This window comes from Ursus arctos, unplaced genomic scaffold, assembly GCF_023065955.2.
Source record: "Ursus arctos isolate Adak ecotype North America unplaced genomic scaffold, UrsArc2.0 scaffold_32, whole genome shotgun sequence".
Taxonomy (NCBI): Eukaryota; Metazoa; Chordata; class Mammalia; order Carnivora; family Ursidae; genus Ursus; species Ursus arctos.
Genome location: NW_026623008.1, coordinates 30,934,566 through 31,006,654, shown reverse-complemented (window position 1 = coordinate 31,006,654; position 72,089 = coordinate 30,934,566). Strand labels below are relative to the sequence as shown.

General features: G+C 41.0%; 1 long non-coding RNA gene across 1 annotated transcript; it reads left to right on the top strand.

The window, feature by feature from the left end:
* Nucleotides 1-35,436: 35,436 nt before the first annotated feature.
* Nucleotides 35,437-40,962, top strand: LOC130542307 (uncharacterized). Its single transcript, XR_008956775.1, has 2 exons — nt 35,437-35,530; nt 37,680-40,962. It is a non-coding gene; the product is annotated as an uncharacterized LOC130542307 (long non-coding RNA).
* Nucleotides 40,963-72,089: the final 31,127 nt, after the last annotated feature.

Here is a 72,089-nt window from a genome sequence, read left to right as displayed (position 1 = left end):
ACCCTGAACCCACGGAACCAGCCAGGCACCTTGCTCCTTTTGTCTACTGTGGGCCCTCCTGTCCCACCTCTTTGCCTACATCACCGAGAGCCTGGGGGTTTGCTCTGGGCTCCAACCCCCAACCCTCCCGGTGACCGCAGTGAAGACCGCATGTCTCCCCTGTCCCACCTCAGGCTAGAAAGGCCTCAACTGTGAAGAGCAATGGGACCTGCGTGGTGCGGCCCCAACGGGCAGAGCTGCTGAAGAAGCGAGTAGAACACCTGCTGCCCGCCTTCCTAGACAGAGACCTCAGCTACGTCTCCATGTTCCTGGCCACATACAGAGCTTATGCTACCACCCAGGAGGTGCTGGACCAGCTGTTGACAAGGTGAGCACTGTGCCCCTCCACAGCCCAGTGGGATTTGCCCACCTCCTGCCTGGGAGTCTGGGGAACGCCACCCAACTTCCCGGAGCCTCAGTGGGCTCCTCGGACTGAGGCAGAGTTATTACAGAGACATTTAAGTTATTTCCAAATAAATCTTGCACAGACGTCATTTAGATAGCATGTATGTCACTGGATAAATTCCTAGAAGGTGAATTATTAAGCAAAATGAATTATACATTTCAATTTTGAGAAATATTGCCAAACTGCCTGTTGTATTGTATTAATCTATATTTCCACCAGCAACGCATGAAAATGCATGCTTTCCTGACACCCCATTGATACATTGTGTCAGTAATTTTTTTTTAACTATAGGAATAGGATAGGTATGTTACATAGCTGAATTTCAATTTGCATAAGTGAGGATGAGATTTTTCCCCACATGCATGTCATCTTCCCAGTCCTTCATTGGACATTGGTCTTTTCCCAACTGATTCACATGGATGCTGGACATGTTAAGAATATGAATTCCTTAACTGTTAAAGGAATTATAATTTTTTCCAGTTTTATCTTTTGTTTGTAGAATTTTATATGCAGTTTTACTTTAATGTAATTAAACACAGCTATTTATATATTTTTGAGCTTTTTGTCATTTTAAAAAAGCTTTCTCCAATCCAACACCATAGCATTTGAGTTGAGCTTTGCCTTGATAAGTTAACTAGTGGTATGTTTTATATAAAATGTATCATGCAGATGAATGAATTATCCTATTGGAAAAAAAATCTCCTATTTAAATTTTGGAGTTTGAGATAGTCAACATTTTGCTTTTTGCATGGTTAATATTCAAATGCACAGGCATTGGAAAACAGGCCTAATTGTTTCTAAAGCTATTTCTGGTTCTAAATGATAAAACCACATCTTTGACACAAACAAGGATACTTTGTTCTCATTTTCAGTAGAAACTGACAGCCTCCAAGTCATCTAGTAGTTACCCTAAAGGATCCAACTGTAATTAAGATGTAGGAGATGTAGTTTACATCCCTTTGACCAGAATTAGAATTGTATTTGTCAAAATATTTTTCCTATGTTTATTCTAGCTGAAACTAGAAGCTACTTCTCATGAAGTAAAAGCATTTGTGGTTTTGTATCTTTACTGAGATTTTACAGTTTTCTGGTGATATTTCTATCTGTGGACTCAAAGCCTCGTAATTAATCATGTATGTTGAAAACGCCTTACATATGTTCTTCATGACATGAAACTGTATTTTTTTGAGTGACTTAAATGGGGAGTATCTATACATAAACCTATATGCTCTTTTTATATGGATATATACATTTAGTCCAAAAAGTATACAAGAAATATCCAACAGTAATATTTTGAAGGGATATTCTATAGATTCATGGCTTTGCTCTTTTGTGAGAAAAGATTTTCCCTTTTTAAAAAAGAAAACTATACTCATATTTCTCGGTAAGGCAACTCTGTGTAGTTAAATCAGAGAAAGAACATTTTGTAAGGTTTAGAGAACTCTTTCAGGAGAGACTACAACGTAGTCTTGCAGTTAGTATACGTGAGTTAGTGTAAGTAAAGTAATTATCTCAAGTCCAAGGACTTCATGTGAATCTCCAGAGCAAGTCAAAGCATACCAAGAATTCTCAACATAAAAGAGAGGAGTTGGGTTTGTACATGAATAAGATAATCAGATTTTAAAATTCCAATATAGGGGCACCTGGGTGGCACAGTGGTTAAGCGTCTGCCTTTGGCTCAGGGCGTGATCCCGGAGTTCTGGGATCGAGCCCCACGTCAGGCTCTTCCTCTATGAGCCTGCTTCTTCCTCTCCCACTCCCCCTGCTTGTGTTCCCTCTCTCCCTGGCTGTCTCTCTCTCTCTGTCAAATAAATAAATAAAATCTTTAAAAAATAAAAAATAAAAAAAAATAAAAAAATCCAATATAGTTATCTAAACAGTCTGCCCGTACCAATTGTAAATTGTATTCACTTACTTAAAATGTGTAATTCTACCCAAAAGTTCATTTGTCCCTATAATTTACTTAAATGATGTACTTTTAACCAAGATTTCAATTTCATTGATGTCCCTATAATAATGTTGAAAGTAAAATGGAAAATTCGAACATTTATCCCACATGGAGCAATATGGAAGACCCTAAATAAGAGACTTCAAATAAATACCTTTTTATATAATGAATTGCTTTGAATGAAACAAATTTCCAGTGTTAGTGACATATAAATGAAGATGCAGGAAAATCTTGTCTTTTACTTCTATTTTTATTATTACATACAGAGATAAGATTTTAAACAACAGAAGGAATAAAATCAAATATTTCCGAAAAATAGGAAGTTTTGAGGAGTAATTGTATATGGCATTGTTTATCCATGAGTATGATCTGGTAGGTCTTTCAACCCAGGTGGGAAAAGCAGGAGAGCAGCCCTGTGGCTGGGAGTGTGGGGTAGACTGGGTGGGTGATTGGCACCTACCACTCCCAGACATATCCTGTGCAGGATTTTATACTGTAAGTGTGATGGAACTTCACTTTAACATTCCATAGCAGAGTGTAGCTTTGACATAAAGGGACTCTACTTTCGATCCACAGCAAGATGGTTAATTGCAAGTACAGAAGAACCCTATTAGGCAGTACTTCCTTAGACGATGACTACGGAGTAGTTTACCTGCCTCTTGGCCTAACTCCCTGAAGTTGGCTAGTATCCACTGCTTGCTTCTAAGCCAGTGCATTTCTTCTGCTCAATTTCCCAATTAAATCTGATCTTTCTTTGGGATCAAGTAAGTGAGCTGTAAGTAATAAATAAAAATACTAGCTAGAAAACAGGTGGATAGGTAGTGAAGGTAAGAGTTTGCCTAGAAGGAATAGAAAGAAAATACAAACATATTAAGAGTCTCTCAAAAGTTAATACACATTGAATGTGAATGTAACTACTCATTTTTTTTTAAACTGTGACTCTGTCTAAAATAAAAGAGATGCTTTTCTGTGTAACTTTGGGATAATTATCTTTTATTTAAAAAAAAATCAAAATCTGTCCTTGCGTTCCCAAGAACATGTACTTTGGCAATTAAATGCAGCAGTAGGGCTATCAGAATGGGAAGTATTTTGGCAATTATTAGTTCATAAAATAACCTTGATTTCTTTTTGAGTCAAGTTCATATGTTTTCTTTAAGTGGGATATGCATGGAGCACTTTACTGTGGTTTACAAAAAAACTATTTCATATGGGAATCTGATCGCCATCAAAGCATTAAATCCTAGTCAATCACTAAAACCACTAGATCTCAATCACAACATCACCTTTTAGGTTTACAGTTCTTCCTCCTATGTTGGAGGTTCTCAGAATAACAAAGGTTTTCAACTAGATCCAGGAGAACTATGGAGGTCCTCATGTCAGACAGGTAGGTAGCAGAATTTCAAAAATCACATTTGGACAGTCAGGTGCTTTTCTCAGTTTGCTACATAAATTTGCCACAGCCTAACAAGTCTACCATTTTATGTTGCAACCATGTAAGTTATATACTATTTTCCAAACTGAACTTTTAAGAGTAAAAGGGACACCGATAATAAGGATACCGGGAAAACAAACATAATCTGGGCCTATTTCAGGCTAACTGGAACTTAATGGCCACCTTACCAGGGAAGTGTTAGGGTCCTTTGTCTGCTTCTATTTCAAGAATGCAAATATTGACTTTGGTATTTATATTGATTAAAGCAGGAAAAACATTACATCTCAATTTCTTTTGATGAAATGTAGATACACCATTTAGAATGATGGCTCACCCTTTCACACCCTATGATCTACCAATCTTGTTACCACTTTTTAAAGCTGGTTCGTACAGAGAAAACCCAAAACACCGCTTGTTTTAATATTGTAAATAAAAGACCTGAAACAGGGTAACAGGATCTCTGAAAAGCCAGGCCTTAAAAGGCATAAAATTGCAAGTCATTGTAATGTTGATCTTTATCCCCAAGATGATTTTGATGATGATAAGGTTTGTTATCATTCCTTGGATGAGTGCTGTATGCCAGGTGTTTTGCTAGGTGCTTTTCATATATTAACTTTCCTCGCCTATCCAACATCACTCTCAATCTGTCCAGATTTGCTTTATTCTAAGAACAAGAAAAATCAGTCATAGATAAGTTTGACTGATTTGTTTAAAGAAGCCCAGCTAGTCACCCAATGGAAGCTTCTGTGTTCAAACTGGGATACAATTCCAATCCCCACGCTCTTCTTGAATAAGCTACAATACCTTTATGTCATCTTTCTTAGGAATTTTAGGATTCCTCCTGACATAGTAGTGTGGTCAGCCTTGTTCCCACTGCTGACTTTTACATTAAGGAATTAGTGGAGACATTTGAGGCCATCAGGAAACAGAACATGATGTACATTTGCCAATGTGTAAAGCAGGAAAATGTCCACATTACTAGCAAAACAATAAAAGCCACGTGTACCTAATCCACAGCAAATAATATTGACCAGAGACAATAAACCGTGGGAACTGACATGGGATTGGAAGATAAGAAATTCTTAGTAACTGCTTTGTCAATGCCAAATTCCCCATGAACTCCTCTTTGCAGCCCAGTCATAAGGGGCTCCTCTACCCTGCCACCTACCAGGCAGTCACATGAGGAGAGATGGGAGGTCTACGCAGTACACGTTCCATAGCAGGCACCAGAACACCTATGTGCTGGTAAATATTTGTTAATTGCAAGAAGGACCTAGAATTAACTAAATCAGGGCATCAGTCAAATGGATAGGAGTATTTCCCATCTGCAAAGCCTCTTTTTCCATTGTTAGTATTAACATATGACTATTATCATTTCCATCTCTCAAATCAGAAAACCAGGCACAGCAACGTTACTAATTAGATCACACCCTTTCTAAGTGATATTATCAATTAAAAGATCCGGGTATTTTAATTTGAATAAGACTGTAGGCTTAAGTACTATGCCCCACTCTGCTTTTACTAAATTCTACAAATAAAAATTTAATTTGCAATACTGAAGAAAAATCATTAAAGTACAGATATGTTCAATTTTTAAAATGAAGTGCTTCTATTATTTCAATCCACATTATTATAAAGCTATATTTTAAAAAAATTATCTTCAAAATGTTAACAAGGTTGCCCAAGGTCTACTCCTTAAATGATCTGAGCTAATCATCCTGCTTGGCCACTCTCTGACATCTCGATTTCAAGAAATAAAAGTTCTAGATGAAAACACATATTGAAAACATGCGCTGAAGTGGTGATTTGAAATCAGGCATATTTCACTTCATCAGCTACACGAAGTATCAGGGATTATGTGATGTTTCTACATACACCTTGTACTGATAGAAATAAAGTTGTATTTTTACCTATATTGTGATTTTACGAAAGGATCACTATCTTCCTCTCTACTCTCAGCTTCATTCTAGCAAATAATACTAATTACAGGAAGGTTGAATCGCCATCACGTGTTATTAACTTCAATGGCATCCCTTTCTCCTCCACTTCAGACATCCTCTCCTTTCATGGAGTTCTTCTCAAGACCACTTAGGCCATCGGTGACACCTACAGAGAATACTAAAACCCAACTCATTATGAAAAGTAGTAGGGAGAGCCACTGTAGACAGGAGGCGGCATCTGGGGAAACCCAACAGTAACAACAAAGGTAGAGCTGGAGCAAGTGAAGATTGCAGCTGTGTCCCTACATCCCTTAGTGCTATGGGAAAGATGAAGTAGGAAATGCTTTAAAAAAAATTATACCGAATTTAAAAAAATTGTTTAACACTGTTTAATCCTGTTTAAAGCATACAAGAGAGTATCATTAAAAACTTCTCCAGAAACAGCTGTGTTTTGATGCTTTGCTACTTAGAAACGTAACAATGGAAGATGTAGGGTTCGAAGGGTTTAGATTTCATGTGAGCATTCAGGGTAAAGAGAGCGGAGCACTGGGATAAGGCACAAAGAGAAGCTGGAGAGAGAGACAGCAAGAAGATGGCGGACTTGGTGTGACATGCCGACCTTAGTGGGCTCAGCTACCACCCTGAAGGGCAGCTTCTGAGTCAGATGACAGGAGAAGAATGAGACACAGCTCAGTCCCTACAGATTCAGTGAGGACTTGGTCTCAGTTCTGAGATTCAGAGGTAAAACCGGTACTGCTGTGCTCTCCATGGGTGGGTTCTGGCACTTGGCTAACAGCAGAAGAACTATTGCATAGGGGAGAGAGACAAGACTTGCCCCAGGGCTGTATATAGCCAAGGTGTACTTGAAAGTAAATCTGTCTTCATAAACCAGTAAGAAAAAAACTTCACTCATAGTGGGCAAGTTAAAACTAGACTTATATCTTTTTATTTTCACATCTTGCTTTCTTTTATTTTTTAAAAGACTATTTGAGAGACAGAGAGAGAGTGAGCAGGAGGGGCAACAGGAGAGGGGGAGAAGCAGACTCCCCACCGAGCATGCAGCCTGATGTGGGGGCTCGATCCCAGGACTCAGAGAATGTGCCCGGAGCCAGTCAGATGCTTAACCAACTGCGGGGTGAGGTGCCCCTCACATCTTGCTTTAACATCATTTTGTCTTGTAATGGAAATGTATATACGTTTTATCCATATCTGCCTTTATATTTAATAAACAGCTATTTTTATATAGGTAAAACACTTTGAATTTTAGTAAACTATGACCATATAAAGGACGCTTTCTCAGAGCACTGCTTTTGTCTGTCAAGCAGCTACATCATTTAGTGGAAACTAAGCCAAACTGTAGCCATAAGCACAAGCATGGTCCTCCAATATATATGCTCTTTGAATGCATATTAATCACATATTACACTCTCAAATGGCTACTTGGACCAAGCAGGTAATACATGAATGAAACGAGCCAAGATAAGAAAAATCATGATTGTTGAAATCTATGGTAAACTGATGTGTACTTGCCATGGCTAAAAGGACTCGACTCCAGAAGATTTCTTCCCTGTAGAAAGTGAACCCCATGTTGGCAAATCCCACAATTTTCAAAAGCCAGGTTACATGAAATTTCCCGATTTTTAAAAGTTATTCAATTAAAAAATACTACAGAGGTTAAAAACAAAACAATACAACTCACAACAGTCATTGCAATAGAAACAAATCTGCTGAATGAATTTGGCTTACAGGCTGCCAGTTTATGACTTCTGATCAAATTTTTGAAATTATCTTTGGGAGGCTGGGGAGGGGAAGACTCAATTTGAAAGGAGCCACATGTAGTTTTGCAAGAGAATTTGTAGACGTCAAAGTATGCACTCAGAACATTGCCCAAGGGAAAACGAAAACTAAAATAAGACACATTAAGGTTAATACTCAAAGGAAGGAAAAGTCACTCCTTTGCTATCATGCAGACGTACACTCACACATGATTGCTGGCTGTAAGACCAAATCAGTCTGTGAGACTAAACCAGAAAAAGTAAAAAGAATATAAACAAGCAAAAATAAAAGAAATATAAAAATCTTTCAATTTCTTATAGACAAGGACTAAAAATCCAATGTCAATAAAAACAAACAAACAACCCCACCAAACAACTTCCCTAGGTATTACCCGGCAAACGTGGGCATTAATCACAGTTTCACACTAAACTGCAGATTTTATAGCAGTATTTGCTGCAATAAAATTTGCTTAGTCTTAGCGCTAGTTGTAATTTATGTTTTGTTTAGATGAATTCATGAGTTCTCTGTACCTAAATGTAATTAATGAATGAAAATAAATAGTTTAGCTTATGTGCTTGCTTTGAAAAATAGATATAAATAAAAGGTAATAGTACATGGGTGATGGACACTGGGGAGAGTATGTGTTGTAATGAGCACTGGGTATTATATAAGACTGATGAATCACAGACTGTATCCCTGAAACAAATAATACATTACATGTTAATTAATTGAATTTAAATTAAAAATGTTTTAATAAAAAAATAAAATATAATAGTACATTTAAAACCACATTATGCATGGTAAGTATGTCCTATCTACTGGTGAGTTGATTACCAGAGAACATAGCAGGTGCCAATGGGGAATGTAAATATAGTTATTGACCTACTGTGTCAGTGACAAGAGATTAGTCTTTTTTTCCAGGAGGTTGTAATTAGCCTTGCAGAAAATATTCATTCCATACCAAATTAGACTACACATTGTATTTCTGTCACTGAATGTTTTCCTTGATGGTTGTCTGAGTAAAACAAATTGGACGTAGGTTCAAGGTATATCATTCCGGCACCTTCTTTCAAAAGTAATTAGGGTCTTACTCACCTGAAACCAGATAATTACATTTAATGTAATCTTAAAAGGGCCCCCAAGGATTGTTTTCCATTGGTAAATGAATGAGAAGTGGAACAAATTGACTTTCATGATCACTAAAGTTTAGAAGAACTAGGAAAAGAAAATAATGCTGAATCTAAAATTTAGTCTCATAAGACTAATAAAGGTAAAATACTTTTTCCATTTATTCTCATGTAACCCCCAGGGGATTTTTGTCCAGTGAAAGTGGCACATGGAAGGATGTTCCACAAAGACTCATTCAGTGATCAGCTCAGCATGGTTCCACACTAGACCTCCAACCAAATGAGAGCTAGACACTCATCCCCTTGGCTTCAATTCATTTAGGAAAAAAAGCGTATCTTTGGATAGCTCACTGGACTCCATGCTAGCACACCAGGATGATAAGACTTCATTCCTGACTCAACATACAGGTGGAGACCCATCACTGTCTGACCTAAACCAGGCCACCTGTAATTAGAAAATAAATTCACTACCAGCCCAAGAACTAGGTTAGTAGATACACAAAGATTTTAGGAGTAACATCATAAAATTAGAACAGAGGAGGTCTTGAAGGGAGAAAAAAGGGTTTGGTAATTATTAATGGGCAGAAATGCTAATAATGATTTAAAAAATTCAGCAATTTTCAGAAGAAATCTTTCCCCTATTTCAAGTATTTCTAGAAAATGAATCTAGATGCAGTTTTGAATAGGTTTGTATACCAGAAAAATTATATTTGATTTCTCTTATTTTTCTATGTCCAGTGTAAGAAAAAAATTGTACTAAATCACTGCAGGTACTGTCTAATTAAGTCATATTCAATAATATATTTTAGTCTTCGAATGTACCCTACTAAAAGAAATACAATTTTTGAATCAAATAAAAGCTATTTTAAATTTCACTCTGCCAATTTCTAAAATGTATTCAGAAATTTATATGAAAATTATTTCAATGGCCACCGTGCTTAAATCTCTTTTATTTTAAAATATACATTTTCTTATTAAATCTATTTATTTGAATTTTAATTAACACTCGAATATGTTAATTTGTAAAGATACTTAAATATGCCAATGGTCCTATTTCCTTCCTGTGGGTGGGTATTTGAAACACATTTCTGTAAATTTAAAGGACCCTTTAAACTTTGAAAACATAGCTATTATTTTGTACTTTCAAAACTTGGTGTTGCCTATGACCCTTTTTAACTGAATGTCTTCTAAGCAGTAAGCCTGCCACAGTTCACCCATGTAATGGACACCCTGTGGATAAAATCATGATGCTTCATCTTCCTGACAGCATTCTCTTCTCTCCTGAGGGAACTTCTAATGGGATGACTCTGGTGTCTTGAATGTTTTTTTCAATTTCCTTCATATGATACACAGCCTATTCTTATTATGCTGTTTTCTTTTTCTTTTGTAAAAATTCAGATCTAGAATTTGGCCTACTGTAGTGTATTGCTTATAGGACTCTCTTTTCAGCAACTCTGAACAGATTATTGAGGTTTAATTGACATACAATTAACCACACCTGTTGAAGAATACAATTTGATAAGTTCTGAGTATGTAAATAAACATATATTGGTCAAATTCTAAAAAGATACGTTGAAATATTTGTTTCTTCAGGATGTGACCTTATTTGGAAATAGGGTAACTGCAGATGTAATTAGTTAATATGAGGTCGTATTGGAATTCCAATATGACTAGTGTTTTTTTTTTTTTTTATGTTAGTCACCATACAGTACACCATTAGTTATTGATGTACTGTTCCATGATTCATTGTGTATCACGCCTGGTGCTCCATGCAATACCTGCCCTCCTTAATACCCATCACCGGGCTAACCCATCCCCCCACCCCCCTCCCCTCTGAAACCCTCACATTGTTTCCCAGAATTCATAGTCTCTCATGGTTCGTCTCCCCTCTGATGACCCCCCCCCTTCATTTTTCCCTTCCTTTAAGAAGTGGGAACTTCGGAAAAAGACACAGATGCAGGGAAGATGGCCATATGAAGATGGAGGCAGAGACTGCAGGGATGTTGCCCCAAAGCCAGAAACACCCAGGACTATTACAGACTGGAAGAAGCAAGGAAGGATCCTCCCGTAGACACCTCAGAGGAAGCATGACCCTGGAACACATTGAGTTTGGACTCCTAGTCTCCAGAACTGACGTCATAAAATTCTGTTACTTTAAGCCAACCAGTTTGTGGTAATTTATTATAGTAGCCCTAGGAAACTAATAAAATCTGCAGTCAGGAAACTGACAACAAAAATAGCAAACAAATGCATCACCTCAAAAAGTTACATGATCCCCTTGCCATTGACATCTCCCTAATACTCACCCCATCCCCGTGAAACCACTGAACATTTTTCTGTCATCCTAGATTGCATTTTCTACAATTTTACATATATTTTACATAAATTTATAAGAATTCTAGAATGATATGAAATATATTATAGACATATGGCATGCACTGGATTCTTTCAGTGTAATTATTCTGAGACTCATTCATGGTGTTGTTCATTCACGTGCACATTCACTTGTTGCTCCTTTGTGTTAACAAACAGTATTCCATTACATGACTTTACCACCATCAGTTCATTCACTCACCTGCTGACATACATTTAGATGGTTTACAAAATCCTGGCTATCCGAAATACACCAGCTATATACCTCATACGAGTGTACAAATATCTGTATGGAGTTACACTTTCACTTCCCTTGGGTAGAGAGACCCCTAACTGTGGAATCACCGGGTCACAAAGCAGGTAAATGTTTACATTGTAAAGGAACTACCAAACTGTTTTCCCAAGTGTATGAGAATTCCAGTTCCTCCACACCCTTGTCAACACTCAGTATGTGTATTAATTTTGCTTGGTTATTTTCTGTATATTATGACGTTCTGACCTCTCTTGGGAGCCTTCAGACCCAGGAAGAAACTGCCCTTCCCGGAGCTAGAGGATTCCTGAAGATAACGACAACCTTCCCACAAGCACGTTTTCACGTACACACCAAGCAGCGCACTGTCCGTGCCCCAACTACGTCTTACCCAGCTCTCCCTCCCACGCCCGTAGGGTCGTGTCCCCTTGCTGGGGAGCACACGTGCCAGGACCGCAGCGGTGCCGGAAACCGTGGAGAGTACCGAACCCCGCGGACACGACGCCCTTTCCTATACCTAAGCCCCTCTGACAAAGCTTAATGCCTACAGGAGGCACCGGAAGAGACACAGCAGTACCCAGTAATAAAATAGCGTCATTATAGCAATATACGTTCACAAAAGCTCACGAACGTGGTCCCCCTCTCCCCAAATCCCTTATTACACTGCACTCACCCTTGTCTCTGTGATGTGCTATGAAACATCCACAGCAGGACAGGAAGTGGGACGAACGAGGCGGGCGCGCCATGTGATGCAGCGTGGGCAACCGACTATTCACGCTCCGACCGGAAGGAGGCGGAGCCACAACTGCTCCCTGATGCAGGTGCGAGTGCGGAGCTGAAGATGCAGAGCCTGGTGCTTTCTCTGCCCTGAATGGGTTTCAGGCAACTAGAGACCACCTCTGTGGCCCCAGACGCACCAGAGTAATTCGAACCGGCTGAGCCTAAAGTGTTGACTCCTTCTTGCCTTGTCTTTCCTGGGGGAATTCCAAGGCGGCTCTGGCACAATTGCCTTCCTGGTTGGATTTACACTCTATTATTAAAGAAAGTCTTTCGTATTGATTTGTTTTTTCAAAAGACTTCCCTACTTCATTCATCTGTTCTGCCTCATCATTCCTTTTTGATAGGCATCGAGCATTCTCGCATCTGCAAGGATGAAAATACGGTAGCTATTTATGAGACGGCCATGAAACTGGAAAGGTTGAAAATCAGTTTTTGATACAGATTTCCATAAATAGTTTTATTATTATATTCCTAATCTCTAACTGCAGAATGCTAGATGAATCTCTTACTTTGTTTTCTTGAAACAGAACATAATTTAAACTATTTTCGGTTTTTTTGGTTTTTGGGGTTTTTTTGTTTTTGTTTTTTGTGTTTTTTTTGTAGCTGGTCTGTGATGTCTTTTAGCTTGAACGAAGTTTTGTTTAGAGAAAACATTTCTTCCTTTATATAGTCACACAGATTATAGTTTTAAGGGTGGGGGAGGGGCATAGGAAGAGGGAGACAGAGAATCTCAAGCGGACTCCACGCTGAGCACAGACCTGTCACGGAGCTTGATCTCACAAGCTTCAAGTCATGACCTGAGCCCAGATTAAGAGTAGGACGCTTAACTGACCGAGCCACACAGATGCCCCTCTTAGTAGATCTTATTAGGAGTGTATCAAATCTATTAGTCTATAATTTATAGAGAAATCAACTTTTGGCTGTTTAATACTTTTATTGACTAAGATTTTTAAATTTTTATTTCTGCTCTTTATGTTTTTCTTCCATTTTCTTAGAATTAATTTGATATTATCTAACTCCTTTAGAATAATCATTTTTAGCCTTTCTTTTTTTGTATATATACATTTAATGTAATACCTTCTGTCTAAACAATTTTGCCTGCCTCTGCAGGCAATACTAGATTTTTAAAAAATTGTAATTCAGTTCAAAATATTGTCTGTGGATTATTTAGTAATATATAACTTTACTGTATAATGCTTGATCTGTGGATTATTTAGTAATATATAGCTTTATTTTCAAATATAAGGACATATTCTAGTCATCTTTTATGACTGAATTCCAGTTTCACTACATTGGGGTCAAAGGACTTTCTGAATTATCTAGTACTTTAACATTTGTTGAGATTTTCTTTTTACTCCAGCCTATATAAAATTTTTTACAATACACTTTGATAAATGTTCATGTGAATGTCAAGAGAATCTGTGCATTCATCTATTTTGTTCTGCAGCACTTCATATATATCAATTAGGTAAATATCTTAATAACTTCTACAGATCTTCTATGTGCTTATTGAATTTTTTTCCTGCTTGGACTTAGTTATGAGAAATGTGTGTTAAAATCTTCTTCATTGTGGATTTTTGCACTCCACCTTTTACTTTTGCCACTTTGTTCTGTATATATTTGGAACTTATATTGTTGGATGCACACAATTTTAGAATTATTAAATCTTCTTGGTAGATTGACCTTTTTCATTATGAAATGTTTTTCTTCTATTTATTTATTTTTTTGCTCTCTCTTTATTTCTAGTGATACTTCTTGCCTTAAAATATTCCCTATTTGACATTGGCATAACTACATAAGACTTCTTTTGGATACTGCTGAAATAACATGTTTTTCCATTCTTTAGTTTTTTTAGCACTTTTACTCTTTTCTGTATTTATTTCTAGGAGTATTTTCCTTCTTCTTGAAGACTTCCTTTTAGTATCTACTACTAGTGAATTCTCTTCACTATAATTTTGTGGACATGTCTTTATTTCACCTTTACTTTGAAGGATATTTTTAGTAGGCATAGAATTATATATTTTAAATTATTTTGTTTAAAATGATAATTGCCATTTTTTAAAAAACATTCTATTAAGAATTCCACTATCAGTCTTATTTTTAGTCTTTTGGGTTGCAGTTAAGAAATACACCCTTCCTATAACACTAACTTGACTACTAAGATAAGGAAAAACTGAAAAGCGGGAAAAGTTCATAGTGGGGGAAAAAAAAAACAACTATGAGGGGAAGAAACACCACAGAAAATAATTTATTAGAAAATTAAGTGACACTTACTTTTGACCAAAGTTTGCAGACTGGCTGGAATTTGATTATTAGCGGTCAGATGAAAAGAAGTAATGCTCCACTCTTTGTCAGAATACCTTCCAGAATGTCCTTTAGTAGAAACTGGATGTTACATGAAACTAATTGCCACAAATGAGGTTATAGTTTTAGTAAAATCCAGAATGGATGTAAATTTTGACTTGTACTCCAAACCTAAAATGAAAGCAGAACTATGTTAATAACAGTCATATTTGATGAAAATAATTAATTCACTTATTCATTGATCAATATCATATACCAATGAGGTGACAAAAGTTAATTTTCTTTCATTATAATTCACTTGATATATTTTGTTAAAGATATTTATAATATCAGTCAATAAAAATAAATACCGACTTTCAGGGAAGATGCGATGCAGACGTGGGTATTACATGGGAACATAAACCCTATGAGAGTGTGAACTTTGTGTATCTTGTTCTCTGTGGTATCTTTTGCACTGAGATTAAGGTTTATTTCATAGTGCTCAAAAATATGTGTTGAGGGTGCAGGAATGGGTTACCCAGGTGATGGGGATTAAGACATGCACTGGGGATAAGCACCAGGTGTTGTATATAAGTGTTGTCTCACTAAATTGTACACCTGAAACTAATATTACACCGTATGTTAACTGGAATTTCAATAAAAATTTAAAAAATATATATGTGTTGAACAAATGGATCAGTTTTTCTCTAAAAGTTGACTTAAAAACATCTTAAGGGTGATGATAATAAGCAGTATAATCTAGTTGGAGAGGCATCTAACAGAAGTCTGTAAATATCAATCTCTTATTCACTCTACACACATAGTCCAGATAGTATTTACAAATGAGCCAAATCTTGAATGTCCACTGAGATTGGCTCTGTCACTATTTTTAGGGGATACTGAAGTTACCACGTAGTGTGATCTGAGATGTCTTCAGGCCTAGTTTGCTCTAAAAAATATTAACACCTTTCAATGGTATAAACCACCTCTTGAAACTTTGACCTCTTCATCGTTTGCAGCACTTCTGGCGAGGCTATCAAGCTCTGTATATATTCAGTATGTTTTGATGGTAACAACAGTTTGAAAAGAAAAATATGGAAAATAACTACATATATTTGGGTGAGAAAGATAACTCCAAGTTTAGACATATGAGACAGGCCTACGTTTCTCACCAATAGCATTTCATGATTGTCTACAGTTCCTGCCTGGCTTGAAGTTCCTTAATGTAAAATACTTACTTGGTTAGACAGTAGTGAGGCTCTTGCCTCCAGACTTATTTAGCAACTACCATAACTTTTACTCTCTTAGCATCATATTAGATTCTATGAGTGGTATAAAAAGTGCATAATGCAGTCTGTTTTTATGACGATCACAATTTTGTTTTCTGCAAGGAAAAAATAGAGATATCTGCATTTGCTTGAACATGTATTAGAAATTCTGAAACCTCATATTAGAAGTCTGAAACTTCATAGTGGGATTATATATTTGAGGTCTAAATATTGACTTAACTTTCCTAAAGATATCCATGGTTGGCAAAGCTGGGAAGTTGTGTTATGTAAAACCTTCCTGGTCTACTACTTTTGGGTTAAATTGAGAGTGTTATCACCCATCCTTGGAAAGAGAAAAGTTTCCTCCCCCCCCCCCGAAAAACCAGATTACTTTAACCTTTACAAATGTAAAATAATGCCACCTAAAGGAGCTTCACTGATACAAAACAGAGTTTAGCATGCAGAATCTACTTTCATGTGAAAAACAGAGCAAAGAAACTATAGTCTGTGTCCTTCACCACTACTTCCGTGGAATAATGGAAAGATCACAGGCTTTTGAATGAGATAAATCTGGATTTGAGTCATGTTTGTGAATTAGCACAGATTTCTTAGTTTCTCACCTACAAAATGGCCTTAATAATGTCGCCACAGAGCATTCTTGTGAAGATTAAATAAGAGAATGCATGTGAAAGCTCTCAGCAATTAGATTTTCAGTAAAAATGAAGTCTAGTCTTCTGTTGTTCTTATAGTTGTTTCCACAGAGTTTAACAGAAATTGTCTTTCATTTCATACATTAGCTTTTGGGTTAACATATAATTGAGGAAATGGCCAAGAGTTACGTGGGAAAAAATCACTAACCATCAGGGAAATGCAAATCAAAACCACAATGAGATATTACTTCACATCTGTTAGAATGGCTGTCATCAAAAAGAAAAGAGGTAACAAGTGTTGGTGAGGATGTGGAGGAAAGGGAAGCCCCCCATACACTGTTGGCAGGAATGTAAATCGGTTCAAACACTATGGGAAACAGTTTAGAGTTTCCTCAAAAAACTAGAAATAGAACTACCATATGATCCAGCAATTCCACTTCTGGCATGCAGCCAAAGGAAATGAAATCTCTATCTTAAAGAGATATTTGCCCTCCTGTGTTCATAGCATCCTTATTTACAATAACCAAGATATAGAAACAGCCTAAAGCAATGAGAGATGAATGGATAGAAAAATAGCAAATATACATATATATATATATATATATATATATACATATATATATATTTATATATTCCATATATATATATTCCATATAAATAGATGAATGGATAGAAAAATAGCAAATATTCCATATATATGGAATATATATACATATATATGGAATATATATATATTCCATATAAATTGATCAATGTGGAATATTATGCAAACATAAAAAGGAAAGAAATCTTGCCATGTATGACAACCTATATGGACTTTGAGGACATTATGCTAAGTAAAATAAATCAGACAGGGAAAAACAAATACTCATATGTGCAATCTGAAAAAGCCAAATTCAGAATCAGAGAATAGAATGGTGGTTGCCACAGGATGGGAAATGGGAAGAGTTGGTCAAGGAGTACAGACTTCTAGTTATAAGATTAATAAATTCTGGGCATCTAATGATGATTACAGTTAGCAATACTGTGTTATACACTTCAAAGTTGCTAAGAGAGTAGATCTTAAGTGTTCTCACCAAAAAAACAAAATGGTAATTATGTGAGATAATGGAGGTGTTAACTAACTTTAGTATAGTAGTCATTTCACAAAATATGTGTTCAAACAATCACCTTGTACATCTTAACCTTATACAATGTTATATGTCAATTATATCTCAGTACAGTTGGAAAAAATATCCTTGAGGACAATAATAAGGTCTTAGTCTTCTCCTTAGTACCAGTTTTCAGTCAGTTATAACACTGTGGTCTGGAAATACTACTTACCAGTTTGAGAAATAGACTGGTTCTCTCATTGTTTCATTTATGCCTATCTGCCTATCTGCCTATCATCTATCTATCCATCCATCCATCCCAGATCTCCTATACCTGATATGGATACAAGTGAACCAGTATTTCTGTATTTATTGTTAAATTTGGTATTTTATTCCTTAAATACTTGAACAAAATTATAGTAAGTGCTATATAAATAGTAGATGCCACTATTATAGCTCACTCAGTAAATACTTCATTTTACAATAATTCATTCAAAAAATTATAGGAGAAAAGATATAAATTTCTTCTGAAAACATGGTTAAAATCAAAATTCAAGTTCTACAGCTGATAAAATTCTTAGTAGTAACAATAAAGCTGACAATACTTACTCAACCAGAAAAGCAGTTGACTTATCCCAATCTTACTCAAAGATTTCTGTTAGGTGACTCTAAATATCTCTTCTCATATACAAAAATGTGTACCTCATTTAACTGAGATAAAGATGCTTTCAATTTCCGTTTATAAAATAATGGCCCTAAAGACTTTAAAACAAATAGTTAACACCAGTATGATTTATGGTGGGGATTTCAACAAAACTCCATCACAGATAAAGGTCAAAGTGATAAACTTATGTTCCTAATGACAGAGAGTTCCAGAAACAGAGGTAAATCCAAGGTCTGTATACATAATCATGGAATGATAATGTGCTAGAGAACACCTGCATTATAACTCTGGCAGAAACCCTGCATCCCAAATGGCTAAGCAGGGAGCAGAGAATGAAAAGATGTTGATCACAACATAGTTACCAACACTCCCTTCACTGCCCCCCCCCCCAACAAAAAAAAAGGAGTAATCCAGATTTATCAGGCAGTCATGGACATTTTTTTTAAAGGAAGTTTTTTGTTTTTTGTTTTTAATTTATTTATATTGCATTTTCTTTTAATTTCTGGAAGGATGAATGCACTTACAATAAGTTTTAGCAAACGTATATGATATTTGTAATGAAATGGAAATAAGTAATCTTGACAGAATTGAGAAGTTGAGATTTTTAATAAATCAAAACTTCTAAGTTAGAAATAATACGTCTTGTTTCTGTGATAACATAACCTCTACTTATTCTCATTTTCTTTTCTGTCTTCTTTGTGTAGACCACTCATTATACACATTGGCATTGCCCAGGTGTGTCTTCTTCCCTTGACTACTTGTTTTTCCCATTCTGTGGATTTAACACTTTAGCCATATGTGTGTGTGTGTGTGTGTGTGTGTGTGTGTGTGTGTGTGTGTATACATACAGATATAGAATATATCAGAATCCAGTGTCTCTGTAAGGTATCATTCACAATGTTGGATATAATCCCGTATTATTAGCTATACAAAGAAACCTTAAAATGTAACTAATACTCAGAATAAAAGGCAATCAATGAACAACTCTATAAATATACTAAAAACCACTAAATTATAGACTTTAAATGATAAATTCTATCATATGAGTAATTTCTCAAACTATTTCAGCAATAACAAGCAATCACTGGGGTTTCTGAGATGATCCATATGTAATTAGCAGACAAGATTTTAAAAGCATTTATAATAACTAGGCTCAGTATGTAAATTAAAATACACACATAATGATTAAACAGATAAATCTTAGCAGATAAACTGAAATGTTCATTGAAGAACCAAATGGAAATTCTAGAAAAAAGTATAGATACATAGATCTTATGTATATGTATACTCCATGTACTTATATCTACATTTATAACTATCTATAGTAAAGTTTTCAACCATAATCATTCTCTACTTGAGACTTCCGTAATAGATACAAGGGTCCAATGGCCATCTTCACTTTCTCTCATATGCACCTTGAAGTCAACACATTTAAAACTGAGCTTAACATCTTGTCTAAAACTCCACCTTCTGTATACCTCCACAGAAACAACAGATTCCACCCATCCCATCCAATATGGAAACTGAGATTTACCTTTGATCTCACATTTTTCTTCCCCACTCACATCTAAACAATCACCCAGTGCACACAGATCTTACTTTCTTAGTTTCCCTTTTCTTTCTTCTGCATCACTATTAGATCTATCATGGGTAATTGGGGGGGGAATCTCCTTTGTTCTCTTCTCCCTCTGGTCTTATTTCTTTAAATCCATTCTCTAAACAAAGCATAGCTACAAACTGAAATATAACTATACTACGGTTATGATCAGGTATTTTCAATGACTCTACATATCCTTTGAGTTAACTCCAATCTTCCTATATTATGTGCAAAAGAGAAGATACTTCCACATCCCCTTCTTCAACTGGAAGAAAAAGATGGGAAAGGGAAATTTTAACTTTAAATCAACTAGGAATCTTGACTATTTTATGGGACTGGGCATTTTAATAATTGACTGAAGGAACTGACTGGAAAAATCATGAGGGAAACTCCATCTGAGTTTCAGCTGGAGAAAAGAGAAATGATTAGCTTCATCAAATGAATATAAAGAATAATAAGAGGAGGATCAGGGTCATGTATACTTTCATTCCAAGGAGGATGGATTTGATACACTAGTTATATGTGCAATTTTTTATACTCGATACAAGCTCTGTACTTCATGTTCATTAAAAAAAAGAGAAAGAAAAGCTTTATCCTTAGTTTAGAATGCCCTATCTCCTCCTTCTGCCTTACTTGAATAATTACTCTTCATTCTTTAAAACACAACTGGTGATTTTACTTAGCAATTCCTGATTATTCAAATCTTAGTTTGTATTCTGCATCCTTGTTCCCGTCATACCCCTTGATCTACACATGCCATCATCCTTACGGTATTGGATTTTGACCATGTGTTTTGGTTCTGACTATTCCATGAATTCTTTAAAGTCAGAGAATATGGCCCATTCATCTTTGTGTTTTCAAAACTGCAAACTGGACCTGAAATATTAGGTTATCGATAAATAAATGAAATGATGTTGCAGAGAAGGAGAGACAAACGGAACTATCAACAACAATAGAGAAGTAGGTATGATTATTTTTGAGAGGGGATGAAGAACTCCATCTGGGCAAGTTCATACTGGAATGGCAAAAGATCGTTTTTAAAAATAGAGTTTCCTACAGACCTAATAAGCACTAGTTGAAGTTAAAACAGCACAAAAAGCTAGTTAGCACAATATCATTGGGATGCTTTGAAATTGCACTCTCTTTAGATACAGGAATCTGAACTGGAAAGTCTGGGAGTTACAAAAAATAGAAGGTATGGTCCCTTCACTCCTTAACATCTCTGTAACCATGCACCACGTTTGGGGAATAATCATCTTCTGAGAAGATCCATCTGATGACGGAGATACAGAGAATACAAGTGATTCTCTCAATTGCTTAATAATGAAACTAAGACAAAACAAAAAACCTATCTTCTCTAAGGAAAATAACCCAATGCTTTGTGTGAGAGAAAATAGAACTAAGGAATTATTTAGCTATAGAAAACGCAAGTATGATGATTATTTCAGTTCCTCTCAGAAGAAAGGAATGTCTTATGATACCACATACAGAAAACTCAAAAGACTACCAAAAATCTATTGGACTAATAAAGGAATTCAGTAAGATCACAGGATATAAAAATCAATATACAAAAATCCATTACATTTCTATACACAATAAAGCAGCAGAAAGAGAGATTGAGAAAATAATCCCATTTACAACTGCACCAAAAATAATAAAATATCTAGGACTAGGGACCTCTGGGTGACTCAGTCAGTTAAGCGTCTGTCTTTGGCTCAGGTCATGATCCCAGGGTCCTGAGATGGAGGCCCATATCGGGCTTCTTGCTCAGTGAGGAGCCTGCTTCTCCCTCTACCTCTGCTCCTCCCCCTTGTTTGTGCGCTCTCTCTGGCAAATAAATAAGTAAATCTTTAAAAAATATATCTAGGAATAAACTTAACCAAAGTGATGAAAGTCTATACTCTGAAAACTAGAAAACATTGATAAAAGATATCAAAGACAACACAAATGGAAAGATATTCCATGCTCATGAGTTGGAAGGACAAATATTGTTTAAATGTCCATACTACCCAAAGAAATCTACACATTAAGTGCAAACCCTATCAAAATACCAACAGCATTTTTTACAGAAGTAGAACAAACCAACCTAAAATTTGTATGGAACCACAAAAGACCCTGAATAGCCAAAGCAATCATGAAAAAGAAAAACAAAGAGGAAGTATCACAATCCCAGATTTCAAGTTATACTACGAAATTGTAGTAGTCAAAACAGTATGGTATCAGCATAAAAATAAACACATAGATCAATGGAACAGAATAGAGAGCCCAGAAATAAACCTGTAATTACATGGTCAATTAATCTTTGACAAAGGAGGCAAGAATATGCAAAGGGGAAAAGAGAGTCTCTTCAACAAATGATGTTGGGAAATCTCTATGCAAAAGAATGAAACTGGACCACTTTTTTACTTGGTACACAAAAATAAACTCAAAATGGGTTAAAGACCTAAATGTGAAACCTGAAACATAAAAATTCTAGAAGAAAGCACAAGCAGTGATTTCTCTAACACTGGCCATACAAACATTTTCTAGATATTTCTCCTAAGGCAAGGGAAATAAAAGCAAAAATAAACTATTGGAACTACATCAAAATGAAAAGCAAAGGAAATGACCAACAAAACTAAAAGACAACCTAATGACTGGGAGAAGATATTTACAAATGACATAATCAACAAAGGGCTAGTATCCAAGATATATAAAGAAATGATACAACTCAACACCAAAAAAACAAATAATCCAATTAAAAATGGGCAGAAGACATGGGAAGTTACTCAAAAAATTAAAAATAGAACTACCATATGATGTAGTAATACAAAAACACCAATTCGGCTAGATATATGTACCCCTATGTTTATTGCAGCATTATTTACAATAGCCAAATATCGTCAAGTGTCCAACACTAGATGAATAGATAAAGAAGTGGGATATATATATACAATGGAATATTACTCAGCCATAGAAAAGAATGAAATCTAGCCATTTGCAACATGAATGGATCTAGAGAGTAAAATGCTCAGTGCAATAAGTCAGAGAAAGACAAATACCATATGATTTCACTCATATGTGGAATTTAAGAAACAAAACAAAGGAAAAAAGTAACTAACCAAAAACAGACTCTTAACTACAGGGAACAAACTGATGGTTATCAGAAGGGAGTTGGGTGGGGGGATGGGTGAAATAGGTGACAAGGATTAAGAGTACATTTATCACAATGAGCACTGAGTAATGTATGGAATTGCTGAATCACTATATTGTACACCTGAAACTAATATAACACTGTATGTTAACTATATTGAACTAAAATAGAATAAAATAAAAAGTCACTTTCATATTAAAAGGGGATTTCTTAACATGGGTTTTAACTTTTTTTTTACTTTATTTTTATTTTTTTAAAAGATTTTATTTATTTGAGAGAGAGTGAGAGAGAAAGAGAGAACATGAGCAGCGGGAGTGGGAGAGGGTGAAGCAGACTCCCTGATGAGCAGAGAGACTGATGCAGGGCTCGATCCTGGGACTCCAGGATCATGACCTGAGCTTAAAGCAGATGCTTAACCAACTGAGCCACCCAGGTGCCCCTTAACTATTTCTTTTGAAAAAACTCTACAAAAAAACCTATTACCTTTTCGCCTAATATAAAAAAAGTGAAAAATTACCATGTAAATAAAATTAGGTGCGTATGCTTCTATTTTCTTTTGAAAATATATCCCAGGCTAGAAAATGTTGCTTTAATAATGTTATGACTATCTATCATCTATCTATCATTTTTGTGTATATATGCACACACATCATATATCAAGGATTATCCCTTTTTTAAAAATTTTTCTTATGCTACCCTTTAGTTACTTATTTTGAACATTAAGATACTAAATTTTGAAGAACTTCTTTTAATGAAAGTTTTCAAGTTTATTAATTTAGTTTTTCTAATAAAAATGAAGAAAACAAGGCATTTTACAGAACTATAATCACTGTTATATAGCCAATGGAAGGGAAAGGGGATAAAAAAAATATCTTATGGAATTAACAATGGTTAATTAGTATTTCATGTTAAAGTAAAGGCATTCAGTTTAAAATAATATTAAATGGCTCAAGCAGCATAAAAATGCTACCAAGTTTGAGTAACAAAATCTAACAGATTGATTAGACTTGGTTTGGGTCTTCAGAGTTCAACTCTAGAGGCCTTGTCTCTGCCACCTTACTTTTACAATGACATTTTCAGTGCACAGTGATTACTCATTGGGTTTTCCTTTCCCTCTGAATGGTTTATGGCAACAGGAGTCATTGGCCATGAAATTGCAGGAGGTCTCCGAATAAATACTATCACTGACTGAAGGGAAACAGCTGCACACATTTGTACAGATTTCTATAACACCTAATGTAAAACAAGGCATCACACTGGACCTGGTGAGGTGGTTCTTCTCCCCCTTTTCCTCCTCCTTCTTCTTCCCCTCCTCCTCCTTCTTCTAATGGAAATATCCTGATTTAGGTGGGCAAAGGCTGGATATGTTTTCTTAAGTGAAAAGCAATGGAGACATCGTGGAACTGCTGCAAAGATTAAAACCCATTCATATACACACCCATTTCCTATTCCTTAAAGTAAAACAAAAAAAAAGCTATAAATTAACTTACTGAAGAAAACCACAGGCAAGTATATGTATATGCATATACATATATATCTGCATATTTAATTTACCTATTTGAAATCTTTTCCCCCATTTAAATTCAAACAAGTCCCTTAATGAGTCTTCATCTGTCCCTTCATTTGTTCATTTGTCATGAGTCCCCAGAAATGAAAGACTCCATTTTATGAATGAAGATAATATGTTCCTTGAATGGTGAATCTTTCTTAATAAAAGGAGAATTCAGGTTAAAGCAAGGGGGATAATCGGTTCTTGAGGGCCTTGGGTTATTTTTTCTAAAGTTTTAATTCATTTATATCTTCACTAAAAAGAAAAATGTAAATTATTCTCTGGGTTTCCATTTAGCACACAAGTGAGTTCTAAGATATTATTTGAGGGAATTAAGACAGCCGAAATTATCCTGATATAAGAGAAAATCAATAGTACTCAGTAATGTGTAATTGCATTTTATTTTAGTGAATGTTAGAATAACGACATATACGTGTTAAACCACAAGCATCTTACGGGCTTTAAAATATGTGGTTAGGGGATTTTCCAGCTGCCACATATCCTGCCAGATGCTTCGGGTTTTTGGTCTATTCCACAGATTCGGAATGAAGAAACTTGCTCTGCAGAAGTGCCAGGGCCTGCATTCAGATGCTTTCCTCCAGCCACAGAGCTGCCTGCAGTTCCCGCCCTCAGGATCTCTGCCCATCAACAACCTTGCCTCGAGTTTCAATGTGCTGATCATAATAACAAAGACAAGGAGAGCTACTTTCAGTTACAGGAATTTAGAGCTGAAGATCTCTAATTTTTTTTTTTTTGGCGTGGTTATTCAGATGAAATTGTATAACATGGTAATGAAACTTACAAGGTTAAAAATTAAAGGCCAAAATAACATTTAAATAGGATGCAAAATACACAGCATAATCATAAAGCAGTAGACTAGTTTCCAAAAGTCACTACAGAAAACTAATCTCATGAGGCACCTGGGTGGCACAGCGGTTAAGCTTCTGCCTTCGGCTCAGGGCGTGATCCTGGCGATCTGGGATAGAGCCCCACATCAGGCTCTTCTGGTATGAGCCTGCTTCTTCCTCTCCCACTCCCCCTGCTTGTGTTCCCTCTCTCGCTGGCTGTCTCTATCTCTGTCAAATAAATAAAAAAAATCTTAAAAAAAAAAAGAAAAAACTAATCTCATAAACTTATAATGAGACTATGTATATAAAGATATGTGTGCATAATAAAAGCTTAGATATCTTTGACGCAAACATTTGTAATATAAATAACCTTTTCAGCAAACGTGTGCACAGGGATATTTTGAAACTCACAACACTTGTCAAGGGGAAATTAATTTCCACTTGAAATAAGGTAATGTGAATGTCAAAAATGCCCTTTGGAAATTTAATCACAAAACAAAAGATCATGCCTAAGGAGTAAATTTACATACAAAAAAATAATCTATCACATGGCCTAAATGTTGCTTTATTGCAACCCAGTTTAGTAAGTAATCTAGCTGTGTGATCTTGGGTGAGTCATTTAGTTTCAGTGTGCGCATATAAATAACTGACTTGTGAGGGTACAGTGAGGCATGTATTCAACAATCATAAAAATAACAAAGCAAGTCCATGATACCTTATTTTAAAAATTGTAAGATATCTTTATATCCCTACATCTATATGTATAGACAGGAGTTATTTACATAACTAATGATGGCTATACTTTCCTATTTCCATGTTAAACACAAGTATACATGTACTTATAAAAAATTTAATTTTTAGATTTGATTATATTTTATAATATTATGAAATATTCTTCATATCAAAGGAAGAAAAGTCCTATAGGATCTTCTCTTCCAAGAGTAATAACAAGAGGCAGATTTGTTCAAAATTTTAAAATGACAGTTGAAAAATGTTGAAAAGCTATCAGAGAATTTTTACCATAAACAAAACAAATTAAAATGCATGGCTAGAACTTTGGGATGTTTTTGTAAAACCTTATAAACTTTTATGTTTGGAAATCAAACTGGCAACATCGAATGATTGCTTCTTTTTTAGCCTTCCAGAAATCCAGGGTTTGGATGACTAAGAGACACAGTAAGAATATGTTTGCACATGTACATATTTACCTTTAGACACAGACCAAGCAAACAAATATGAAAAGCCGAATGAAATAGCCGTTTGTCAAATTTGTTATACTGTGAAATAGGAGATAGTCTCATTATAAGAGCAGAAGATTTTTACTTTATTTCAATTTCCCAAACTATTCTTTGTAGAACTCATCGTAGCAGCATTCTTGTGGAAAGCGAAATGAGCATGTTGTTCATATCGGTAGAGGGGGAATCACAAAAGAATTCTGGACTTACTCCAGTTTCAGAGACCACAGAGAGAAAATTAAAATTAAACTTTAAAGGTGAAACACTCAAGACTAAAGTAATAAAACATACGATTTTAAAAATTGAAATAGGGGCGCCTGGGTGGCACAGCGGTTAAGCGTCTGCCTGCGGCTCAGGGCGTGATCCCTGAGTTCTGGGATCGAGCCCCACATCAGGCTCCTCCGCTATGAGCCTTCTTCTTCCTCTCCCACTCCTCCTGCTTGTGTTCCCTCTCTCGCTGACTGTCTCTATCTCTTTCAAATAAATAAATAAAATCTTAAAAAAAATAAAAATAAAAAAATAAAATAAAAATTGAAATAATTCTGAATTTTATAGGCATATGAATATCACTGACTTGAATCTAGTTTCATGGTGTGATGAATAAAGCAGCACTGTCAATGAGATTAAGTCAAGCTGCCCCTAAAAATAACACTGATTGAGCAGTTATTTCATGATTCATCTTTTAGTTTCATCTTCTTAAAAAATTTGTTATTAACAAGCTAAGTGCTCATTAATAATAAATAAATGAATAATAATGAATGAATAAATGAAGGAATGTATAGCTCAAATATAATCTTCTCTAAAAATCTTGGTGACTCTTTCCTAAGAGATTTCCAGAATCATGCACTTCTTGATTTATTCACACTTTCAGTATGGCTTTTCTAACTTTGCTTTAGTAGTATGATCATGTGTTTTATTTCTCTGTGACTTTCTGGTGTGCAAAGAGCACATTTTCTGTTTGCCTTTTCATTCGCAACACAAAGTGTGGCATTTTGCATATTAAAGATGATTAGGGAATGTTTGACAAAAGAATTAAGGAATGAAGCAATAGGCTTCCTAAGCATAGTCTCACTCCGTTGACAGTATCAATTAGATCATTACAAACTCAAGCCTTGTATTTCATCCCTTCACGAATGTTGGTAGAGTGCTTAATATAAAGTAAATGCATCCATAGCTACCGATCAGCTTTCCATTGAAGATAACATCCGTGAACGTAAATAAGGGAGAGGAGGGGAGAAATCCCCAATGGCACACAAAGCCCGAGGCTAAAGCTCTGGGGCAGGAGATACGAAGTTACTATGGGCTCCATAAAAAACTAGTTAGGGTGCTGTTGACTGCTTAACCTTTCTGGTTATCGGTTCCTTCATTTGTATGATGAAAGGATCACCTTAATGATAAAAATTCCCTGTAGGTCTAACGTTTTATTTTTGTGATCGATAGCTGTACTGTTCAGGGACAAGCTCTGTAGGCTCCTCATCACATTGCTTGAAGTACAGGCATCAAATCATTCTAATGCGTATCAACAGGGGGAAACCAGACTTCTAAAATGATTCTATGTGCGAAAAGCAGCACAAACAGAGGCAATGAGAGGTCAAGTCCTGGTGGTGGTGTGTGGTGGGGAGAGAAAGCTTCAAGAGAAGTGTTACCAAAAAAATATGGACACTAAACCTAGGCTTTTCAGGGTGAATTTTGCAGGGACACAGCAGGGGACGTAATGGGAATAGTCATTCCAAATGTCAAAAACAACATGTGCAAAGAATAAAGGTTTGAAGCAGTGGGAACATAAAGGAAATTGAAAGTAGTTGGTTTTGTTGGAGAATTAATCTGTGTGATGGAGACTGGAGTCATAGGCAATAGTCAGGCCTAAAGGATCTTGGATTCCATGTCTAATGGTGTAGACATTCTTATTTGTGCGGTGATGGACCATTTGGAGGCGTTTTAACAACAGAGCGACATGACCGATCATTGTTTGCAAAGCTCATGACGGCTGCTGTGTAAAGACTAACTCAAGGAAATAAAAGGAAAAGCAGTGGGTCTCTAAGAGGGAAGTGAGGTGAAACTGCAGGGGAGATGGTGAAGGGGTAAACTGGAACAGGAGCAGTGACCTGGAAAGGGGCGCAGGACGAGAGAGATTTGTGAGGAAGAATCAGCAAATAAGATTTGTTAATAAACTAGATTTGGAATCAGGGAAGAATTACAGGGCAGAGTAGGAGATTCTTTTAGGTCGGGCAACTGAGGGGAGATGATGTCATTAAATGAGATGGGCAACGTAGAAGCATAAACATGCTGGTGGAAGAAAGATGGCGAATTTGGTTTTAAATATGTTAAATCTGAAGTGCCTTTGGAACATTCAGGAAGGAATAGCCTTTTGCAATTAGTCCAACAGTCCTGCCTTGAAAGTCTAACATCATGCTCTCACCCCTTCCTCATTTCCTACCTTTCTCTGCTTTCCTGCTCTAGCCAACACTACCATCTTTAGATTCCTTGAACATGCAACAGTTTTCTGCCCAGAGCTTTTGCATTTATTATTTACTCTACTTAAAATAATTTCTGAGGGGCACCTGGGTGGCTCAGTCGGTTAAGTATCTGCCTTCAGCTCAGGTCATGAATTTGAGGTCCTGGGATCAAGCCCCACGTCAGGCTTCCTGCTCAGCGGGGAGCATGCTTCTTTTCCTCTGTTTCTCCACCCTGCTGCTCATGCTTGCTCTCTCTCAAATAAATAACAAATTATTTAAAAAAATAATTTCTAAGGTGCCTGGGTGGCTCAGTCTGTTGAGTGTCTGACTCTAGATTTCAGCTCCGGTCATGATCTCAGGATCCTGGGATCCAGTCCCACATAGGGCTCCCAGCTGAGCAGAGAGTCAGCTTGAGATTCTTTCTCTCACTCTGCCTCAGCCCCTCTTCCCCACTCACATGTGTGCTCACTCTCTCTCTCTCTCTAAAATTATTTCTCCTAAAATATTTATAGCAATGGTTTCTGTTTATTATTATGTCTCAGAATATTTTCTTCTTAGAATCACCTTCTAGTACTATCTCAGGTTGCTCATTACCCCAGTCATCTTTATCAATTCCTATTTTATTTCCTGCATTGCTTATATGACTATCTAAAATAGTCTTGGTTATTTATGTATTTACTTGCTAATTGGTTGTTGCCCTCTCCCCACCTGACAAAAAAGCTCTGTGGGAACATGGATTGTTATTTGCTGTTTCTACACCCACATCTAGAACAGAGCCTCATATGTACTAAATGCCCTGCCAAAATTTATTCAATGAATGACTGAACCTATGGCCATGGAATTATGGAGAAAGGATGGGCTGATACTCAGTGGGGGGCACAAGAAGATTTACTGGGGAGTTTCAATTGTCCAAGCCCCTTCTACAGCTCTGGGAGAGCTGCTAGCAATGGGTTCACACAATCAGATTTTGTGTGTGTGTGAAATTCACAAAATAAGATATTTTAACCATGGTAAAAGTACTATCTTTTTTTAACTCTGACCTTTTCTACTCTACCCTCCTCATGTCAGGTGATGTTGAAAAAGGCATATTTGAAATCTGGCTTGAAAAGTTAAGTTGGGATACATTTAGTTTGGTTTTTAAAGGATTATATTATATAGTTCACAAAATAAAAAAACATAAATGCAGAATTACATACAGACAGGGATATTTACTTAGAATGAGAAAAGAAATAATAAATTACAAATTTTAAAAAACTAATACCTTAAACATCACAAAGTCCAGAGAAATAACGTATTTTTATGCTATTTATTTCTGACGTACTTCTGTAACACTTCTTTTCTGATATTTTTGGCTGGGTACTCTTTGACCTCCTCTTCAAATTCCAGTGCTTTGGTGATATAATTTTCTTTCTTTCTTCTTTCTTTCTTTCTTTCTTTCTTTCTTTCTTTCTTTCTTTCTTTCTTTCTTTCTTTCATCCTTCCTTCCCTCCTTCCTTCCTTCCCTCCTTCCCTCCTCCCTCCCTCCTTCCCTTCCCTTTTTCCTTCCTTTCCCTTTCCCTTGCCCCTTCCCCTTCCCTTTCCTTCCTTCTTTCCTTCCTCCTTCCCTCCCTCCCTCCCTTCTAGACTCCAGCCCAGCTAGAGCACAACACGAGCCTTGAACTCATGACCCTGAGATCAATATCTGAGCTGAGATCAAAAATCAGACACTTAACCAACTAAGCCACCTTGGTGCCTCAGTATAATTTTCTATACACATAATAAAAAGAAAATTCTACTTTTCCACTAGCATGGTTGATTTTTTTAAAACATTGGTTGTTTAAAAAAATATTTTTAGCATTATAACTTGTTAATGCAATATCATATAACTTTAAGGATTGTTTTCAAATTTGGGAAAAATCTCAAGTTTCCTTCACACAAGTTGTTACTTTCATACTCACTGACTTCACAGGTTTGTACCCTACAAACACAGGAATTCTGATAAATTCTATTTTGTGTAATTGCCACTAAAAAATAGTGTGCTTATCTTTGCATATACCCAAAAAGAAAGAACTTCTATTAGTTGAGAACCAAATTCTCTAATTGCATGTTATTCATTGAACATTAGAAGAATTTTCAGTTATGTACATTTCAAAATTTATTTCTCCTCCATTCTTCATATGCTTCTGGTACTGAGTCACTCGGGGTACATTCACATTTCGATGAAATCTTTGGCCCCGCTGCTCTGTCACGCCATTAGATGAGTCAGTATTTGGGGTTGCCTAGGTGACCTACTAATAACTTGACTATATACCTACACAGCTATACGGACGTAGTTGATATATATACAAGATGGCCTAAGGGAAAGAGGAGATGGACAAGACAGGAATTCTCACATGAATTGTTTAGTAAAGAAGTCAGTAAAAGATTTAGGAAATAAATGGGCAGAGAGGAAGAATTATAACAGGTAAAGGCAAATATCATGGAAGAAAGGCAAGGAAAAATTTCATGTCTATAAATATGTTTAAACAATGTTTATACAGTACTAAACCACTAATCATTATGAACTGATATTTTAAAGAAATAAAAATTAAGATAATATAAAATACTGGATTTTAGAATGGAAAGTTTTCATATAAAATTGGAACGAATATACTTGTATTACTTTCCTAAGGCTGTTGTAACAGATTACTGCAAACTGAGTCGGTTAGCCAACAGAAATTGTCTCATATTTCTGGAGGCTAGAAGTCAAGATAAAGATGTTGGCAGGTTTGGTTCCTTCTGAATGTCATGAGGGAAAGAATTGATCCAGGCCTTTCTTTTTGGCTTATAGACAGTTGTTTTCTCCCTAGGTCTTAATTTTTTCTTCTTCCTACGCATGTTTGTTTCTAGGTCTGAATTTTCCCTTTTTAAAAGGACATCATCGTACTGGATTAGGGCAGCCCTAACGATCTCATTTTAACTTGATTGCCTCTGTAAAGACCCCATCTGCAAATAAGGCTATATTCTGAGACATCAGGGGTTAGGACGAGAACATATCTTTTGGAGAGGACACAATTCAACCTGTAACACATTAAATTTAAAATTATATTTAGTGTTACTAAGTAATGAGTGAAACAATATGATGGTAAGCAAATGTCATGATTAAAAAATTGAGCTACCCTATGACCCAGCCATTGCACTACTGGGTCTTTACCCCAAGATACAGACATAGTGAAGAGAAGGGCCATATGCACCCCAATGTTCATAGCAGCATTATCCACAATAGCTAAATCACGGAAGGAACAAAGATGCCCTTCAAGAGATGACTTGATTAAGAAGCTGTGGTCCATATATACAATGGAATATTACTCAGCTATCAGAAAGAACGAGTTCTCAACATTTGCTGCAACATGGACGGCACTGGAGGAGATAATGCTAAGTGAAATAATTCAAGCAGAGAAAGACAATTATCATATGACTTCTCTTATCTATGGAACATTAAGAACTAGGAAGATGGGTAGGGGAAGAAAGGGATAAAGAAAGGGGGGTAATCAGAAGGGGGAGTGAAGCATGGGAGACTATGGACTCAGAGAAACAAACTGAGGGCTTCAGAGGGGAGGGGGGTGGGGGAATGGGATAGACTGGTGATGGGTAGTAAGGAGGGCACATATTGCATGGTGCACTGGGTGTTATACTCAACTAATGAATCATCGAACCTCGCATCAGAAACCAGGGATGTACTGTATGGTGACTAACATAATGTAATAAAAAACCATTAAAAAAATAAAAATAAAAAAATAAAGTCCTGTAGAAGGAAGCACTCTGTCAAAACAATCAGCCTTTGAAAATTATAGGAACATTATAGCTAGAAAACTGACAGCTATGAAGTTTCTAAGTGAACTTCTAAACTCTAAACCACTTTCCCTTGGTTCCGTGAAAGAAAACATTTTATTTCAAAAATTTACTTGACGCTTATTCTGTTGTTGTTGTTACTGTTGATGACCGCTCTTCAGTTCCACCTGAAAAAGTATATTTCTCATTTTGTTAAACCTAGCACATTAGGCATCGGCACCCACTGCCACCACTGCCTTCAAAGCTTCCACTTCAAGCTTCAGTCTCCTTACCAGCCTGCAAGTCTCTATTTCTTCATTCAGCCTAAACTAATTGTGCCCACAACTCTGTCTCTCATTTTCTGCTTCCCTCCTGGAATTCAGCTACCTCATCCTCAACTTCCTGGAAGCTAATCAGAAATAAAGTGGAAAAGAGAACTATAGTAAAAATGAGGGTCCTCTTGGAGATGATCACAGAGCAACTCAGGAATCGTTGCCTGGGTGCTCTTGCTACTACTGTAAAATCTACTTCACAAACAACAACAAAACCAAATATGCACGCACACAAAAGAAAGGAAGTCACGGGATCCAGAGAGCCCAGGATCTAAGACCAGGAATGGCTATAGTAACCCACAGGACTGTGGGCCTGAAAGCAGCTAACCCAGACTGGAGCAGTCAAGACTGAAGGAGCAGTACTCTCAAGATGAAATGATAAAGTTCCTGCTGTGCGTGAAGGTCCAGAGAAGAAATTTACACAGCTGGGAAGTATGGAGATAGAGGAGGAGGTAGAAAAATAAGCATTTTAAAAGAAAAAGAAGCATTTGAGCAAAAGAGCAATTAATGACATCAAGAAAAACAAAACTTTATGCAAGAAATTGTAGCAAACTCTGCAGCTACAGATACTATTTACAAGGTCATAATAATATAAATGTGAACACGGATCTAACAAAATCATATTACTGAACTGGGAGGCTCCCAGGTCCTATATATATAGGCTTTCCATGAAAAAGTCATTCCAACCCCTCAGGAACGCTGGTCCCATTAAAACCACGGGAAAGCACGTGTGTCTCGGCACATACCAGTTTGCTTCTCTTAAAGGCGGTTTCCGATGCTCGTGCAGGTGGAGCAGCGAGAAGGGACGCTATTCACGTGCTCAGTAACCTCAGCAAGCGGCCCTACTGGTTCCACTTGGAGTAGCTGAAGAGTCCGAAGGCAGTTCACCTCGAGGCTGGCTGGTGGAAGCGATCTTATGCTGGAAGAGAGCACATCCCGCATGTGGAGTGTGTGTCACAGACCCTACTTCATGTTACTCAGTGGGACCCCGAGGGTGAAGCTGATATCTTGATATTTGGTCGGCCTTATTACCAGAAAGATGTAGCCAAGATGATCATGAATTTAGCCGACTATCACCACCAACTCTGGGCACAAAGCTCAGAGGAGGTCCCTGCCCAGGACGCATCCACATTTCTGCAAAATCTGATCAAGGTGAAATTAATTCAAAGAGTGAATTTTACTGTATATAAAGTAAAAAGAAATACATTTAAAATAGAATATATTAAAGATGATTCCACTTATATAAGTTTTAAAACAGGTAAATCTATTTTTTAGTGGATGAATAAAAAGTATAAAGCAAAGAAGTTTACACGAGAAGTTAGGGGGAGAATTAGGGGTGATAAAAACAAAGGGACTTCCAGAGTTCTTGCGATGCCCTACTTGTCTTTGGTAGTGGCTATTGGATGTTTGCTGTATATTTATTATACTTTACATATATGTTTTGTGCATTTTATGCTGCATATTGTATTTTATAGGAAAGTTGTAAAATAATTTTTAAAATAAAACCATGGGGAACCCAATTGAATCAATTCTTTTCCAAGTATCATGCTATGTAAAATTTTGCTTCTCTGATTTATATTGTCTCATTATACAATTAGAACACTATAATTTATTTAGCTTCCTTTCTTGCTTTCGATTCTGGGATGCTCAAAGATGTTTATTCTGAAATTGAAGTTTTATTTACTGATCTGTTGTTTCTCACAATATTATGTTTCTTATGTATGATGAGTGTGCTGGTGTGTCATATATTTTATTAAGCCTTTTTGTACTTTATTTGGGTGTGTATTTATACCTACTATATCTTCTGACAGACATCTGACAGCATTCTTTTTTTAAGACATCCGTTTTTTTAGAGCAGTTTCAGGTTTACAACAAAATTGAGAGGAAGGCACAGAGATTTTCCCATATATCCCCTGCTTGAGTGCACACACACACACACACACACACACACACTCCTCCATTGCCTCCCCATTACTGACCACTCACCAGAATGGTACATTGTTACCAAGGATGAGTGGACATTGACATCATCATAAGCACCCAAAGTCCACAGTTTACCTTAAAGTTCACTCTTGGAGTACATTCCATGGTTTTGGACAAATATATAATGATCCAGCCATCCTTATAATAGCATACAGGGTATTCTCACTGCCCTAAAAATCCTGTGTCCTCTGTTAATCTTTCCTCCACCTCCACCCCTGGCAAGCGTTATTTTTTTTTCCCTGGGTCTCCTTAATACAGTTGGAAAAAGTAGACTCTCCAGGGCTGCCAATCACAGTGCCTTAGTAACAAACAAGGAAGCAGCACAGCTGCCTGCAGGCCTCCCTAGCACCAAGAGCACATGCACGAGGGTTGCAAGCTAACTGGCTGCAGGTGCACGCTCCCCAACGGCTTCCGGGCAGGAGCCAATAAGGCGCATGCTCAGGCACAGACTTCCCCGCCCCCCGCCTGGCGCCTGGCTCTGGAGTCCGCTTTGGCGTGGGGAATGGCCTCCAGTCCTGCAGCGCTGAGCCGGGCTCCTGAGCCCCAAGTAAATCTCCAGGGAGAGACTCGGTCAGCCCAAGGTAGGGAGGCATGGCCAGCCACATCAACTCACTGTTTGAATTTTTAATCTTGCTGTTTGAACACTTTTAAGGTTTCCTTCTTGTCCCTGATATTCTCCTGCCGAATGTATCAAACCTAAGCGGTAAAGTTTGAATCTTGGGAAACATGGTGGAAATGCTTCTGGGTGGGTCGTTTTTTCCCTCTTACCCTGTATAAATCTTTTTATTGTCTCCATAGTTTTGCTCTTTCCAGAATGTCATAGTTGGAATCATACAGTTTGTAGCCTTTCCAGACTGGTTTATTCCACTTAGTAATAGCATTTAAGGTTCCTCCATGTTTTTTCATTGTTTGATAGCTCATTTCTTTCTCTTTTTTAAAGTTTTTATTTAAATTTCAGTTAACATAGTGTAATATTAGTTTCAGGTGTAGAATTTAGTGATTCAACACTTATTCAACACCTGGTGCTCATCACATGTCCTCCTTAATCCCCATCACCTATTTTATTTTTAAGGGAAATTCGATTCTTTGTTAGAACTCTTTAGATCAGTGTTTGCAAACATTTACCTGGGGACAGGGACTGAGAACTACCCATACCATTCTTTCCCCAGCTTCTGCCTGAAGAAGCGGGACTTAGATGAATAGAGTAGCAGCAAGGTCTTCCACTTTATCATTGCCTGGCTCCTGCTCCCGGGCCTGAAGTGTTTTATGACCTGGTAACTGGGTCCTGGGTAGCGTTGGTGGACCTCTGGGTCGCCGCCTCCCGGCTGCTGCAGGGTAGCTCCAGGTGGCCGCCTCGTGGGCTGTGCCGCGGGGGAGCTCCGGGTAGCCTCCTGGCGGGCTGCGCAGGGGGGGAGCTTAGGGTAGCCGCCTCGCAGGCTGTGCCGTGGGGGAGCTCCAGGTAGCTTCCTGGCAGGCAGGCTGCGCGGGGGTGGGGGGGGGTGGGGGGGAGCTCCGGGTCGCCCCCTCCCGGGCAGCGCTGAAGGGAGCCTCGCAGGCAGCACCGGGGGGAACTCCGGGTTGCCGCCTCGCGGGCTTCGCTGGGGGGAGCTTACGGTTGCCGCCTTGCGGGCAGCGCTGGGGCAGGGGGAGCTCCGGGTAGCCTCCTGGCGGGTTGCGCCTGGGGGAGCTCCCGGTAGCCTCCTGGCGGGCTGTGGTGGGGGGGGGGAAGGGGGAGAGCTCCGGGTGGCCGCCTCATGGGCTGCGCCAGCGGTAAGCTTCAGGTAGTCTCCTGGCGGGCAGCGCGGGTGGGGGGGGTAGCCCCGGGTGGCCACCTCTCGGGCAGCGCTGAGGGGAGCCTCGTAGGCAGCACCGGGGGGAACTCCGGGTTGCCTCTTCACGGGCTTCGCTGGGGGGAGCTTTGGGTTGCCGCCTCGCAGGCAGCGCCGGGGCGGGGGGAGCTCCGGATAGCCTCCTGGCAGGCTGCGCGGGGGGAGGGGGGAGAGCTCCGGGTGGCCGCCTCGTGGGCAGCGCGGGTGGGGGGGGGTAGCCCCGGGTGGCCGCCTCTCAGGCAGCGCTGGGGGGAGCTCCGGGTGGCCGCCTCACGGGCAGCGCTGAGGGGAGCCTCGTAGGCAGCACCGGGGGGAACTCCGGGTCGCAGCCTTGTGGGCTTCGCTGGGGGGAGCTCCGGGTGGACGCCTTGCGGGCAGCGCGGGGGGGGGGGGGGGCTGGGGGGCTGGGGGGGTGGGGATCCTCGAGGGCAGCGCCGGGGGAGCTCTGGGTCGCAGCCTGGTGGGCAGAGCCGGGGCGGGGGAGCTCCAGGTAGCCTCCTGGCGGGCAGTGCAGGGTGGGAGGGTGTAGCTCCCGGTAGCTTCCTGGCAGGCGGGGGGGGGGGTAGCTCCCAGTGGCCGCCTTGCTGGCAGTGCGGGGGGGGGGGGGGGGCTCCGGGTGGCTGCCTCACAGGCAGCCTTCAGGGGACCGCGGGGGTCGCAGCCTCGCGGGCAGCCTCAGGGGACCGCTGGGTGGATGCGTCCTGGGCAGGGACCTCCTCTGAGCTTTGTGCCCAGAGTTGGTGGTGATAGTCGGCTAAATTCATGATCATCTTGGCTACATCTTTCTGGTAATAAGGCCGACCAAATATCAAGATATCAGCTTCACCCTCGGGGTCCCACTGAGTAACATGAAGTAGGGTCTGTGACACACACTCCACATGCGGGATGTGCTCTCTTCCAGCATAAGATCGCTTCCACCAGCCAGCCTCGAGGTGAACTGCCTTCGGACTCTTCAGCTACTCCAAGTGGAACCAGTAGGGCCGCTTGCTGAGGTTACTGAGCACGTGAATAGCGTCCCTTCTCGCTGCTCCACCTGCACGAGCATCGGAAACCGCCTTTAAGAGAAGCAAACTGGTATGTGCCGAGACACACGTGCTTTCCCGTGGTTTTAATGGGACCAGCGTTCCTGAGGGGTTGGAATGACTTTTTCATGGAAAGCCTATATATATAGGACCTGGGAGCCTCCCAGTTCAGTAATATGATTTTGTTAGATCCGTGTTCACATTTATATTATTATGACCTTGTAAATAGTATCTGTAGCTGCAGAGTTTGCTACAATTTCTTGCATAAAGTTTTGTTTTTCTTGATGTCATTAATTGCTCTTTTGCTCAAATGCAAACGACCCCTTTTGAATCATGAGATGTCCTCTCTGGTAATGTTCCTCATTCTGAAGTCTATTTTGTCTAATATAATGTAGCTACTCCGACTTTCTTTTGTTTAATGTTTGAATAGTATGTATTTTACTTTTTTAATTATTTTTTAGATTTTATTTTACTTTTAGTCTTTTTTTTTTTTCAGTAGACAGCATATTGTTGGGTCTTCCTTTTATTTCTAATTTATAATCCCAGTCTCTTGGTTTCTTTAGATCATTTATATTGAATCCAATTTCTGATATGGTTAGATTAAAATTACCATTTTGCTAATTGCATTCTATTTATTCTATCTAATCAGTTCTTTTTCTGCCCCCTTTTGTGTTAGTTTTTATGAATCCATTTTAACTTCATCATTTCCCTATTATTTATATCTTTTTAAAATATTTTAAATTGTTGTTCTAGGATTAAAAACATTTAATCAAAGTCTAACTTCAAATAATATCACTACCTGATGTGTCGTAAAAGAGATTTACACCAGTATATCCCCAATTCCTCACTCTCATCCTTTGGGTGACTTTTTTTGTCATAAATTCTACTTTTACTTATGCCATCAACAAAACATATTGCTACCATACATATTTCTTTTATTCCGCTCCCACTGCTTTTCATTTCTTTGGTGGATCCATGTGTCGGTCTGGTATCACACTACTTCTGCCTGAAAACATTAAACATTATTCATAGTGCAAGTCTACTTGGCAGTGAATTCCCTCGGTTTTGTTTTTATGAGAAAGTATAGATTTCTCCTTCATTCTTCTTCCTGCTTTATTGAGGTATGAACGACAATAATTATATGTATTTAAGTTGTACAGTGAATTTTTTGAGGTTATACAAGTAATGATGCCTTAATATATATATACATTGTGAGGAAATGAGTACCACCTCAAGTTGATTAACACATTTATCACCTTTCACAATTACACTTTTTGTGTGGTGAGAACACTTAGGATCTATTCTCTTGGCATATTTTAAGTATGCAATACAATACTATTAATTATAGTCACCATGCTACATATTAAAGCCCCAGAACTTATCATCTTACCAACATCTCCCCATTCCACCACCACCCCCATCCTTGGCCACCAGCCCCTGGCAGTTACCATGTTACTGTCTGGTTTGATGAATTCAACTTTTTTAGATTCCACATGTAAGTGAAATCACACAATATTTCTCTTTCTGTGTTTGGCTTATTTCACTCAGCGTAATGTCCTCCAGTTTCATTCATGTTGTCACAAATAGAATTTCCTTTTTCTTATGGCTGAACGGTATTCCATAGTTTTGGCTATTTGGGTCTTTTGTGGTTTCATACAAAGTTCAAGTTTGTTTTATCTACTTCTGTGAAAAATGCCATTGGAATTTTGACAGGGATTGCATTAGATCTATAGATGACTTTTAGTAGTATGGACATTGTAATAATATTAATTCTCCTAATCCAGGAACAAGGTATCTTTCCATTTGCTTGTGTCTTCAAGTTCTTTCATCAATGTCCTACAGTTTTCAGTGTACACATCTTTCACCTCCTTGATTCAATTTATTCCTAAGTACTTTTACTTTTTGATGCTTGGCAGCAGGAGTGTTCCCAGCCTGTGACTGAATTAAAGGGCCATATCAGGATCTACAGTTGGACCAAGCTCAGAGGGCCTGCCTCAGGGACACGGACAGATGTGTCTACCACCTGGTCCCTTGGCATACACAACTAGTGGCTAAAAGGGACCAGAATTGGGTCAGAGGCCACTTCAAGGTCTGAGGTTCTCAGGACTGCTACCTGTGGCACAGGCGAGTGTGACTCTTAGTGGTCCTGGTGGATAGATGGTGTTGGTGGGGAGACCAGGACCAAATATGGTTTAGCCAAGTCCACAGGGAGACTGCAGCTGTTTCTGAATCTGTACCCAGACACTAGATCAGTGAGTCTGCCACCTGGGCATGGTCTGCCTACTCAAAATGGCCCTCATTGATCATGGGTTACACTGGGATTTTCACAATCTCTTAACTAGATCCCAAAGCTCCCACAAAGGCACTTTTGTCCATGGTTGGCTGCCAAATTATTGTTACTGAGGGGGGATACAAGGCCAGCATTACCAAAGCCAAAAAACACACCACAAGAAGCACCTGGGTGGCTCAGTCTGATGAGTGTCCAACTCTTGGTTTTGGCTCAGGCATGATCTCAGGGTCTTGGGATAGAGCTATGTGTTGAGCTCTGCGTTCAGTGTGGAGTCTGTTTGTCCTTCTCCTTTCCCCTGTGTCCCTCCCTCTCCTCTCTTCCTCACTGTCTAAAATAAGTAAAATCTTTAAAAAAAAAAGACACTACACGAAAAGAAAACTGCCAATATCCCTGATGAATATACATGCAAACATTTTCAACAAAATATTAGGAACCAAATTCAACAACAAATTAAAAGGATCATATGTCATGATCAAGTGGGAATCACCCCTAGAATACAAGAAAAGTTCAACATATGTAAATCAATATATGTGAGACACTATATTTAAAAAATGAGGGATAAAAACCATATGATAATCTCAATAGATGTAGAAAAAGCATTTGGCAAAATACAACACCCTTTCATGGTTTAAAAAAAAACTCATAAAATGTGAGTGGAGAAGAAACATACCTCAACATAATAAAAGCCATATATGACAAGCCCACAGCAAACATCATACTCAATGGTAAAAGGTCAAAAGCTTTTCTGCTAAAGTCAGAAGCAAGGTCAGGGTGTCCATGCTTACCATTTCTATTCAACATAGTACTGGAAGTCCTAGCCAGAGCAATCAGTCAAAAAAATAAATAAAAGGGATCAAATCAGAAAAAAAAAAGATAAATTGCTTTTGCAGATGACATATTCAATAAATGTCAATAAATGGTGCTGGGAAAATTGGACAGCTTTATGCAAAAGAATGAAACTTGACCACTCTCTCACACCATACACAAAGATAAACTCCAAATGGATGAAAGACCTCAATGTGAGACAGGAATCCATCAAAATCCTGGAGGAAAACATAAGCAGCAACCTCTACGACATCGGCCAAAGCAACCTTTTTCATGACACATCTCCAAAGGCAAGAGAAACAAAAGATAAAATGAACTTGTGGGACTTCATCAAGATAAAAAGCTTCTGCACAGCCAAGGAAACAGTCAAAAGAACTAAGAGGCAGCCCACGGAATGGGAGAATATATTTGGAAATGATGCTACAGATAAAAGACTGGTATCCAAGATCTACAAAGAACTTCTCAAACTCAATACATGAGAAACAAATAAACAAATCATAAAATGGCAGAAGATATGAACAGACACTTTTCCAATGAGGACATACAAATGGCTAACAGACACATGAAAAAATGTTCAAAATCCTTAGCCATCAGGGAAATTCAAATCAAAACCACACTAAGATACCACCTTACACCAGTTAGAATGGCAAAAATTGACAAGGTAAGAAACAACAATTGCTGGAGAGGATGTGGAGAAAGGGGATCCCTCCTACATTGTTGGTGGGAATGCAAGTTGGTACAGCCACTCTGGAAAACAGCGTGGAGTCCCTTAAAAAGTTAAAAATGGAGCTACCCTATGACCCAGCCATTGCACTACTGGGTATTTACCCCAAAGATACAGACATAGTGAAGAGAAGGGCCATATGCACCCCAATGTTCATAGCAGCATTATCCACAATAGCTAAATTGTGGAAGGAACCGAGATGCTCTTCAACAGACGACTGGATTAAGAAGCTGTGGTCCATTTTTACAATGGAATATTACTCAGCTATCAGAGAGAACGAGTTCTCAACATTTGCTGCAACATGGATGGCACTGGAGGAGAGAATGCTAAGTGAAATAAGTCAAGCAGGGAAAGACAATTATCATATGATTTCTCTCATCTATGGAACATAAGAACTAGGAAGTTCGATAGGGGAAGAAAGGGATAAAGAAAGGGGGAGTAATCAGAAGGGGGAATGAAGCATGAGAGACTATGGACTCTGAGAAACAAACTGAGGGCTTCAGAGGGGAGGGGGGTGGGGGAATGGGATAGACTGGTGATGGGTAGTAAGGAGGGCATGTATTTCATGGTGCACTGGGTGTTACATGCAACTAATGAATCATCGAACTTTACATCAGAAACTAGGGATGTACTGTATGGTCACTAACATAATATAATAAAAAAAACACTAAAATAAAAAAAAATTAAAGAAGATAAATAACCATCTAAAAAAAAGAACTCTACAATCATACTCTTATAAATAATCTGGATGTTATACCAAAACCATTAGGATATTTAACCACTCGACAAAGCAAGTAACTTAAACAAGGCAGTAGTAAGCTAGCAACAAGCATCCATTTGTGCCATCGCTGAGCACTCTACCTTCCCATCTACTAAGTTCATAGGCCTGGAGGTAAAGTCAGAGCCCATGGGAGAAGACCCAAACATCTGAGTCTTTTTTCCACCTTATGGAAAAAGGTGAGAAGCCACCTTAATTTGGCCAACAATAGATTCAACTGTCTAAAATTCAGTGTTTATTACTGCTGCTCAGCTGACTTCCAGCTGACTCCTACATTCTGCATGTTCTATATTTCATCTACTTAATTTCATTTTTCTTGGTCCTGCTTTTTAGTTAGAAAACCATTTGGCCTCTCCTCCACTGCTATGCCCCTCACTATTTTGCAGTGTAGAAATAGATTTCAAGATGAAACCTCTTCTTTTCCCATGGACTGATAGATCTATAAAAATCTTTTTTATTCTCTAAAAAAAGGGGCAAGGAATTTCTAAATTCTTTCACCAACTCACGTACCACTTTTCTCAAGATTAGTGCAGATATGACTTAGGTATTGTCAGCATCAATCTTGTTCAAACGTCTCAGTTTTTGGCAGAAATCCCTCATAACCTTTGCTAAGAAATTGTGTCCATGTTTCATTCAAAAAAAATTTAATTCAATATTATTCAACACTTTTGATTCTTTTTGCACATTTCAGTTGATTTTAGGAGGAGAGTTAAGTGAATATGTATTGCATCTCTCAACTTTAATTCACAGACTTTATTCTAATTTGTTTTGTTTTGTTTTGTTTTAGGTAACATATGCCAATATTCAAACAAATGGAGAAATAAAATCACTCCATGGAGTCTGAGTTTATTTTCCTGGGAGTCACAGAGTTTCATGAGTTACAGATTTGCTTTTTCTTATTTTTTTTCAATTATCTACATAGCCACTGTATTAGGTAAACTCATTATTACCTTTGGAGTAAAACTGGACCCTCACTTACACTCTCCCATGTACTTCTTACTGGTCAACCTCTCCTTTATTGATATGACCCTGGCCTCCTTTGCTACTCCTAAAATGATCTGTGACCTAATTAGTGAATATAAGGCTATCTCCTACGAAGTCTCCATGGTCCAGATGTTCTTTCTTCACCTTTTAGGTGGAAGTGAGATGATGTTGCTTGTAGCCATGGCAAGTGATAGATTCAGTGCTGTATGCAAACCCCTCCATTACAAAACTATCATGAGCCATCGTGTTTGCACTGGACTTGCAGTAAAAGAAGACAACAATGGATAACTGGGTCTCATGACTCATTGGTAGGAAAATGATGATTATATTAACTAAGAATATTTTCCTCCTGAATTGTGTACCATGGTAAAATTGTGTATTTATGATATTTATTAAGAATTTTCAAATTCACTTTCTTTCTTTGATTTTTCCTCATCAAGGAGATGTTGGTGATTAACTTTACCACTTAGTCTCTAAGTTACAGAATATTCCTGTGGGATTATAACTAAACTAGAGGAAATCCCAACACTAACCTGAGATGAATATAGTAACCTATGAGAATGTTTAGCTTTCCTTTTGGAGAAAAAAGGGACAATATCTTAATTTGTGGGCAGGACAGATGAGTCTTTATGCTGAAGCAACTGTCATTGATTGGAAATTTAAATAAAGGTGGAGTGATGTGCATGGATGCTGAGCAACCAAATGGGAAGATGATTCTGATTATTTCTCTTTTGACTCTCAGCCCCATATTAGCGCTCCTATAGTCCTCTCTCTAGAGGAGATAGCTACAGTTCTGAAAATTACATTTCCTGAACTCCCTTGCAGTCATATGCCTATCAGGTTCTATCAGTGGAAGACACTAATGTGATACTGGATGGCAGGAAGAGAGGAGAGCCTTTGTATTCCTCTGCTTTGGGATCAGGCAGCAGCAGTATTGGGCAACTGTGGATTCCAGAATTATTTTGGGGGGCTCAGCAGCATCAGCAATGTTGAAGGGTTCAAGGCTCCTAAAGTTTTATCAAGTGCATGGGCTCTTATCTTCTTTTTAAAGATTTTATTTATTTATTCAACAGAGATAGAGACAGCCAGCGAGAGAAGGAACACAGCAGGGGGAGTGGGAGATGAAGAAGCAGGCTCATAGCGGAGGAGCCTGATGTGGGGCTCGATCCCATAACGCTGGGATCACGCCCTGAGCCGAAGGCAGACGCTTAACCGCTGTGCCACCCAGGCGCCCCATCTTATCTTCTTATTCAGTAATAGGATAGAGGTTCCAACATCAGAAATGCTGACACTGTCCCAGCAGCATTTATGGGTTCTGGGTAATGCCTCTTCCTCTTGCTCATCTGGCCTTCAAGGTGGTAGTTACTATTTATACTTACTCTCAGTAATATCATTTTCTCCTTTCTGCTCATTTCTGAGCTGCAAATTTTTATTTTCAACTTCCTAATGAACCATTCCCTGGGTATCTTGAAGACATCTCAAGTCCAATATGTAAAAACTAAATTAGTTACCTACCTTCCCAAACCTGTTATTCTTCCTGAACTCCCTATATGAATTTATAATATCTTGATGAGATTAATGGTCCAATCTAGAAGTCAAAATTTACATCCTATGACATATATATTGGTGTATTTAATGGTGTCACACGTTCTCCTAATGCTTTGTAATTTTTCCTCATTTTCTATTGTACTATTTGTTCTTGAGATGCATCACTGCTACAGATATATCTTCAAATTCTCTGGTTCTTTCTTCTGACGGCTCACATTGACTGGTAAGTTCCTCTGGTGAGTTCCACATTTGAGTTACTGTACTTTGCAACAACAGAATCTCCATTTTTAAAAAATAATTTCTATCTCTTTTGATACCCTCTACTTGATATTTTCATACCGTCCTCTACTTCTCTAGGCACGCTTTCCTTTAGTTCTCAGAAAATAATTATAATAGCTACTTCAAAGTTTTCGTCTGCTAAGTGCAACAGCTGAGTCTCCACAAAAGCAATTTCTCTTGACCTTTTATTTCATGTACGGACATAACTGTGTTTCTTCCAATGTCGCATTAGTTTTGATTAAAACTGGACACTTTTTATAATGTATTGCAGTGACTCTGGTAACTGATCTCTCTTCTCTCCAACATTGATGCTCTTGTAATTATGTGATTGGTTGGTTGTAGTTGTTTGATTTGTCTAGTTCCTTGGCTGAATGAACTCAGAAGTTTATTGCCCCTGCAGTGTGTTGCCTCTGAGGTCCCTGCTGAGACATTTTTTTTCCTTGTTTCTAATCTTGCCATTTGGCTACCATTGGGACATCATAAGCCACTTATCAGTCAATGGTTTTGCTTAAGTCTCCTAGACCAGGTAGAATTTTATCCTTTACTAGGAGACGTGTGTGTGGCTTAGAAGCTGCTATCACAGTGCAAAGATTTTCATCTGTGTCTCACCTTCAGCCAGGGACTAATACCTGGATGCTAACTCTGCTGTTTTTCCAGGGAGGTACACAGGCTTGGGTGCTGATATTCTCTTCTAGTCTAATATGAATTTGTGTAACTTTTTAAAACTTGGATCCCTAGGAGTTGCCTTTGGGTTGGTGTTGCTTATTTTTCAGACAGTATTTGGTTAGAGATTGTGCTTTTGTCGTGTGTCATCCTTTGTACAACCTCTGTTACCAAAGTTTCACAATTCTACCTGACAAGTTAATCTGAACCTCTTCTTCATTACCTTCCATGGCCTCAGGTCAGAATTCCATCATTTCTTTTTCTTTCTTTTTTTAAAATTATTTATTTATTTTTTAAAAGATTTTTATTTATTTATTTGAGAGAGAGATACAGAGACAAAGATAGCAACAGAGAGCAAGAGCTGGGAGAGAGGGAAGCAGCAGGCTCCCTGCTGAGCAGGGAGCCAGACAAGGAGCTCAATCCCAGGACCCTAGGATCATGACCTAAGCAGAAGACAGATGCTTAACTGACTGAGCCACCCAAGGTGCCCCAGACCTTCATCATTTCTTACCTAGGTTATTAAAATAATACAGGAGTTACTTCACGGTGTTACTACCATCAACCTGTAAAACCTCAATACTTTTCAGTCTCTGTTTTACCATTTCAAGCACTCCTAAGTAATTACAGAATATATTTCAAACTACTTTGAATCATATTTAAGACCCTTCAAAGCTATCATTCTAACCTTTCTGTCCTCATCAAAAATTCTCCCTTCTTCACCATCCAAGCTATACCATAATTCAAACATACTAGCTATTTTCTGTTCACTCAATATGTCAGAATACTCTATGCTTCCATACCTCCCTACATATAATTATCTCTGCCTAAAATTTTCTTCTTGCTCCTCTGTGCAGCCAATCAATGCCTATCATTAAAGACAAAGTTGCCTCTTTGGGGAAAGGTAGCTTCTTTTAGGAGAAATTTGCAAACTCCATAAAACAACATTTGCCTTACTGCATACCTGTATCATCACACTTAGCAATGGGTTATTTGGAGTCAGTATTGAAGAGTAAGATTCTGAGATCCTTGAGGACAGGTTCCTGACATACAGTATGGGCCCAAGAAAGTTTGAGACTAGCTGACTTCAATACCTATTTCAAGGCTTCATTTTACTCACTTGAGCGCTAGTAGTAAATAAAGAGTTTCCTTATATCTTAGAGCAATATCTGCACTATAAGTACTTATGCTGCTATTAAACAAATTTAAAGACAGAACGCCAAAATTTTGTCCCCAGAATATTCTTTAGAGGAAATCAAAGAACCGTACATTCAACACGAGAGAGTTGAAGGATATTAGAGAACAGAAAGAAAATTTAATCAATAAATTCGTCAAAAGTAAGAAATTAAATGAAGGGAGAATGCTAAATACAATCCCTACCACCAAGGAATACACAGTGACCTAACAGAAATTGGAAATATTAAACATTTGAGGACAAGAAAGGAATACTTGAGGAATTACATAATTTTACCCTGGTTAGCAATGTAGGGTGAATATGGAATCAAGAAGTAAAGAACTATGACTGTGGAAAGTATGGGCCTGTATTAATTGGGTCAGATCCATTGTTGAACCAAAAGAGAAGAGTGCAATAAATAGTCATTAAAAGTTATTTAAATCCATTGTCCCAAAGGAGGGTGAACACATTTTAAGCTGTCTGTAGCCAATTGATCAAGTGTAGGTTAAAAATGAGAACATCTATTTATGTGTCTTTTAATTTCAAAAAATAAGTAAGCTTTACTAATGTTTAACAGATTATTTTTGGTACTCTGAATTAATCTATGTAATACCTGGTCACTTTACACATGATACTTAAAATATGTTAAACAAAAGACAGAGGGATTTAGAGCAGTTCTCTTTGCAGTAATTTGCTTGGAATACATTGCTATGTATTATAGCTTAGGTGTGCCAAAACTGGAAGAAGGGAATACTTAAAGATTATTTTATCTTCTTTTAACTTAATTCATTCCCCAGAACTTTGTAAGGAGCTTAAAAAGATCTGTGCCAATGAACTTTGCATTGAAGATAATTCTAATTTATTAAAATTCACATAAACAATTACAAAATGGTACAGCTGACAATTCTACCCATATTGTATACTTCAATATGATGCTTTATATGTTAAATTAGTTACATATGATTAATGCTGCAATGAAGATGCAGGTGTAAAGATGCAGGTGTAAATATGTTTTCAAATAGGTATTTTCATTTTCTATGGTTAAAAACTAAAAAGAGAAGTTACTGAATTGTAGGGTAGTTCTCTTTTTAATTTTTCTTTTGTTTGCGGAGGCTGCATACTGTTTTCCACAGCGTGTGCACCTACTTATGTACCCACCAACAGTGCACCAGGGATCCCTTTCCTTCACATCTTAGCTAACGTTTGTTATTTCTGTCTTTTTGATACTGAACCTTCTAAGCAGTGTGAGGCGATACCTCAGTGTTGTTTCGATTTGCATTTCCCTGATGATTATTGATGTGGAGGATCTTTTCACGGAACTGTTGACGTCTCTGTGTCTTCTCTGCATAATGTCCGTTTGGAAAATCCTTCCACTTTGTTTTTTGTTGTTGTTGTGATTGAGTTGTAGGAATTCATTCTATATATTGGAAAGTCACCTTGTATCAGATTTATGAGTAGCAAGTCTTTTCTCCCAGGCGGTGGGTTGCCTCTTTATTTAGTTGGTGATTTTCATGGTTGGGCAGGAGCTTTTTAGTTTCTTGTAGCTTCGCTTATTTACTTTTGCTTTTATTGCCTCGGCTTTTGGAACATGATCCAAAAAAAAAAAAAAAATGACGCCTGAGTAGTACGTAGGGCAGCTTTGTCCCTATGTTTCCTGCTAAGAGTTGTAAGGTTTCAGGCCTTGAATTCATTTTGAGTTAATGTTTGTGTCAAGTGTAAGATAGTGGTACGGATTCATTCTTTTGCATGGGTCTGTTCGGTTTTTCCAGCACCGCTTAGTAAAGGGACTGTCCTTTCCCCCTTGCATATTCTTGGCTCCTTGGTCATAAAGTACTGGACTGTAGATGTGTAGGTTTACTTCTGGGCTCTGTCTTCTGTTCTGGTGAGCTGTGTGTCTGCTTTGATGCCAATATGCCAGCAATCAGTAGACCTTTGTAATAGAATCTGAAACCAAGGAGCATGATGCCTCCAGCTTTGTTCTTTCTTAAGATGGCTTTGACTCTTCAGAGTCTTTTGTGGTTCCATACACATTTTAAAGATTCTGTGCTATAATTATGTCTGTGAAAAATATGATTGGAATTTTTATGGGAATTGCATTGAATCTGTAAATGGCTTTGGGTGGTATAGACATGTGAACACTATTAATTCTTCTAATCCATGGGCGTGGAGTGTCCATTAACTTCTGTTGTCTTTGGTGTCTCTCCTTAATATCTTAGAGTTGTCAGTAGAGAGGCTTTCATCTCCTCAGTTAAATTTGTCCCTAAGTCTTTCGGGTTTTTGAGGCAGTAGTAAATATGATTGTTTTTTTACGTTTATGTCTCTGATACGTCATTGTTAGTGTATAAAAATGCAACACATTTTTATGCATTTTGTACCCTGCCACTTTACTGAATTTGTTCAGTAGTTTTTTTTGTGGTTGTGTTTGGGGTTTTCTACATATAATATCATGTCATCTGAAAAGAGTGACCTTCACTTCTTGTTTTCCAGTTTGGATGCCTTTTATTGATTTAGTTTTCTTGTGTAATTGCTCTGGCTAGGATTTCCAGTATTGCAGTTGATGCTTGGCCAACGTGGGTCTGAACTGGGCAGTCTGCTTATTACGTGGATTTTTTTCAGTAAATAGACGTTGCTCTAAATGTATTGTCCGTAAGGTTTTTCTTTGTTATTTCTTTTCAGATTTTTATTTTAGTTTGTTAAAGTGGCCTTATAAGTGACCTGCTGCCACCTTTACCGTGAGCTCAGAGTGGGACGGGTCTGCTGTGGCGCATGGTGGCTGTTACCCTGGGGCCAGGCAAGGAGGACGAGAACATTTCAGTGACCCTCTGGTGACACCCACGGCTTGCCCTGCAGCCCCTCGGTGTGGTTCCAAGAGAGGGAGGTGGTCCTGGGCCAGCTGACCCCTGTTTCCTTCCACCTGTAGGTGTGAAGAAATAGCGGCACTATGAGCTCATCCGGATGGCGTACGACATCACTGGTGAGAGCCCGGCTAGTGTGCCCGTGGTGGTGCTTGTCGTCGAGGCTGCTAAGCTCCAGGCGCCACTACTCCTCACCCTACCTACTACAACTTGTGGAAGCAGCAGGCCATGGGCGGGCAAGCCTGGTACAGGTACAAGGCAGTGGCACATAGGGAGGCAGGGCCGCACCTGCACAACGTGGTCACCGCGCAGAGCGCCATGTTCATGCCCGCTGCCTGGCAATGAGACTCAGCTCACCAGCCAGGTCGACTTCCCCAGACCGGAAAAGCAGCATGGGTGAGAGTCCCAGCCTCGGAGCCCTGAATGCATTTCCTTACTCATTGAGGACAGCCCTGGGCTCAGGGAAGGGGCAGGAGAGGAGCACAACACACTGGGGGATTCCTGCATCCTGAGTCCTGCAGAGTCCAGCCCCAGAAGGCCCAGAGTGAAAATCAGTGGGCACAGAAGCAGCAGGGGTCACAGGGGCAGCGGGGACCTGCATCTCTACCAGTTAGGATTCCACTGAAGGAACCTGGGGTTCTGGGTCTTCTTCTTCACTGATAGCCCATCCACAGGATAATGGGGACCTGAGCCTCTCTTGGGTGCTTGAGCCTCTGGCAAGGCCCTTGCAAAAGTGCCTTTGAGCATACGGGGTCCCCTATGCAAGATAATGCAGAGGGGTCATTCATGCATTGGCTGCCTTTCCCTGCCTTTCCCTGCACACCTGTGCCCCCACCACCTCCGGAGCATCATCTCTCCTCCAGGCCACACTCTACAGGGCAGCCTCCCACTCCACTAGGCTGGAGTTGGTGTGGCCACCCCCCTCCCCCGCAGCTTGAGTCTCCAGCTGCAGACGGGCAAGCTGGAAGCACCTCTGATGGCCTTCTGAGAGATTGCCTTGTTTTGTGCCAGTTTCCAAACTGTTCCTGCGAATGGTGCAAGCTCCGGTGGTTCCGTGCATGAGTTCCATTTGCGTTGGTTAGCCTGAGACTGTATACCTCCATGCAGCGGGAGAACCCTGCTTCTTGTACCTGGAGAGAAGAGGGGTGACCCTCCCCGCCTTAGAGACTGAGCTCTGAGTGATGGCAGTGTGCCATCCCAAAAGGTTGCAGCTTGTGGGGCTGCAGAGGCTCCAGGAGCCCAGCCCGGGGTAGGGCCCTCAGGCTGGGGAGTAGCACCCACACTGCTGCCTGGGCTCAGGAGAAAGATGGTGGCACAGGGCTTATGGATAAGACAAATGGTGGGTCATTCCAGAAAAGATTCTCCAACCAAGGCAGGGCCTTATTTGCTGTCAGCTATGGATGGAAGCCCAATGTGTGTTTTTTGTAATTTGAGGTATTTTGGGAACCAAAAAAAAAAAAAAAGAAAAAGAAAAAGAAAGAGAAAAACTCAATGAAAATCATAAACCGATTCTAAATGGCCACAGCCTGTTGGGGGCCCAGCTCTGGAGGTCAGCATTGCTACGTGCACCCTGCCAGAGTATTTGGTGTTGACTCATGCCCATGAGCACTCAGAGCCAGAGCCTTCCTGCCCACTCACCTTCCAGCTTGTTGGCCCTCCTGCTCACAGCCGCAGCTCTGACCCCGACCAGCAGGCTGGGGCATCCCCTGTCAGCCCCGCCAGTGCACCTCACAGGGCATCTGCCTGTAGGAGAGAGAAGCCAGAGGGCCTGAGCTGACCCTTGACCCCTTGGCCTCTACCTCCTGAACATCCGAGGTGATTCTGCCCGGGCTCAATTCACCTCGGTTCTGACCTCGGGCACCGAGCCCCCCAGCATCACGAAAAGGCAAAGCGAGAAGAGGTTTGGAGGTTGGTGACAAGGCCTCAGCGTGTTAACCCAGAAAACTGAAATTCAGTGCATTGGTTGCCAGCTTCTGTGATGTTCATAGTGGGTTTTAAGGGTTTGGTTCTGTGTTGAGGTGGAACTGTTCTCAGGCACTGTGTTTGGGAAGTATGAAACCTTTTGCAAACCTTCTGATGAAACAGCCCATTTTCCTAAAGTGATTGGCCAGATGCCTCTTGTTAAATGGTCTGATAATGTCCGTGGCTCCCCTTGTCTAAGAACTTCAGGATTTGCCAAAATGTCTTTCCTTGTAATGGCTTACGTCAGTCAGTCCTTATCACATTCTGCTAATTAAGTTATTTTTATGTTCACCCTGGAGCCACATGGAAGGAATCGAATCTTGGTTTTACCACTTATTTGCTCCGTGACCCTGGGCAGCTGTTGTAACCTCTTTGAGCCCCAGTTTCCTTGTTAGTGACCAGGGGTAAACCACAGGTCTTCCTTCGGAGGGTTTTTGTGCAGAGTAATGGAGAAGGGCCTGGCTCGTGGTCAGTGCTGAGTATGCCTTGATTGTTACTGTACTTGTTAACGTGTTGTAGTGGAGTTCTTACCCTTGCCTTCCTCCGCCTCTAGACTTCACGCTCCAGGAAAGCAGAGACCCTATCTGTCTTCACTTGTTTGCTCTGCAGACAGTGGTGGAAGAAACAATGAATCCGTACATGTAGACATACTCTTTTAACCACAGCGATGATAAAACAAAGAATTTCACACATAAATTAAAAATAGATTTGGGTCCTTTCCCATTTCAGAATGTGTTGACTGACCCTACTCTTTAAAAAGCTGAATAATACCCCAATGCCTGAGGGCGGTGTTGGTTATCGGACGGATCCTCTGTGGATGGGCGTTGAGTGGCTTGCTTTTGCTGTGACGCCCAGGGGTGTAATAGACATCGCTTTCCTGTGTGTTTGCGCGCTTCCTGCCTTCCCAACAGACGGCAGATTCCAGGGTGTGGAGCTGTTGGAGTAAAGGGGGTTTGGGATTTGGATCTCGCCTGCCCCGTTTCCCTCCTGAGCTGTTGAACGTTTCACATTCCTCGTGAGGCCAAGGGAGAGAGAGAGCCGATTGGTGCATTTCAGGGGGAGGGAACGGTGGATGGCTCCGTCTTACTGGTGGTCACGGAGTAGCATTTGGGGTGACTGTAGGGAGGGTGATCGTTCCTGCAGGCAGCACATTTCGCAGCCCTTGGGTTTGAATCCAGCCTGCTGGGGCCTGTCCTGGAAGATGTTTGCCTATTGTACACACACGTCCACCTGCTTCTCTCTACAGATAGGTGGCTGTGTATTAGTCCCGTTTTCATGTGATAATACTGTGTAACGAGTATCTCCCAACTTCCTTCCAAGTTCTCAACTTCAATAGTGAACCATTTGTTTCATGCTACCGGGTTGCAGATGACTCCGCTGAACTTGGCTGGGTTTTGGGGCACAGGCTGGGCATCAGGCTTTGAGTTGGGTGCGTATCTGCCCTACATATCTTCATCATGATAACCAGGCCGATGGGCAGTGGCTTTTCTCTGGTGGACGGCAGATGCTCGGGAGTTCAATGGGAACCCGTGGTGTGTCAGAAAGTCTCTTTTATGAACTCGGGTGGTGTTCCTTCTGCTCTCTGTTGGTCCAAGCAAGTCACACGGCCAAGCCCAACGTCAGGCACAAAGACGTGTACTGCCCCGACGGCGGCTGAGAGGGCGGGAATACATGTTTCCCGAGCAGTGACACGGCCTATCACAATCAGGTTTTGGAGGGGGCAGGATGGAGTCCAGGTGGAGGGTCTGCCCAGAGAGGGCGTTGAGCCTTGTGGGGCCTGATTTGTGTGGGACACATCAGAGCAGGGCTCTCTCTGCAGGAGGAGACCTGGTTAGAGTTGATGACCCTGAACAGGCAGTTCATGTGGGTGAGCCTTAGTTTACCCATCTGGAAAATGGGCATAATGTGCCCCCTCTGGCAGAGCTGCTGTGAAGCACAAGCAAGATGTGTAAACAGGTATTTCGTGTCTGTGATGTGAGGTGTGAAGGTGAGGCACCATTGTCTTGACTGATTTTTTTAAAAGATTTATTTATTTATTTGAGAGAGAGAGTGCACAGGGGGAAGGGCAGAGGGAGAGGGAGAGAGGGTCTCAAGCAGGCTCAGACGTAGGGCTCAATCCCACGACCCGGAACTGAAATCAAGAGTCGGACACTTAACCCACCCAGGCGCCCCTTGATTGATTTTTGCTTTGGATTCGGTTTACAGTTCCTCAGGCTGTGGTACGTGCAGCCAGTGGGGCGGGAGCCCATGAGGCCAGGGGGAGGCTGTGGAGGGGTCAGATTTCCAGTCAGATCCCAGCTCTGGCCTTGTGGGTCATGTGACCTTCCACCAGTCTCCTGACCTCTCTGAGCCTCAGTTTTCCCATCTGTAAAGTGAGTGTAGGATCCACGCTTTTGACTGTTAGCAGGAAGGGCTGTGCGACACTTGGCACCACGTGGCCGCTCTGCTGCTGGTGCCTGTGAGCGTGGAGCTAATGCAGTCCGGACTGGGGTGGAACGTGGAATTCTGCAGAATGGGATATTCCGAGTACCCCTTGAGAATATTGTGGGGAATCTGCATTCAGACTGCCTGGGTTCAAACCCCAGCGCCACCACTCTCCAGCTGTGTGACTTTGGGCCTGGCAGTTAGACCTTTTGTTCCATTAGTTTCCTCATCTGTAAAATGGGAATAATACTAGCGTCTGCCTTATTCACTGGGATAATACATGGTGTGTGCTAGTGAATGTACATGCGTCAGCATTATCTTCATTATTATCTCAACTAATTATTAGTCTGAAAAGGCCCGAGGGGTTGCTTCTGGTCCTGGGTACCTGCAGGGCCTTGGGGTAAGGGTTGAGGAAAGGGATGTTTCTGGGACCTCTGCCCCCTTTGCTGCAGTTAGAGGGCTGTCTGTTAATGGGTCCCCATTTATAGAGGCTTCTGCTGGGTGTCAGGGGTGGGTTTCTGAAGGAAGCTGGGTGGCAGGTAGAGGTTCTGGGGTGCCCCACACATGGGATTCCTGTGTGACCCCACGCAGGTTGCTTCACCTCTCTGAGCATTTCCTCATCTGTAAGGTGAGTCTCGGAAGGGCCAAGGTGTCACTGGAGGCACGAAAGGCTAGTCTTTGACCTGTGTGAGCCTGGTGGCTTTCAGCCCAGGCCTCTGTGCCTTCAGAAGTTTGGGGTTGGGGCACCCAGGTGCTCAGTCAGGTAAGCATCTGACTCTTGGTTTTGGCTCAGGTCATGATCTCAGGGTTGTGAGATCAAGCCTCACATCGGGCTCCATGCTCAGTGGGGAGCCTACTGGGATTCTCTCCCTCTCCTTCTCCCCCTGCCCTTCCCCCTGCTTGTGCATGCTTCCCCAAAAAAATAAATAAATAAAATCTTTAAAGAAAAAAAAAGTTAGGGGTGAATGACTGAGGCTGCCTTTATTCTACTTGCTGAGGATCGGCTTTTGAGAACAGTGCTATTATTTAGAGTAAAATAAAACCAAGAAGTAGAGAGTATTCATTCTCTCCTAGGCATGGTGTTCATCTGTGTTTCATTTGATTCTCATGCCCCCATTTTACAGAAGAGAAAACTGAGACTCAAAGAGGGAGTCACATGCCCAGGTTCCCTCCTGGGAAGCGTGAATGCAGGCCCAGGGAGCCTGACTTTAGCCCCTGGGTAGTGACCCCCAACCCCTATCATCTCCCTGGTGGTAAAGCAGGACAGAGCTGGGCAGTCCCAACATTCTGTCCTCTCTCCATCACTTCATTGCTGTATGACTTTGGACAAGTGACTTGGCCTCTCTGAGTCTCAGTCCTCCTCTGCAGAAAGAAAATGCTATGATTTTCCCTGTGAGGTCCTTGTGGGACTGGGTAAGATAACCATATAAAGCTTCCTGCACGTAGTAGGCCCTTGAAAGATGGGAACCCTTCCCACCAAAAAGATCACCTTAGGGTCTTGAAAACAAATGTGTGTAAGATACACCAAGTACTTGCTTTATAAATCACGATCCAAATCTCTCTTGCTGGTTGTAGCAGCAGAAATAGTCACAGGAGCTATAATAAATATATTTCTTCCTATATTCCAGCTCCTATATTCCAGCTCCCTGGATGGACACGTGGGTTGGTGCATTATTTTATCTCATCCTTTACGGAATCCTTTCCTCAGCCTATGAAGACAGATGTTAGGGTCATTCCCATTTTACAGATGAGGAAGCTGAGCCTCTGAGAGCTGGAGCGCCTGTCCCCCCACCCCTTTCGCAGCTAGTGGCAGGCAGGGTGCACTAGAGGCCCTTTGTGTGTGAATGTCGTCCTGGTCAGTGGTGTCCAGCTGTACTTTCAAAGGCTCCGGGTCAGGCTGTAGCTCCCCACCAACTGTTTATAATTCTTTTCTTTTTGTTTTGTGTCCTCAGTGATGAAAGCCCTTTCTGGGAACCGGCTGTCTACCCGGGCCGGGGGGGGGGGCGACACTGCTGGGGGAGGGAAACTCGGGGTATGCGGGGCCTCCCGGCAGAAGGAGATGCCAGTGGGTGCATTGGGGACACTGAGGTCACCATGTGAACTGGCACTGCCCGACCTGCCCGGACATGAAGGCTGGGCCTTGGTTGGCGCTGTGCCTGTGGAGCGCTGCCCAGGGCCCTGGGCCCTGGGTTGGCCATCACTGGTGGGGGAACTCCCAGGACCCTTTGGTCTAGGAAGCTGCCCATGATCGTTTCTTTCATTTTAGGCCCCAGCCCTGGGAACTCTTGCCTTTGTTTCTGGAACTGATTACCTGCATGCCAGGGACTGTACTTGGCACGTGAAGGGATCCTAGCTCATGGGGAGAGAACACAGAGTGTAGTAGAGTGAGTTCTGAGCCAGAAGTCAGGACTCTGGGTTCTAATGCCAGCTACTCTGCTGTGTGTCCTTGGGTGAGCCCCTTCTCCTCTCTGGGCCTCTTTCATTGGGGAAGGGGAACTGGATGGGTAGCTCCTAGAGCCTCTTACTCACTCGGCTTGAGGTAGAAGTGGCAGAGTCTGGATTTGAACTCAGGCCTGCCTCCTGCAAACCCAGACTCCCTATAATAACACTCAAGGCAGCCTGATGCCTTCTCCCCATCTTCCGCTGACCCTGTGGGAAATACCATCCCTCCCCTGAGAATTTCAGTGCAGTGCTTCCTTTTCTCCCCTGGGACAGTTGATCTTTTCCATCTTTGTTATTTATTAAGCACCCACTGTATACCAGGGCCTGTGCCGGGTCCCTGCCCTCTCAGGGGAGAGAGAAGAGGAGGCAGAGAGAGGTGTGCTCAGGGTGTGATGGGGGAGCGGGGGCCCCAGGGGCACGGTTCTCCTGGTCACCCTTCTGTCAGCTTGGCAGCCAAACCTGTTCCCATGATGCACGTGGGATTTGGATGTGAGGGGAAGTGTTGGCATCTAGCAGACCACCTTCTTCTTGGAGAGGCGACAGGCACCCAATTACTGTTGGCACTAACCCTGGAAAGGCCGTCAAGCCTCCCAGGATTGCCTTTTCCACAGGCCTTAGTCACAGCCCCTCTGCTTTTCCTTCCTCCGGTTCATTAAAAATGGGGGTTTTGTTGGAAAAGGGGGGATAGCAAAAAGCTTTGGAGGAATTTTTGGAATGCCCAGCATGCTGGCTGACCCAGCAGCACAAGTGTGAGCCATCTGTCCTGGCTTTAGTCGGGGTCGGCTGGGCTTCTGTGGAGGCTCTGTGGGTGTCTCCCAGTTCCTGTTCTGAGGCCTGAGTCACCCCCAAAAGGTGGCTCTTCTGTGGACGGCGGCAGCAGTCTGAAGACACTGCCCAGGTTTGGAGCCATGGGGCTCTGGCTGTTGGGTCCCTAGCCGCGGGCGTGACTTCCCTTCTCTGCCTCAGTGTTCACACCTGTGGAATGGGGATGCCGATGCCTGCCTCCCAGCTTGGGGGGGGGAGCTCTCAGCGAGGTCACATGGGTGAACATAGGGTGAAAGGCGAGTCGCTGTCTGTGCTGTCCCTTTGGGGGGGTATGGCCCTGTTAGGTGAGGCCCCCACCATGTGCATGGTCTCCCCAGAGTACTGTGGGGTTCTCATACCTTCGTAGTTACACTTGGTGGGTCCTTCTGCCTTATTCGGCTGCCCACGCCTGGCATGCAGTGGCTTGAGATTACTGCTTGTTACGTGACTCTCGTTTCATTTTCCAAATAAATATTTTTTATCCTCTTTGTCCTTATTATAACACACATTATATATGTTTACATTATAATACAATACATTTTTTTCCATTGTTGAACATTTAGAAATACAGGTAACCTAGAAGGAGGAGATAAAACTCTTATAACCCCACTTCTAAAGATAACCAGTGGTAATATTCTGAAGTATGATTTCTAGGCTTGGCAGTCACACCGTGTGTACGAACCGATGATTGAAAGCTGTCAGCACCATGTCTTGGGTTTCAGAATGTTGGCTTTATTTTCAGCTGGCTTGGTTCAAATCCTGGCTCTGGGACCTCCTAGCTGTGTGACCTTAGGCAGGTCACATCCCCTCTCTGAGCCTCCCTTTCTCCTCTGTAAAGGGAGGCTGCATGAGGATTCGGTGAGTTAATGTATGTGAAGGGATTAGAGGTGCCTGGCACATAGCAAGTGCATAATTTCTCCTAGCAATCATTTTACATGTATGTGTGTTTTTTTCTGGGGTTGGGCGGGGAGCCCCTTTCTAGGAAGGTTGCAGTGTGCAGCTGGTGGATTTGGACATTAAGCTGGGGGTCCCCCAGACCATCTCCTCCAGGGAGTGCCCCGTGCTGCTCCAATTCATGTTGGAGATGGGGACTGCTCAGGATGGGGCTTGGGCCAGGTGTGTTGGCCCACACAAAGCATTCTGGATGCTCTTACAAGCCAATCCTGATCCTTATCACTCAGGGATGTTTCCTGTCCCCACGGAGGCCTGGGTGTTGTCCAAGTTAAAGCAGCTGGATGGTCCCTGGGCCTGGAAGTGGCCCCTGGAAGATGAGCTCACCAGGAACCCTTCCACCTCCTCCCCTGGCTGCAGCTGTGGCTTTGGGATGGGCTCAGCACCCCTCCACCCCCCACCCCTGGAACAAGAGGCAGGGTCAGCTGGCTGCCTCTAAGAAGGTCTGAAAACTAGGAAGTCACCTGGATGCCAGCGGGACCCGGAGGGCTGGAGAGAGGAAGGGGTTAATGGGGCCTGGTTTTTGGAGGGTTTTCAGAGGTGAGTTTCCGGTTGGAGATAGCCATGGATGGAGGTGATGTCATCCCTGACTTGCTCTGGGACCGTGGGTAATTTAGGCAACTTGTTCGACCCTCAGTTTCCTTGTCTGTAAAATGGGGCTAGTAGGAGGTTCCCCCCCTCTTATAAGACAGTTGTGGCACAGTCTGTGAAGGCTGCTGGCAGAGCCAGGCACACAGTCAGGGCCTCCTTCCGATGATTGTCATTTAGGACGTTTGTAACAAGAAGTGCTGGGTACTTACTGTGATTGTCACCCTGAATCCTCGTAATAAACGGTAGTTGAAATTCCTGATAACGCTACTGTATTGCCGTCTGATTCCGCATTGCTTGGGAGTTTTTTGTTTTTGTTTTTGTTTTACAATTTTATTTATTTATTTGAGATAGAGAAAGAGCATGAGCAGGGGGAGGGACAGAGGGAGAAGGGAGAGAGAGAATCTCATGCAGAGTCCACGCAGGGAGCCTGATGCAGGGCTTCACCCCACGACCCTGAGATTGTGACCTGGGCCAAAATCACGAGTCAGAAGCTCGACCGACTGAGCCACCCGGGGGCCCCTGGTTGAGAATACGTTTAACCAGAGCTCCACGCCTTTGACTGTGTGATGGAACATCCCGTGCATAGGAAGTGGTCGATGACAGGCAGCCGTAGTGGTTCACGATTTTTATTTTCCTGGTGCCACGCGGGGCTGTTTGTACGCAAGGCAGACAACCCAACCCAACGTCTGTGATTGAGAGCACCTGCCCCTGGGAGGGTTTCTTCTGGGGCTGATCCTGAAAACCACTACTAGTTTGCATCATCCCTTGCCCCCCTTTAGTGGTCCCCCAGGCCCCGTTCACCCACCTCAGCTGCTCTGGAGGATGGCTGCTGAATCCTGGGGGTACCCCTGGGGTTCTCCAGATCAGATATTGTACCCACAGCTTGGCACATCCCAAATGTCTCCCAAACTTGGGAATGAGTAATCTGGCTCTTCTTGTGGGATGTGGTACTGAATTCGCAGCCAGAAACTGTATTTTTTGGAGGGTGGACCACAGAGGGGAGTCTGGCTTGTAGGCAGTGTTTGGAGGACACCTGGCCTTATGTGCTGCTGGCTTGGGCTGTGCCCTGGGCATCTCCTTGACCCGGCTGTGCCTTTACATGCCACTGTCTCCAGACAGGATTCTTCGACAGTGTTTCCACGGGGAACACAATCCTGGGGGATTTCAGCTTCCAACGTGTGTGTAGTGTGAGGGGTACATGGCTGGACCAGGCCTGAAACCCGAGATGATGCTGGAGAGAGATGCTAAGCTCTAAGTGTAACTGTGTGGGTGGTTCTTCTTACAAAACCAATATAGAATTATTGTAGAGGGTTGTTCTTATTGCAAAAACAATCCAGATTCATCGTGGAACACAAGCAACACAAACAACAAAACACCCCACAGAAATCAACCCAAATGTGAACCAAGACATATATTACAGTGCTTAACAATAACTAAAATAATAGGATTAATGTTTATTGAGCCCTTGCTAGATGCTTTACATGTTTTATTTCATTTCACTCATTCAGAAAACCGTATTCATGAGAGATTTGAATTCAGGACCTTGAACTCACGAACACATGGTCAGAAGCGCCCAAAGGATGTGGTCCCCCATTGATTCTTCCATCTGCCCTCCGTCTACTTTTCCATTCCTTCTCCTCTCCATCCTTATATCTACCCATCTATTCTTTTCTGTCCACCGATCGATCCATCCAGCCATCCTCCCATACATCCTTCCATCCTTCCATGCACCCACCCGTTAATTTACCCACCTGTCTGTCCATCAGTGTATACATCATGCATCCATATATCCAAACATCTACTCTTTTATCCTCTGCCCATTCACCCATCCATCCACGTACCCGTGTATGCATCCATCCATTCACCCACCTATTTACTCCTCACCCATCCAACCATCCATCCATCCATCCCATGCAGCTATTTACTGAGCACCGCTGTCTTCCAGGCAACCCTGTATTAAGGATACAACAGGATTCAGTGCCTTTATGGGCCAGACATTCTAGTGCGGAGAAGCAGGTACATGGTCCCATTAATAAGACAGACAGTTTTATTTATTTTTTCTTTTACTTATTTATTGTGGAGAGGGGTGTGGTGGAGAAACAGAGGGAGAAGAAAAGAGTGAATCTTAAGCAGTTCCATGCCCAGCACAAGCCCGACTCAGGGCTCATCTCACGACTCTGAGATCATGACCTGAGGCGAAATCAAGACTCAGATGCTTAACCGATTGAGCCACCCAGGCGCCCCAACAGACAGTTTTATTTATTTTTTAAAATTTTTTATTATGTTATGTTAGTCACCATACCGTACATCCTTAGTTTTTGATATAGTGTTCCATGATTCATTGATTGTGTATAACACCCAGTGCTCCATGCAATATGTGCCCTTCTTAATACCCATCACTGGCCTATCCCAATCCCCCACGCTGCTCCCCTCTGAAGCCCTCAGTTTCTTTCCCAGAGTCCACAGTCTCTCGTGGTTCATTCCCCCTTCTGTTTACCCCCCCCTTCATTCTTCCCTCCCTTCTCCTACTGATCTCCCTGCTATTTCTTAGGTTCCATAAGTGAGTGAAACCATATGATAATTGTCTTTCTCTGCTTGACTTATTTCACTTAGCATAATCTCCTTCAGTCCCGTCCATGTTGCTGCAAATGTGGTGTAATTGTTCTTTTGGATGGCTGAGAAATATTCCATTGTATCTATGAACCACATCTTCTTAATCCAGTCATCTGTTGAAGATCATCTCGGTTCTTTTCACAATTTAGCTATCGTGGACAATGCTGCTATGAACACTGGGGTGCGTAAGGCCCTTCTCTTCCCTACGCCTGTCTCTTTGGAGTAAATACCCAGTAGTGTAATTGCTGGATCATAGGGTAGCTCTATTTTTAACTTTTTAAGAGACCGCCACCCTGTTTTCCAGAGTGGCTGTACCAACTTGCATTCCCACCAACAATGTAGGAGGGATCCCCTTTCTCCACATCCTCTCCAACATTTGTTGTTTCCAGCCTTGTCCATTTTTGCCATTCTAACTGACGTAAGGTGGTATCTCCATGTATTTCCCTGATGGCTAATGATTTTGAACATGTTTTCATGTGTCTGTTAGCCATTTGTATGTCTTCATTGGAAAAGTGTCTGTTCATATCTTCTGCCCATTTGTCGATTTATTTGTTTCTTGTGTATTGAGTTTGAGAAGTTCTTTGTAGATCTTGGATACCAGTCTTTTATCTGTAGTGTCATTTGCAAATATCTTCTCCCATTTCGTGGGCTGCCTCTTAGTTTTTGGGACTGTTTCCTTGGCTGTGCAGAAGCTTTTTATCTTGATGAAGTCCCACAAGTTCATTTTTTCTTTTGTTTTTCTTGCCTTTGGAGATGACCTCCACAAGACTTCTAATGGGTTCTTTATTCTCTGCTGCAGCAGATCTGACATTTTTACTTCATTTAGTGGGGCCATTGCTACCCAAGCTTCTAAGAACTATCCTACAAAGTTCCTTGCTCAATGTTTAATTCTGTGTAACAGGAAAGTTTTCTCATCGTACTGAACTCTCTCACTGCCAGCTTCATGCTCTACCATTCTTGATCCAGCACCCCCAGTATCCAGTCCCATATATGCTCTCCTGGCTCTTGCTTGTACAAGTTGTCCATGTCCTCCGGCAACCTCAGCTCATGGTCCTTGAACTTAGTGGTTTCAGACAACAACTCTTTTATTATATCTCATGTTTTCTGGGTTAGGAATACAGATAGGGCTCAGCCAGGTGGCTCATTAATTCTATAGGTTCCAGAGGTATGTAGCTAGATAGTGGGTTGGTCTTGAGGATCTGAGACAGCTTCAGTCATGTGCCTGATGTCTTAACAGTGATGGCTGTGGGCCTACAGTGGCCTCCCCAGCATGGTGTCACTGGGTAGCAGACTTCTTACGTGTATCCCAGGCAGCGTGTTACAAGAGAGCAGAAGCTACAAGGCTTCTTCTGGCTTAGCCTCAGACGTCTATGATTGTGTCTCTTTTTCTACAGCCTATTGATCAAGTGAGTCACTGAGGCCAGCTCAGATTCAAGGAGAAGAGATAAGGCATCATTTTGTAATGGGAAGAATAGCAAAGCGTTTGCTGCCATCGTTAAGCTACCATACTTCATCAGCAGAGCAGCAGAGCACTTGTTATGTTGTGACTTGATACTTTATTGCTGACCTGTTGGTTGGGTGACATCTGGGGATAAATTTTGTGGGTGGTACATATTGTCTCATAAGCCAGAGGCCCCAGCATCAATTTTAAGCAATTGGGAGCATAGTCATCAATAGGGAGAAGCGATCAGTTCTGCATGCCCCAGGGGCTCAGGGAAACATGAGGATTCAAAGTTCTCCAAGATGATTCCATCTCAATCTCAGGATCCCCCTTTCCATTTAGGGCCTTGACTTTGATATTTCAGAGCCAGGGCTGAGCATTCAGTCTTTGCTTATTTTAAATGAAGTCCTGCACCTGATCTTTCGCCTGTCCTGCCCTCTGTCTGGAGGACATGGAAGTCTTTCTGTGTTGCTATAGCGGCCCAGGAGCTTTCAGATTTTACTTTAGATAGAAGGTCAATTTAAAGCAAGCTTTATTGTCTTTCTGCAGTGCATTGGTGGCTCCCTCATTCCACAGAGCATCAGAACTGATTTCATTGGAACCTCTGGAATTCATGTGAATTAGCACCTCCATCGGCCTCCCCTTCACAGGGGTGCCAGCCTACATCACCTCCAGTGGAACCTCTGGCAGGTGCCCAGCTACAACTGGATGGGGTCAGCAGGGTTCCACTGGGGCCTCAGTGCCAACCAGACAGCAGATGAGTGAGTGCCAGTGACCTGCCAGGATTATTCCTGGCTCCAGAGCTCCAGTTGCCTTAGTTTGAGCTCTCCTGGGAAAGGACTCTGAGGCACATATTCATATGCAGGATTTTGTCTTATTTTTTTAGAGGATGGGCAGTTCTGTCTGGAACAATACCTGTTAGGGGTGAGGGAAGCAGGTTTGGGCAAAAGGAGAAGTTGAACTGTCCTCAGCCAACCCTTCAGGGAGCTCTGGAATGGCCATGTTCCAGATTGAGTAATGATGAGCCCTGGGCCTTTGTGCCCCTGTAAGCAGGGTGTCCCCGGCAAGGAGTCATGACCTTGGGCAAGGCAGCTCCCTTTAGCCAAAGGCAATTGCTGGGGAGGACTTGGCTATGGTCCAGCAAGAAACCAACAACATCCTGGCAGCAGGAGAAAGACTGTCTCATCCCTGAAGAGAAAGCTGGTTGGTGTCCAACAGGATTTACTGCCCATCCTTCAGTTGGGTTAGTGGTATACATACTCGTGACAAGAATAAGCAGTCAACTGGGACAATGCACAGACCACGATCTGGGAAGTCTGAGATCGCAGCTCTAAAGCAGACTTATTTCTGACAGTGACCACAGGACAGGCAATGGCAACATGACCACAGTCAGTGCTAAGGATTTATTGAACGGGAATTTTTGAATGACTACAAGGCTGGAATAATAGGTAATCAGGACTCAGGGAGCAGTCTGGCTTGATTGGCTTGGTCAAATTCTTCTCTCAAGTCTAAGCTGGGCTCACTCCTTTTGGAGCCTCTAATTTAAGTGAAGGTCAGGAGTTATAACAAGTCCTTCCTGAGAGGAGGACCTGGGGTGGACATCTTCTGTGTTACAGTACGTCACCTCAGGTATGTGATGAAAAAATGATCACTTGGTGGCTAATTTGAAAAAGCAACACTTTCTATTTGTGTTTCTATTAAAGTTCTAAATAATCCATTAAAATAGAATTTTTGGAATAAGCTTGTTTATATTAAGTTGGAAACTGCTTGTGCTCTAGTTGAGGTAGGGAAGTAGAGTAATTCCAGAAAGATCTCCATCAGCAAGGACTGGAGTAGTAAGTGGCTCAGCCAAATATCCACAGCAAATACAACTAGGACAGAAAATTAAAGGTCATATGTTGGAAAACATGTTTATTTGCTCCCTTGTCAGAATTGATATTTGGAGAAAGTCCCAGTAGATCAAGTACTAAAAACAGTGACAGAGATTTGGGCAAAAGCCCCACAGCAGGCTAGATAGGAAGGTTGTCAATTGAGGGATATTGATACAATGACAAACACAATTTAATGATGGGGCTCTGAACCTGGGTGCAGAGTGAGTTGACATTTCTTCGCTCGGGTTGCAGAGGCACATGAGGGATGCCTCCTTGACCAGTCCCACATCTCTCTTAGACAGCTGTGGCTGTTTCTTCCTATCGTTTTCGGTAAGACAATCTTAATGTGTAAAAGAAATCTCTTGAAAATGCTATTTTCTCCTGAATCCTGTCATTTATTTCATTTGATTTGTTTAAAAAATTGGTTAAAAAATATCACCAAAGTTCACAGGGCATTTTAAAAATCATCCTGGATTTTAAAGCACCAGATTGTTTTTTATAAGAGCATTTAAATATGAAGAAATGTTCAGCCCTGTTCGGAATGCCAAAACCCAAACATTCCAAAGGTGTTTCGGCTTCAGATGAATAAATATATTTTTTGAATTGGTCTCTTTGTACCTGGTCTCAGACTGAGAATAAATTGCCAAGTCTAGAAAGCAGAAAAAATAGTAACTTTTCTGTAAGATTTTTGGGTAAGTTGAAAAGAGTCATAAAAATATAGTGATTGAGCCCAGGAAGCAAATTTCCTAGAAACATTTATAACCCAGCGTTGTTATAACTCCCAGGGCATGGCAGAGCGTAGAGCACCGCACAAGGCTGTGGTGGGCGCCCCACCCAGCCCTGGGGAGACTATCAAGGCTTCTGGGGGGAGGCGATGGGTCTGTTTAATTGTTTTGCTGGGGTTTATAAAGGACTCTGTCCTCTTCCCATAGTAGATAACACAAATTAGGACATAAAGTATTTTGGATCATCCAAATCAGTCTTCTAGGGAGTCTAGCTAGCAGTCCAAGACGCGCATTTCTATGATTTGTCGCAGTTTCGGCCAACAGTTGCATTGGAACGAGTGCTGGAAGTCGTCGAATGATCTGATCAAAGATGACACGTGGGCTTTGCCACTTCACTGCCTGCATGCACTTCAGCAGCTCATGAACTTTCTGAGCTTCAGTTTAATCACTTGGTGAACGGAGAGGGTTCCTGTCCCAAAGAGCTGCTGTGTCCATCTGTGATGACACAGGGAAACTTGTACAGTGTCCCTGCCGGGCATACTGATTGGTGCCCCCAAATGTTAGTCTACCCTGAACTGATTCAATAAGATAGTGCCTGCTTAGCATATAGCAGAATGCACATAATGCTTGGAATTTAGTGAGGAATCAATATTTTCTTCTGACAATTAAGCAAATTTTTCTCTTTGGTCTGTGTGTTAGGTATACGGTGCAGTTATAAAAGAGGTCAAGAACACCATCTCCTTATTTTTCACGTATTAGCAATTTTGTTTCATGAGCTCTACACTTTGCTCATACAAAAACATTTTTTTGAACAAATATTCATCACACAGCAGTTATGTATAGACTTTGGGCTAGATAGCCTACAACGGTGAGTAAGACGGACGTGGTCGCTCCTCACAGGACCTCCAGTCGAATGGAGGGGAAACACATCAGCTGAATAGTCAGCCGGATCAGTTTTTTGGTTTGCATTTACCAGCTGTGACAATCCCATGGAGGAGAAGTAGCCGGGGCTGTAAGCGTCTGAGGGTCTCAAGGGAAGGGAATTTTCGGGAATAATTCTCACGCTGGGGTCTGATGGATGAGTAGCAGCTGACAAGAGAAATGGAGTGGTAAGAGGAAGGACTTAGAGAGGAAGGGAAAGAGGGCATGAGGCATTGACAGGGTGTGTGGGTTGGAAGCAAGAAGAGAATGAATCACATGAAGCCATGCAAAGCATCCGGGTCACTTGAGGATTTCACCTTAAAAGCAAAGGGCTGCAGGTGAAGGCAGCAGGAGAACATGCTGGTTTAGCATCAACAGGTTTTGGGAGGCAGGTTTTGGGCAGACTTAGGGGGTGTTTCAGTTGGCCAATTGTCTCATAATTGAAGCTTGGCCTAGGGAGGTGGCTATAGAGAGGTAGAGAATGAGGGATTCCTAGTATGCTTAGAATTTTAAGTTCACAGGATGTGGTGATGAGCTGACAATGTCAGGTGGGGAAAGGAGGTTTCTAGTGGAAAGATACTTTCTGGAAGGTTGATGCCACTCCCTGGCTCAGAGACACAAGTGAGCCTGTGGAGACGCATGGAGTTGGAGGTGCTTTTGGGACACCTGAATGACAGACATCGGGATTGGAACTCTGCGTGAATGTCTGACCTAGAGATGGGAATTTGGGAGTGATGGCCCCTTGTGGGGTATGGCTGAGAAGTGAGGAAGGAAGAGGAACCTGGTCAGGGATATCATGGACAACTGATCTATTGAGTTTCTTAGGATAAGAAATTCCTAAGTGACTGGACCCAGAGGTGGGCATTCTCCCCCTCGCAGTCCTCAGGGGTGGGGGTGGGGTATGTATGGGGGGCAGGCAGTGGGCATGATCCCTGCTTCTTGGAATGGAAAGCCAGAATTAGAATAAAATACACATATAAATGTGTGTCTGGTGTCTTTGTCTTGGTTGCTGGTACTGAAGTGCAGGGCATAAGGACCCCATTTCTGTGCAACTTTCTGAAGAATTGAAGGAAGGGAAGGGCACTGATTTCAACCTGTCATCGGTTTCTTTTCCAGAAGCCCTCTTGATTAAATTGCCAGTACAGGTGCACGGTTACAGACACAGGCATGCAACTCGAAGGCACCCACTTTAGTGTATCTATTTGGAAAGGTAGTTCAGGGAAATGAAGGAAAATGGCTCTAATTATTTTCCTGTTAGGGGACAAAAATATGAGAATGCCACCCTCTTGCTTAGGAGTCTCCTCATTTACTTAAGGAAAACAGAGCAAACGTTCTCACTCAGGACGTGTTGCTTCCTGCGTATAGCGATTGCTAGAAATGCCAGGAACCTCAAAATGTCTGTTGGAAAAGAGATGGAGGTCCAGTGTGGTGACTGGGAATAGAGCAGTAGGCAGTCATGTGGGCTCATCCTGAACTTACCTCAAGGGATGTCTTTTGATTTTTTGTTTTTAAAGGAAATCACTTAAAGAGAAAAAATAACAATAATAACAGGAAGAAAATAATTTATGATAATAAGAAGTATTAGAGGAATACTAATTGGCATATACACATATATAAAAGTACCACACTGCAGTATTTGTGACTGAAAAATTACGCGAGAGGCAGCGTTAAATGTTGTGAAAATGTGGGAAACCTCATGTTTAGCGTATAGACAACAGGAAGAAGAGAGGGTTGCTCAGAGCAGCTATAGAGCCGTGGGGAACTACTGAAATTAGGATTTTCCCAATAACATTAGCTTTCTGCTGAAGACTTCCAATGGCATCTTAGAGTTACTCTGTCACCAGTGAACCCTCCAGAAACAACAGATAAGGAAGACATGATTTTTGACCTCAAGTTCTGAAGGGAAAGGTATGTAGATAAACAGGAAGATAAAGACAGCTTCTCGTCTAATATGTGTTTTTATTTCCTGGATTTGTACAGTTTAAAATGTTTTCTCCTATTCTTTTTCTCTTTTCTCTCTTATCCTGTGGAATTTGAGGATGCAAATTGCCAACAGTTTTAAATAAATAGGGGTTTTAGAATTTTCGAATCGTTTGAAAATAATTTTTTTTTCAGGAAAAAAATGCATTGCTGCCAGGTGTTTTTTAAAGCTCTGTTTAATAAACACTATGTGAGTATTTAAACACAGGTTTAAACTTTAAATACATAACTTTAATGACGAACTGAGTACAGGAGTCTGAAAGGGAGATCTAAAGTTATTTTTATGTTTAGAAATTGAATTTACTTTTATGAAATAAAAAGAAAACACTTGTAGGGCTGTTTCATGGTAAAGTAGTTTCAGAACTGGTAGGAAGGAAATAAGGTATTTGCTAAAATGAAAGGCATTTTTTATTTCTGAAAACATGCTCTGTAGCTACTGAGATTTGATGTGCTTTTGGACCCCTTGAAAACTGGTTTTATCATTTCCATAAGCAGTGACCCCTTTCTAATCTTCAAATTAAGTGTTATTTAAGCTATTCAGTTGGCCAATGACCAGATTACTTGCCCAGTCCAGCTTCCACAAGGAGTGGGGAACGGTCTATGGTTTTTTGTTTTTGTTTTTTTTTCACATCTTGCCTGCGGATTTGTACTTTCATTGAGCTCCTTATTTACAAATTTTCAGTAATAAGTGCGCCGTTTTCAGTAGCACGGTTTTGGAGGAGAGTGATTTGAGGCTTTCATATTAATGGGGTATAGAATTTCCTCCCCATGTTAAGGACTGACGAGCTTTCATAAACTACCCCTAGAGGGCGCTCATCGGCCAGCAGCGGGAGCAAGAAGCCCCCAGTCTCTTGCAACAGGACCAGACTAGTGGTCTCCAGGGGCAGAGCACAACAGGCCCATGAAATGGTTGAAATAGACGCCCTTTACAGTTTTTCTGCATTCTCTCACCTAGTGGTCTCTCAGGTATTAACAATAATAGTTTTTAACAGTGGCAGAGTTCAGTTATTTGATCCTTTGTATTGGCGCTTGCAATCTTTACAATTATGAATTGGGAAGTATTAATTGGGAAAATGAAGGCAAATTACATCTAAATATTCTGTTGGTTTTTAGACATTACGTTTCTGGATTTTCTTCATGTTTGGGTTTTACAGAATCGTTTTTGAATCAGTGTGATTTAATGGGAAGTCTACTTAATACGTAGATGACCCTGGGCAAATTTAATAAGATTTTGTTTTCTCATCTGTAAAACGGGCGCCTGGAGCCCATTTCACAAGCGTTCTGTGATACTTGAGTGAGGGTGTTTGTGAAGGAATCTGGCCGATAAGAATTGCTAAAGAATATATTAAGTCAGAATTAAACACTTTAATATTTTAATACTTTTTCTTCTCTTTAGGTATTTTATATTATGTATGTCTTGTTTAATCATTTATGTAAAAAAAACTTCTAAGCAGAAAAAATTTCTCTCTCTGAAAAGTTTTACAGTTTTCTGCTCATTAAGAAGAAAGACATTCTTTTTGAATCTTCTGTGTCCAATGAAATTAAATGTAAGACAGAAAGCAGAAGGTATTTTCTGACATAGGGTGTTTGTAGCTTCGGTTCTAAGGTCAGTAATTTATTGAAGGCTTTTAACTCGCACCACTATATACACACCTGTCCAGTGGATCAGCTTCACCAGTTCAAGGAAAAAACTCTACTGTATTAATTGTGATCATTTTAAATATTAAGCACACTCTTTTATTAACAAGAAAGTAAAAACTTTGGGGGCACCTGGGTGGCTCAGTCATTAAGTGTCTGCCTTCGGCTCAGGTCATGATCCCAGAGTTCTGGGATCAAGCCCCAGGTCGGGCTCCCTGCTCAGCGGGAAGCCTGCTTCTCCCTCTCCCACTCCCCCTGCTTGTGTTTCCTCTCTCACCACCAAATAAATAAATAAAAATCTTAAAATAAATAAATAAATAAAAGCTTTGTAAATTTTATGTTACTCTTTGCTCCTATTTTGATTTTGGTAGGAAATCAAGTGTTCATCCGTAGCTTTTTTTTTATTTTATTTTAAAGAGTTTAATTAATTTATTTGAGAGAGAGCAAGTGAGAGAGAAAGCACAACGGGGGAAGGGGCAGAGGCAGGGAGAGAAGCAGACTCTCCGCTGAGCCGGGCAGATGTGGGGCTCGATCCAAGGGTCCTGGGATCATGACCCAAGCCAAAGACGGTTGCTTAGCCACCTGAGCCACCCAGGCGCCCCTCATCTGTAGCTATTACATGCAGGAGAAAGATGCTGTCAGACACCTAGGACTGATCTCAAAATTGACTCTGGAAAAGTTGAGCTCCTTTTATGAGAGTGTAAACTAAACCCACCTCTCTGTTAGGCTTTGATGATTTGATTGATGATTAATTAGGAGATTTATATCTTGCTGAGGGAATAAAACCTAAAGTTGCCAGATCTCAGTGTGCTCACCCTGTGAAGTCACAGTAATGCAGGTGCTCCTTTTCATACTCAAAGATCGGGAGAAGTCATGTCAGTGGCCGGCAGAATGGAACAGGGCCCAGTGGAACCTCTTCCTGGTTTCTGTGTCCCTTCCCGTGAGGTGGTTACACTCTTTAGTTCTGGGAAAAATTCCTTGCTGGGCCAGACAAACCCAGTGTTCCAGGCTGAGCCCAAGCCAAGACCAAGTCAGCTCATGGCCCGTGAAAGTTCTTTGGTGCTGGCCAGAACAGTGGCTTGTTCTTCTCCAAACTTCTCATTTCAAATGACTGACTCTCTCCAGCCTCCCAGCCAGGTACAACCATCCTTGTCCACTGGTGAATCTGACCCCCCCAATCCTGCATGACTAAAATAAATTAAGAGCTCATTTCTTCGTCTTTCTCATTGCAGTGAGGGCACCCCATAACTCTACAGTATCTGTTCGTGTAAGCCCGGCCATGTGAGTCAGTCCCCCTAGGGACCCCCACATTTACAGCACCAAAAGCCTAGAGCACCTGTGCTGTATTCTCATTTTACATCAAACCACGGGGTTTGAGCTGGTCTCCAACAGCCAAGTACAGTCCTGACCATGTGGTGGATGGGTCAGAGGGAACCAGCCAACTTCTTCTAAGTGACGGCAGCACAGTTTAGACTTTTTCCCAATATGCTGTTCCTGGACTCTTTTGTTCCCCAGATGGAGGGCCACCTCCATTCTATGAAAGTGGAGGTAGAAGTTGTGACGGGTAGGGTGGGATTTGATGAAGTAGGAACTTACCAGTCCTGCTACCAGCCTCTAAGCCAGAGGTCGGCAGACTTTTTCTGGAAAGGGACTAGTAAAAACGATCTTAATCTTGGCAGGCCATATGGTCCTGTCACAGTTCAGCTTGGTCATTGTATTGTGAAAGCAGCCACGGACAACATGTAAACGAACGGCAGTGTCTGTGTTCCCAGTGAAAGTGTATTTATGCAGATAGGTGGTGGGCGCTGT